This window comes from Pongo abelii, chromosome 7, assembly GCF_028885655.2.
Source record: "Pongo abelii isolate AG06213 chromosome 7, NHGRI_mPonAbe1-v2.0_pri, whole genome shotgun sequence".
Classification (NCBI taxonomy): Eukaryota; Metazoa; Chordata; class Mammalia; order Primates; family Hominidae; genus Pongo; species Pongo abelii.
This window is the reverse complement of record NC_071992.2, coordinates 43,304,886-43,375,421: the sequence shown is the minus strand read 5'-3', so window position 1 is coordinate 43,375,421 and position 70,536 is coordinate 43,304,886. Positions and strand designations below refer to the sequence as shown.

General features: G+C 48.7%; 1 protein-coding gene and 1 non-coding gene across 2 annotated transcripts; one reads left to right on the top strand and one right to left on the bottom strand.

Annotated features, from left to right (window-relative positions):
* The first annotated feature begins 15,113 nt into the window (after positions 1-15,113).
* SFRP1 (secreted frizzled related protein 1) lies at positions 15,114-62,677 on the top strand. Its single transcript, XM_024251077.3, has 3 exons — positions 15,114-16,021; positions 21,079-21,156; positions 59,160-62,677. The coding sequence occupies exons 1-3, from the start codon at positions 15,478-15,480 to the stop codon at positions 59,480-59,482; spliced, it is 945 nt and encodes a 314-aa protein (XP_024106845.1). The 5' UTR covers positions 15,114-15,477; the 3' UTR covers positions 59,483-62,677.
* Positions 26,506-26,608, bottom strand: LOC112134763 (U6 spliceosomal RNA). The gene has a single exon (XR_002916120.1). It is a non-coding gene; the product is annotated as a U6 spliceosomal RNA (small nuclear RNA).
* Positions 62,678-70,536: the final 7,859 nt, after the last annotated feature.

Here is a 70,536-nt window from a genome sequence, read left to right as displayed (position 1 = left end):
CACAAAGCAGACATTCAGCAAATCTTAATCATCAGAATCGGATCTTGCTTCCACTGGAGGACAGCCCAGTGAGGTCTCCTCCAGGAGCTGGGGCTATCTTGAGAATGGATCTGTCTCTGTCTGCTTTGATTCCCTGGGGCCCAGCACTTAGGAGCTGAATGAGTGACTAAAAGGCTGGAAATGTAATAATTTTGTTAAGACAGCATGTTCTGCAAGGGTTGGCCATATCTGGGAGGTGGGGCATTGTGCTTCCTTTTGGGGAATGTTGCACCCTCCCCACAACTGTAGGTTCCCCTGCTGCTGGGCTCAGCTGGGGAGCTCGGGGGCCATGCTACTGTACTTCTGGTTAATATTCTCCTGCTGCCTGGGAAGTGTGGAGAGAGAGAGATGGGAAGCACCAGGCATGGTTGGAGGGCTCCTCATCAGAACCCCAGGAGATGGGCTGCACAGAGATTCACTGGTGCAAAGACCTGAAGCACACAGGTGGGGCTGCAAAGAAGGAAAGACACTGGTCTCTTCTGGCCATCTCTGCTTAGGCTGATGTTTCCTGGGGATGGTGCTGATGGGGACATCAAAAGGATTTTGACACAGGGGAAGAGGAAGGAAGAGGAGCTAGAAGCAGAACCACAGGGCCTGGGATGGGACAGAGAAGTCTCTGTGGAACTAGGCTCAACACTCTCATGCTGGTACCCTCCTGGTGAGCTGAGGCTGCATTCGACTTGGAGCCAGGAATCCTGCTCCCAGTTGCTGCACTTCTGCCCTGAGCCCTGTTAGCTTTGCAGGAAATCCAGCCCTGCTGGATCCTGCCTCATGTCCCCACACACTCCCTGATGTCTGAACCACCCAGCTCTCTGTCTCTCCTCTCTTATCGGGTGACACACAGCTTGACCAGCATTTCCTGAGAACAAACACCTCTAGGCATCTGCAGGGAGGAGCTCGGGTGCTCTCTGCAGCACCCAAGGCAGCCTTCCACCTCCCTCCTGTCCCGGGACAGCGTCCAGTCCAAACGGGAAAGGTGTGTTTTGTGTGGCAAGTTATTGCAGGATGAATTCCTGCAGGCTGGAAGGAGCAGCTGCCAAGCGCTCTCCCAGAATGACAGGTATATGACCTTCCAAGCTCTCCTCCCAGCCTGGCTGCCTCAGGCATTGCTTGTTCTATGCTCAGGAGGGCCAGGAGGGTGGAGGAGCCCAGAGAGCCAGCTGGGAGGCGGTCCGGAGGCCTGGTGTCCACCTGTGACTTGCTGTGAGACCTGGGGCGGGCTGTTCAACCTCTCTATGCCAGTTTCAACCCTCCTATGCATCCCTGTCCAGAGGCAGGGCAGGTGGAAAAGGCTCTGATTCTCTTCTCTTTCGTGGGGCATGTGGCTCAATGAATAGATGCTCAGGGGGTGTGTGCAGGAGGCCCAGGGAAAGCTGACTGCGATGGTGAGAGGAAGACGGAGCATAGAGGAGGGCGTGTGTATGAGCCAGCTGGTGAGAGTGAGGGAGAGCACGAGAGGACATGCTCTGAGCACAGAACCTTGCACATAGTAGGAGCTCATTAAACATTTGCTGATTGATTGTTGGCCTGAAAGTTCTCACTCCCTCTTTGGTGTCTGTGTGTTCTGGAAGAAAGATAGAAAATATGACTCCGCATGCATCACAAGCTGGACAATGGGGGCAATTATCCAGAAAATGTGAGCCATCCTGCACCCCCCACCCCAAGTCTTTTGCAATCATTACCTGACACGTCAGATGAAGTAGGATTTTTAAGAACCTGTGTCACAGAGGTTAATATCAGAGACGCACATTTTTTCTTCCACCCAAGAGAATACTGATTTTTTCTTCCACCCAAGAGAATACTGATGCTGTTCTATGTATCTATCTCCTTTTCTTTAAAATTAATAATCTTTATTTCTTTGCAAAGGTGATATATGGTCATTGTGGAAATTTTTGAAAATGAAGAAAAGCAGAAAGAAGACAGTGTAAATCACCTATAATCTCAACACCCAGAGGTGGCTAACATTTCAGTGTACCTATTTCCAGGATTTTTAGCTTTTTTTCTTCTTTCCTTCCTTCCCTTCCTCCCTCCTTTCTCTTTCTTATCCTTCTGTTCTGTCTACAAAATTGGATTCATACTATATATTTCTATCCCATATTCTCCATAAAAATTCCCTCCTCTCTCTCTCCCCTCCCCTCCCCCCTCCCTCCCTCCTTCCCTTCCTCCCTCCCTTTCTTCCTTCCTTCCTTCCTTCCAAAAGCCTTTATTTTTTGAGTGCTTAGCAATGTACTATGAGACACATAGGAAGCACGGTCTGACTTTTCTTTTTACATAAAATATCAAAGTTACAAAGGACCTGAGCCTATCTAGCCCAATCCCTTCACATGTTTAGGACCTGTGACTCAGAGAGGGGAAGAGATTGCAGAAGGCCACTGAGGCTAGAAAACCAGACTCCTAGCCCAGTGCTCTTTCCCTGATTGCAGGTGCCTCACATAGGTTGACATGAACATCTTTCCCTTCCAGCAGCCAAGCTGGTTTTTCCTAAGTGAACCTCCAAATAATAAAGACTGTTCTGTAGTCAACCACTGCACCAAGGCTCTCTTGTATTGAAAACGAAGGGTGTGCTTCCCGTTTTCAGTGGCAGCTTTACCCCCACGCCCTGGGACAGATGGCCTGAGTGGCTGGTGTCAGCTTCAGGCCCTTTCCTGGGCACTGGGATGCTCTGGTTGCTAGTCCTGGGAAGTAGCTCAGTGCCCCAGTGCCGACCAGCCAGCCCCTCTTGAAGCCCTGAATATGGACTTTGTCTGGTGGGCTCCACTCTGCTCCCAATGGACAGAAGCCAGTCATTTGGCAAAAATTAGCTCAGTTGCCACCATTGTTCTTAAAGAGGCAGGGCTGAATGGCCCTGGGGACTAATGTATTCTATTATGCCCTTTGGGCTGGCCCCTGAGTGTGGGCAGAGGTCTGCATTCCATAGACCACTGCACCCCCGGCCCTGCCCCCGCCACCCCACCAAGCCCTCTGCTCTCCAGCCCCGCTGGTCCCCACCCCAGAGGGGAGAAGAGTTCCTGAAGCCAGCCATGGGAAGGCACCCCATCTGGCACCTGATGTGGGTGGGAGAGGAGTTGAGGGTGACCAAGAGTCCGGGGAGAGGGCCAGCAGTGGAAATGGGGCATGAGGACCACAGCGATGAGGGCAGCCTGGAGGCTAGGGGAAGGCCAGAGGTGGTCGGTGACTTCTCTGTGACAGGGACTGCTGCCCCTGCCTCCTGCATTGATTGTGCCACATATGTCTGCAGCTCCTTCTACTCTGCAGCCCCTTTCTGGCAGGAACAGTCTCCTCCAGAGGACGGAGAGTCATGGGGCTTGTTTTGAGCAGCCTGCAGATCTCTCATTCTAGGGTCAGTGATGCCTGAACCTTGAGAAATATGATGTGTGAGAGACAAGTGGGAGAGGGGCTTGCAGACAGAGAGGCTGCATGCAGGCATTCATTATCAGTGCCCTTTTAAGTAGGGAGCAGGGGTTTGTGTGAGTTTCTGGGTCCCTACTTCTGGCTCCTGTGTTTTGCAAAGTGAGGGCTCCATCCAGGACTGCCCTTCACCTTAGAGAGGCTGAAGGCGAGGAAGGAGGGAAGGCAGAATGCAGCTGTCCTGGCTCAGGTGTCTTTTCTAAAAAGACAGAGATTTGCAAGTATGACTGCCCTGGTCCCAGGCTGCGTGAGCTCATTCTTCAGAGTACTCTCTCCTTTCTTGGGTGTTAGGGCTGCCTGGCTCCACCGCTTATCGACTACAAATGTGCTTCCTCTCATTAACAACCCCCACCCAGACTTGGGGAGAAATATCAGAAGTCTCAAAGCCTACTGATATAGTTCAGAATAGTTTGTGGGGCACGAACAAAAATGATAGAGGTGGGGGAGGGGAGAGAAAAGGAGAGAGGAAGAGAGAGAGGGAGAGAGAGAGGAAGAGAGAAGGAGGTAAGAGGGAGGGGGGCAGATAAGGAGATGGGGGGAGAGAGGGAGAGAGGGAGAGAGAGAAAGAGAGGGAGGTGGGGGAGAGAGGAAGAGAGGGAGGTAGGGAAAAGAAGGAGGGAAAGAGTGAGGGAGAGAAGGAGAGGGGGGTAGAAAGGGAGAGAGAGAACAAGGAGGGAGAGGAAGAGAAAGAAGGAGAGAGAGGCGGGAGGAGAGAGGGAGGGAGGAAAGAGAGGGAGGAAGAGAAAGGGAGAGGGAGAGAGAGTGAGCGCTGTCACCCACTCTGTCCTGCGGGGTATGGGCATCATACTCCACAGAGGGACTGAGGTGGGGTCCTGGTGGGCTGGTTCTGGGGCCATGTCCCTAACATGTCTGTTGGTTTCTCTGGGTTGCCAGACAAAGGGTGGGCAGATAGATCTACTAAAAAGAAGCATGCTGTCCTGACTGGCTGTGACATCCCCTCAGTCCAAACTCTTCCCATCTCCACTCTCCCCAGCCATGGGCTCTATTATCTTCCCTGCTATCCTTTATGTTCTCTTTCCTTCCCACCTTTGTGCTTCTTGGGGTTGGGAATCTATCTTTGATGTCCTCTTTTCCTCACGTGACCCAGCACAGAACCTGCACACAGCAATTGACTGATAGACACCTGTTGATTCATTGACTTCTGGAATTGGGAGAACAGAGCTCAGACAGTGCCTGCCACTGGCCAAGGCTGTGTCAGCAGCAGGGAGAGGATGCAATTAAACTCCAATCTGAAATCCCCATTAATTGTGAAGAGTTGATTTCCTTGGGGTGGGGACAGAAATAAAACCAAAAAGAATCTTGATGAGTTAAAATGTGCAGGATGTAGAGCATTTCATCTTCCAGAAAGAATATTTTATTCTTCTGTCAAGAGGCCAATGATAATGGCAATAAAAGAAAACATAAGTGATGGTGGTAAGGATTATGCAGCAATTTAGGAAGCAGCCAGTTATATATATTTATGGACGTAAATGGCTGGAAAACCCTTCACACCAGAGGACTTAATGCAGAACTTGGAAAGCACTCCGAGGCTAAGTGGATCTCCATAGGAAGTTGTTATTTATGGACCTTCCTACCGTGTATTAAGCAATTCGGTGGCCTAGACTGCTATTAAAAAGTAAAGAGCAAATGGGTTCGATGGACAAATTGTGCTTTTCTGGGTGGGGGAGCCATGGCTGTCTTATAACGCTGTGTTAGAAGAATTTGATAAAAGGCAATGTTTTTATAGGGACAGATACTAAATATGATCGAATGAGAAACTGCTGGAAGATTACAGAAGCCTCCAGATATACAGCTGCTGGTGCCACCATGTGTGGGGAAGAAAGCAAAGTCTGTTCTGCTGCTGCCGTCAGCCTCTGAGGGGCCAAGAGGCAGCGCTTCCTCACCGCCTGCACTTTTACTTTGTGACCTGCCCCCACCCTCCTGGCGCCTGTGTCCTTAAGAGAGTTGCTTTGTGCACTCTTTCGGCCAGAGAACTTGATTTCATTTGATTGTCTCAATGCTCTGTCCTTGGGGCATCTGAGGAACCTCTTTGTAACTTGGTCTCCTCTTCTGAAAAGTGGGGGCTCATAGGACCCTTCCAGTGGGAGGCTAAACAGAGGGCTACAGAGCAATGCACGTTCATGGCTGAGACAGAACACAAATAGGGACAACAGACAAAAGGGTGCTCCGCAGCCATAGGAATTGGAACAGGAGGAAGATGTGCAAACTTCCAGGCTCATGGAGGAGTTTCTGAAGATGGGGTTTCTCAGTCTTAAACAGGCATCAGATTCACCTAGGAGTCTTGTTAAAATGCAAACACTAATTGTTATGCCTGGGGTGGGCGGGGGGCGGGCTGAGTGTCTGCATTTCTGTCAAGGTCCTAGAAGATGCTGATGCTGCTGGTCTGGGGACCACATTTTGAGTAGCAAAGTCTTAGGAGACAGTAAAAGTTAGAACCTGCAGTCTTTGAGCTTCCTGCTTATTGTGAGAATTACATACCTGTGCCAGTGAGGTTTGGTTTTAGCTGCATGAAAGAGAAAATCAAAATGACTTTGGATTTAAGCGAGTGAGGGAGACAGATTGTAGGTCTCCCCAGTGAGAATCCCCAGGTGGGCAGTGCAGGGCTGGTGCAGGGACTCCCTGAGACCCAGGCTCTTTCCTTCTGCTCCACCATCCTGGTCTGCTGGCATTCATCCTCATGGTTGCCAGAGAGCTGCTGTACCTCAGGCAACACAGCTAAATTCCAGGCGGGAAGCAGAGGGAAGAGGCAAAATCTCTAAGGCTATCTGTTTTATGATGCGCTCCAGGGTGCCCCACTTACCAACTTCCACCTCCTTCTCACTGGTCAGAGCTGGCTTGAGATTTGCATTTCTAACAAGTTCCCAGAAGATGCTGGTGCCGCTGGTCTGTGGACCACACTTGGAGGAGCAAAGTTGTAGGAGACAGTAAAAATTAGAATCATCTGTCATGGAGGTTCTAATTTTTAGTAGCCCCCCTCGGACCTACTCAATCATAATTTGCATTTTAACAAGATTCCTAGGTGAATCCGATGCCTATTTAAGACTGAGGAAACCCATCTTGAGCAACTCTTCCACATACCGGGAAGTTTGACACCTTCCTCCTATTCCAGTTCCTAGGCTGCAGGACACCCTTTCTCCAGGAGGCCCCAATTTGTCTCATTCATGCACCCACATTGCTCTGCATCCCTCTGTTTAGCCTCCTACTGGAAGGGTCCTATGAACCCCCACTTTTTCTATTTATTTTTATTTATTTAATTTTTGTTTTAGAAGGAGTCTTGCTCTGTTGCCCACGCTGGAGTGCAGTGGTGTGATCTCGGCTCATTGCAAGCTCTGTCTCCCAGGTTCAAGTGATTCTCCTGCCTCAGCCTCCCGAGTAGCTGGGATTACAGACGCCTGCCACCACACCTGGCTAATTTTTGTATTTTTAGTAGAGACGGGGTTTTGCCATGTTCCCCAGGCTGGTCTTGAACTCTTGACCGTGGGTGATCCACCTGCCTCAGCCTCCCAAAGTGCTGGGATTACAGGTGTGAGCCACCGCGCCTGGCAGAACCCCTACTTTTCAGAAGAGGAGACAGTCACAGAGTGGTTCCTCAGGTGCCCTAAGTACAGAGTATTGAGACAATCAAATGAAAAAGATGAGTCTTGAGACGGTGATTTGCTCAGCAATCACATGACTACTGCACACCTACCATGTGGCAGGCACTGGAGATGCAAATACCAAAAAGATACAGATTCTGTCTTCAAGAAGCTTCTAGAACTCCGGACATGCAAACATGCAAAACAAGAAGAGTGGTGCTCTGACAGCCGTGATGTACAGGAAGACTGGGGAGAGACCAGGTAGATGAAGCCCATTAGCCAAACCTGGGATGTGTGCTGTGAAGATGGCCCAGCTTGTGGGGGCAGCGTGAGCTCTGCACAGAGGCTGGAGGCTATGAATTCCCCCACACTGGGGCCCCACTGGCATGCACCTGTCAGGCGGCGAAGGAGGTTTTTTTTGTCTGCATGCAATCTGATTGGTTGGTGCCATGCCATATTGGGTTTTCTATATACACATATATATATTATATATTATAAAATATATATAATATAAAATACATATATATTTTATATTAAATAATCTTTATTTGGAAAATAGTACCTTACAGTCCTAATGCTATCTATCAAACATCAATGACAGGAATTTCAGCAGGAACTAATGAACAGTAGCAAAACTAACAGGGGATCCATCAAAAGTGCTTTAAAGGGAGGAGCACCGGCTGACGTTGTGCCGAGTCTCTGGGCATTCAGGACTTGGCTAAGGGAAAACAGAATCAAACTGGCAGGTGCTCTGGACCCAAACCCTGGCATTGTGACCCGCCTCCCTCCTGGGAACCCTGAAGGCTCACAGTCCCCCTGGCACTTCCAGGCCCCTTGTGGGCTGTGGGTGGAGCCCTAGGGGCCAAAGGGCCACTCAGGAAAGGCTGAAACGGCCTTGGAGTCAGACGGCTTCTGCCTGTTATGGTCATTTTCTTTCTGGAGCACCTGCAGCGCTCTCTCAGTAGGCTCAGTGGCCATCCAGCCTTTCTGGGACATTTTCTCATAGAAAAGGATCTCTCTCTCTCTGAAAACTGAAAGTGTCTTTATTCAATTCCTGGGCCACCTCTCAGGCCATCTTCTTGTAGCAGTCACGGATCTGACATGCGCGGCTCACGTTTTTGTGCACCTTGCACAGTCTCTGGTGGAGGTCTAGGAAGAGAGCCTGGTAAATGAATGGACAATCAGATGTTGCTGGCTGCAAGGGCTCTCCAGGTTTCTCTCCCCAGGGACTGGCCTTCAGCAAAGCCAGGTCTAGTGCAAAGCCAGCAGGATTTGGAGTCCAAAGATCTGTGCTTCCTGACCTGCGACTGGCCCCCACCACAGTGCTTTGGTGGCTGGACTGCTAGTCAGGGTCCCACTATCCTGGGCTTCTGTACCTTCTTCTGTCAAATGAAAGTAATGAACTTCTCAGCCAGCTCAGAGGCTTTTGGTGAGGCCCAAATGGAATAATGCATATAGAGAGCAAATCGGAAAAGACTGCAGCAAGGCATCTTAACTAGGCGACAGGAGATTCTGCCTTCGCCCAGGTGAGTAATGCCCCTTAAATGGCAGATGGCAGATGTGTTATTCAGGCTGAGAGAGACTGTGGGGAGGAGGCTTCCCTGGATGGAGACTTGGAGGCAAGGCTTGCCCAGCTGAGGTTACCAGTTCTTGGGAGCAGGGAAGGCTTTCCTGCCAGGCAGGAGTGTGATGATGGGCACTCCCCCATTCCTCTCACCAGCACCTCATTTATATCCGGCTTGTTTCAGGCTCAACCCCCCGACGAAGGCAATGCACCGTCTGGCTCCACTGCCATGAAGGGTTAGGTAAATAAGCACATGGCTCCTTGGGGAATGTGTCCCGGCGCTGGGCCGCTGCCTTCCCCGCAGCCATCCGGGCAGATTTATGGGCTTCAGGTCACCGAAGCATGTGCCTCTTCACTTTCACTTCCCTGGGATTCCCAGAGGGGCAGGGGTTTCCTAAAGACCTGTGTCTGGTGCTCTGTGATGTCCCAGCCAAGCCTTGAGCCCCATCGCCAGGATCCGACCCCAGGTGTCACACTGTGGAGCCCCCTTCTACCTTCTCTTGCTCCCCAGTCCCCACCCCCACTTGGCATACAAGGCTTCCAGAAACTCTAGCCTCCCAGATGCCAGCTCCTGTTTTTATACAGCATTGTGTGAGGATTTGTGGGAATGGGCCACTGCATTGACCAACCCACCCTCCATGGAGCGACCTGCTCGGTGCACGCCCTGGGGAGAGAGGAGTGAATCGGATGTGGCATCTGTCCACAGGGTCAGCTCTGGGATGGGAAGAGATCCAATAGAGAAGTCCCACACTCTGTTTGCTGTCCTTGTATAAGGCACTGATGATCAGTTCCCTTAGGATTCAGATCTAGAAAAGATTTTCCTTTTCCAAAGACAAAGAGAACTATGGGAGCTATTCATGCTGGCGTATTGCCTTTGTTCTCAGAAAACATGGCACAAAATCAATGTGCAAGGGTAGCACCCCTAAGAACCCGGGTATTTCACATGTCTGTCTCCCCTTTATTTGTTTGTTGGGGTGGGGGTAATTATTGAGCACTCAGTATATGCATGGCATTGTACTAGATGCTGGAGATGTGGAATGGGTGAGACAAAATAAGACAAGGTCCTGGCCTCTAAGAGCTCACTGCACTGTATGATGTACCCGGAAGGGACCAGTTATAAATGTAGACGGGGTGTCTGCAGGCACAGAGTGGGTGAATCAGACTAGGGATGGAGGAGGTCAGGCCTGGCTTCCTGGAGGAGGCAACACTGTTAGGATAAGTGGGTGGATTTGCCAGATAAAATATAGGATGCCCAGTAAAATGAATTCAGTTCAACAATGAATAATTTATAGTATATGTATGTCTCATGTAATATTCGAGACACACTTAATACGTTTTTTCTTGTTGATCTGGAATTCAAATTTTACTGGATGTTCTATTTTTTAATATTTAAATTTAATTTTTATTTTTAAAGACAGGGTGCCATTCTGTCACCCAAGCTGGAGTGCAGTGGTGTGATCATAGCTCACTGCAGCCTCCAACTCCTGGGCTCAAGTGATCCTCCTGCCTCAGCCTCCTAAGTAGCTGGGACTACCGGCATGTACCACTGTGCCTGTAGCTAATTCTTAATCAGCTAATTCTTAAAATTCTTAAAATTGTGCCTAATCAGATAATTCTTAAAAATTATTATTATGTGTAGAAACAGGGTCTTGCTATGTTGCCCAGGCTGGTCTCAAACTCCTGGTCTCAAGCAATCCTCCTGCCTCACTTTCCCAAAGTGCTGGGATTACAGGTATGAGCCACTGTGCCTGGCCATGGGTGTCCTGTATTTTTATTTGTAAATCTGGAAACCCTATGAGTAGTAGCTTGTACAAAAGTAGTGAAAGGCATTACAGATAGAGAAAACAGCATGTGCACACAGCATGAGCCCAGGATGAGAGGCAAGCGAGAAGCTGTTGGGTGGGAAAGTGCAAGTACTTCTGGAGACTGGAAACTAGGCTGGTGGGGGGTGCTGGGGAGGTGAAGCTGGAGAGGTCATGGGGGTCAGGGCTGGGTCTTGATAGTATCCTGGAGCTTGGGCTTTTTCCTGTGGACAAAGAGTGTGTCAGAATTTTAATCAGAGAAATAGTCCATTTGGTATTTTTATTTCTATTTGAAAAGTCATCTTAAAATATGCCTTTTATTTTTAGTTCTCTTTTTTCTAAGAGGTGGTATAGAAATCTTCATTTATTTATATAAAAATTATATTTATAGCCAGGAATATATTTATAATATAAATTATAAATTAATTAATGTAGTAATAAATGAACAAAAATTGTCAAGCCCAGTTTGACAGAGCCTTGCCTGGAGAGTGGGCAGATGTGACCGTCTAAGCGGAGGGGGAGGGACGGTGACCTTGGCCTCTCAGTTTGGGGCTTGGCTGAGGGTGTCTTCCTGGCTGCTTACGATAGGAACTGATCCTAGGATGGCCTAGTAAGAAATTACAGGGAGCAGAGTTTCCCTTCAAGGAAGGAAGAACATTCTAGTGGATTGTCTGAACTTGGTGACTATATCCCAAACAAGTAAAAGGGATGCTCCGTTAGCTTCTGTCAAGAATGGTGCAGAGGACCGGGTGCGGTGGCTCAAGCCTGTAATCCCAGCACTCTGGGAGGCTGAGGCAGGAGGATTGCTTGGGGCTAGGAGTTCAAAACCAGCCTGGATAACAGCAAAATCCCATTGCTCCAAAAAAAAAAAAAAAAAAAAAAAAAGCTAGGTGTGGTGGCCTGCATCTGTAGTCCCAACTACTTGGGAGGCTGAGGTGGGAGGGTTGCCTGAGTCCAGGAGGTCAAGGCTGCAGTGAGCCAAGGTCCTGCCACTGCGCTCCAGCCTGGGGAACAGAGTGAGACTCCGTATCAAAAAAAAAAAAAAAAAAAAAAAAAAAGATGAAGAGGGAGGGGTGCTTACTCTAAGAAGAGATGAAGAGATGGGGCTGGAACTTGCCTTCAATTCCAAATTTTTAAGATGCTTCCCAGACATTCCCAGAGTTCAGTTAGCAGGTCAGGCCAGTTCTTTAAAGAGTTAGAAAGGCTCAGGATTACACATCTACAGAGGCAGAATGCAGAAGAAGCTTGTCCAAGTAAGAGCATGACCAGGTTTCATGGCATCTGACAATGAATACCACTTTGGCCCTTTCAGACTTGCCTGAAAGTCTAAGGATGTGCCTCGAGTGACCCTACATGCTGAGAATTCACACTTATGAGCTAGCCAGGGCAGCTGGGCAGGCATTAATAGCTCCGTTTCACAGATGAGAACACTAAGGCCAGAGAGAGGAAGTGCGATTCCCATGAGTCACCCAGCCAGTGAGGAGCAGAGCTGAGGCTGTAGCCTGTGTCCGCTGACTGTGGGCCAGCATGATTTCCTTGGCATTGCCCCTGACCCACAGACACCCAGCTTCAGGCGGGAGCTCCCTCCCCAGTGCTGCTGGCTGAGGGAGAGCGAGCTGAATGTATCTTTGGAGAGGATGGCAGAAATCACTGATGATATGATAGTGGAACACAATGGGAACTGTGGCTGGGAAGGCTCCCCTCCCAGTTTTTCCAGGAGAAGCCAGGAAAAAGCTCTGCGTGTGGGAAGAGGCCACCTGGGAGGCACCTGGGGGGGCCCTCTGTGACCCTCTGTGGAGGCTGAAGAACTGAGAATGCCTCCTCAAGCTGGTGTTTTGAAGCAACAGAGGACGAACTTTCAGGCTTCATGCATGGGCATCTAGCAGTGTGGGAAAAGCAGAACTTTTGGGAAATGAGAAACATAAGTTAAAGCTGCATTTTGCCTCTGTTTATTTAAGCCATTCAAGAAGGAGGGAGGATATGTCTCCTGGCCCACAGTTCTCATACTCAGGAACCCTCATATCTGGGAGCTCTGTCATGTCAGTTGCATGTTTAAAGGGCCTTTGTTCTAGAACCTTCTGCTGTACACACAGGAGTGCATGCACACACACACTTGCCATTAGGAAAAGGGGGACTGGATTTTGAAGTGCAAAGAGTTGACAATAAGTAAAAGGACAAAAGTACTGTATGTACCTCTGCAATACAAAGTCTTCAGGCTGTTCTGCCTGGTGCTGTTATGCAGCATGTGAATTGCCCGAGAGGACGGGGGGCGGGCGGTCCCTCTCCCATATCCCAGGAATGGATTAAAGTCTCTCAGTGGGACTGAGGTCTTAGGGTCCTTCCTTTCCAGCTGGGTCTGGGAGGAGTCAGGAGTGCACTGGATTTAGGATTCTGGGGTCTTCTCCGAGACCCCAATCACACCGAGAGACAATCGTGTTCCCAGCAGGGGTCAGTAAAGCAGTAGGACCACTAGGGGTGAGTGGGGGAGGTGGCGACTGGAGGTGATCAAAGTCTACACGGAGTGACCAGACATAGGCAAGGTCTTCCCCTGAATGGATTTGTGAGATTTACTCCTGACTTGGGACTTCCAGGGCAGTCACCTGGACGAATTTCCAGCATTTAACCGTGGACAGACACAAGTCCTCCTGCCATTCAGGAAAACTGAAAACGTGAGTGAGCGGTCAGCTAAGCATGGCTTCAGAGGTGAGAGGATGTTATCTGCAAACACCCATCTTTGCAGTGAGCAAACAGACACATTTGGCTTGAAGCGGAGGGCCTGGCCCTAGGAGACAAAAAGACCCCCTACCAAACAGCATTTTTCTCTAAATGCCCCTTGAATTGAGACACAGTTGCCGGGTCTCCTGCGGTCTATTCTCTGTGAGGAATGTCTTCCTCAGCTCCACAGGCCGGCCTCACCAATTGTCTTGGGATTAACCCTTGGCCATCCCGATCTTGCTCTCTCTCTTTTCTGTGTCTTCCTTCCAGCCTCCATGTCACCTTTTGAGTGTCAAGGCATCTTCCATTGGCCATGAAATGACAGAGAAGTCATCCGTCTGCAGAAGCCTCCTGTGTGCACCGTGGAATCACCGTGTCTGTACGGGTACGATTGCTTTAAGAAAACAGCCCTGCTTCTTCACAAACTGTAGTCATTTCACTTGGAATCTGTCCATCAAGAAATTAGGTTCGCAGAGTCCAAAGCAAGCTCCCTAGAGCTTTACAAACAAGCTGGCCGGCAAGGCAGCGCGCCCTACAGTGTCTCTGTGGAGCGCTAAGATCTGTGACCCGTTTGCCACATGGGGTGTGCGCTCAGATTGGGCTATGAACATATCAGCCTCTCTCCACCCGCACTTAGGGACAGAAGATGTGGAGACTCCAGGAACTTCATGAACTATTTGCTGTGGTCTTCTGTCCCGGGATAGCCCAGATCTCACTCCCAGCTCTCCAGAGCTTAACCCTCCCTCTCAGGGGAATGTTTGAAACCTACGAAGAATTCTCAGGAATTCGAGGTAGAAGGTGGCAGAGAGACTTCTGTTCTGGGAGCTGTTGTGCTGATACCGTTCTCTTGGCGTCTGCCCTAGTGGGGACCCTTGGTTTTAACTTGAAGTTCCTGGACTGGTCTGACCTTAGCATGTGTGCCTGAGTGATGGACTTAGTATTTACACCAGCCACGCTGATAAGTGCACGTGTTTTTAATGTTTTGGCTTTCCACACCACAAACACACAGATGTGCTGTCGCCCGGGCTAGGACTTGAGTAGGTTTTTTCTATTTAAATATATATTATATATTTAAAAAAGTGTCCTCCCAGAGCTAATACCGTTGCTAGCAGCTCTTCCCGCCGCCACACCGGGCAAAGTCCATCCACTGCCCCAGTGTTGAGGGCCACCATGGGCGGCCCCACCAGGAGAGGTGCTGCTCACAGCAAACAGCTCCAACTGCGCTTTCGCCTCTCCTTCCAGGGAGCCCAGCCAGGCCCACTGGGGATTTACAAGCAGACCTCCCTCGCTTCAGCCTTCCTGACCCCCAGTTAGTTGGGAAACGACCTGTCCGCACCGCAGCCAGAGAACCGAGGAGAGGAGCCGCTAGTCTAAAGGTCTGTTGGTTGAAATTAGGAAGCAGTGTAAAGAAAAAGAAAAAAAAAGTTTGGGAGGCCAAGGCAGGAGCATCACCTGAGGTCAGGAGTTCGAGACCAGCCTGGCTGACATGGTGAAACCCCGTGTCTACTAAAAATACAAAAAATTAGCGGGGCCGTGGTGGCACGCGGCTGTAATCCCAGCCACTCGGGAGGCTGAGGCAGGAGAATCGCTTGAATCCGGGAGGCGGAGGTTGCAGTGAGCGGAGATAGCGCCATTGCACTCCAGCTTAGGCAATAAGAGCGAAACTCTGTCTCAAAAAAAAAAAAAAAAAGTCTTCATAATTTCATGGGTTTGCAAGTATGATCCAGGCTCCCCGCTTCTCTGCAAGCCAATGCGAGTTAATTACAGCGTCCGCCCTGGTCTCTCTCCACCCCACGCCGCGATCCATTCCCCTTCTTTTTTACCCTTGTCTCTTTCCTCCTCCCCCTTTTATTTACGTATTTTTGGTTTTGCTTTTTAAGGGGTGTTGAGCCGCGTCTGGTTCTAGTAAACCGAACCCGCTCGCGAGGGAGGCGATTGGCTCCCGCGCCGGTGACGGACGTGGTAACGAGTGCGGCTCGCCCCGCCGGGAGCTGATTGGCTGCGCGGGGCGGCTCCGAGGGCTCGGCCGTAGGAGCCCCGCGCACTCCAGCCCTGCAGCCTCCAGAGTCGGTGCCGCGCTCCCGCCGCCCCGCGCCTTCCTGCTCGCCGCGCCTCCCGGAGCCGGGGCGCACCCTGCCCGCAGCGCCGCCTCCCCGCCCGCGCCGCCTCCGACCGCAGGCCGAGGGCCGCCACCGGCTGGGGGGACCCGGCAGCAGCTTGCGGCCGCGGAGCCGGGCACCGCTGGGGACGGCGCCTTTTGTCCCCGGAGGTCCCTGGAAGTTTGCGGCGGGACGCGCGCGGGGAGGCGGCAGAGGCAGCCCCGACGTCGCGGAGAACAGGGCGCAGAGCCGGCATGGGCAGCGGGCGCAGCGTGGGGGGCCGCCGCGGGGCAGCCCTGGGCGTGCTGCTGGCGCTGGGCGCGGCGCTCCTGGCCGTGGGTTCGGCCAGCGAGTACGACTACGTGAGCTTCCAGTCGGACATCGGCCCGTACCAGAGCGGGCGCTTCTACACCAAGCCGCCGCAGTGCGTGGACATCCCCGCGGACCTGCGGCTGTGCCACAACGTGGGCTACAAGAAGATGGTGCTGCCCAACCTGCTGGAGCACGAGACCATGGCGGAGGTGAAGCAGCAGGCCAGCAGCTGGGTGCCCCTGCTCAACAAGAACTGCCACGCCGGCACCCAGGTCTTCCTCTGCTCGCTCTTCGCGCCCGTCTGCCTGGACCGGCCCATCTACCCGTGCCGCTGGCTCTGCGAGGCCGTGCGCGACTCGTGCGAGCCGGTCATGCAGTTCTTCGGCTTCTACTGGCCCGAGATGCTTAAGTGTGACAAGTTCCCCGAGGGGGACGTCTGCATCGCCATGACGCCGCCCAATGCCACCGAAGCCTCCAAGCCCCAAGGTAAGGCTGCCTCCTCCCACGTGCGCGAGCCACCCCCTGCATCCCCCGGCCGGGGCTGCAGGAGAACCCGCGCCACCCTACGCCCGCCCGCCGCTGTGTCCCGGTGTTGGGGACTGACGGTCCGAGGTTGCTCGCATGCTGTGCACGTGATTCCTAAGCACGTCTGGTCTGTCCCAGGTATCGCTCAGCGCTCCTCGCGACCCAGGTGCACGGCGAGGCTGGCCCGGGAGCGGCGGCTCTGCGCCTCGGCCTCGCAGGGGCTCGCTGTAGTCCCCGGAGCCGCTCTTCCTGGGATCCAGCTTCGCCTTTCCCATACCTGAAACAAAGCCTTGCGCTTTAAATAACAGGGGAGCTTCCCTCTCCTCTAGGAGGACTCCGAGTCCCTATCGAAGTTTTTAACCTCTGAGACGGGAGGAAAAAACAAAAACCCAAAGCGTAGAAAGTTCAGAAAGGCCGAGAGAATGCTTGGAGCGGCTTTTGTTTATTTTCATAGGTTCGACAAAGATTTAAAAAATAAAACCAAGCCCTTTCCTTCACTGGTCATTCAGTCAAGTAGCCTTGGGATTGCTGCAGAACTGGCTGAGAAAGTTTAGGAACCGTGGGGACTTCTGTTTCTCCACCCCTTCCAGGTACCAGCTCTGCTCTCGGAAGGCTGGGGGTGGAAAGTCTTTTCTCCCTCCCTCTAGCGTACCCCCTGCTTTTCTCATTTACACAAATCCTCAGCTCATTAGAAAGATAAAAATGTAATTAGCTCATTGTTCATCTCCTCCCGGGGAGAGCGGCTCTGCAAATTGGAGACTTTCCTAACAGCCTGAGGGACCGGCCCGAGGTTCCTCTCAAAACCCCCTTATGTTTAAAGAGCAATTCTTGAGGGGGAAGAAAAAAAAATCCTGGGAAGTCAAATAAAATGAAATAAATATAAATATAAAATATACACATCACAGACCTGACTTCTATAGAAGTAAATTCAACCCAGAATTCTCTAGAAGCGAAGTTGAGGCTCTGAGGTGTGGAGAGGGTCAGGGATGGGGGAACTGTACCCCAGCTGCGCTTAGCACAGACGCAGGCTTCCTGAGGGCTTTTTGAGGAGGGCCTTTAGGGTGGGGGAGAAAGACTGCCTACACTTAGCTCACCTTAAAGTGCCTTTAACCTCTGTTATTGATGCTAAAAGAGGGGCGTGCAGTCAACTGGCTCCTCTGAGTGAGGATTCGGGCAGGTTGGGGAAAGGAATACCCAAATTTTAGATGCTTTTGCTTATTCTAGGGAGGGTGGAGATGGGTCCACAGTGACTGACGTTGGATGGCTGGATGGGAACGGCACCGATTGCCCGCAGTGGCTAGGTCTGGGCACCGCTGCTCTTAGGGTCAACTCTGGTGGTGGGAGTGGAGTGAGTGTAGCGGATGCATCTGCACTTTGCGAGCGAGAACTGAGCAGTTTACCTGGAGCAAACAAAGCGCCTTGTGTTCTGTTGGCCTGCACCCATCCCCTGCAGCCTGCGGGAATTTCCTTCTCCCCTTCCTCAGCCAGCGGGGATTAGCCCGGCCGTGCCCTGAGAGGCTGTGCCCAGCCCTGACCTGGAGTCCATTCCCAATGGCCACCGATGGTCTCTTTCTGGGACCGTCTGCAGACATGAGTGGACACCTTAGGGGGATCGGCTGCGGAAAAGGTGCTGCAGTCCACAGGGAACATGGGGGGATTGGACGGGTTGCCTGCAGAAGAGAGGAAAGAATCCCTCACCCCAGCCCCCAAAAGGCTGTGATGGGATGGGGAAACCCCATAATCGCTGTCTTCCGGACACCTTTTGCCCCTTGGCTGCAGTTCCACTGGTCGGCGCCCTTCTCAGCCTGGCTTGGAACCGTCCTCACTCTCCTCCACTCCTCCCAGCAGCGCTCAGGTAGTCACCCTCCCAAGACAGGTCTTTGAGGAACAAAGAGAAAAGTGGGGAGAGGGCCGGTCAGGAGTGGGACTTGGGACTGGTTTTCCCCTCAGTGGTTTTGGTGGGGGGCTCTGCCCTGAGATGGCACACCACCCTCGCCAGGATTGCAATCCCTGGTGTAAGGAAGCCCCACGTGATTTCCTGCGAGGTCCCTGTGGGAGGGAGGGTGGGGCGTGTGTGTGTAGGTGTGTAGAGGGCAGGTCAAGACAAACCAGACTACTGATCCTCATAACCTTGTGGCTTGTGGCTGTGGGGTAGTAACTGGCACTTTCCAATGAGAATAAGTATGCATGCACTACTCTTTTATTCGTTTATTCTTTATGCTTTTATTCTTTAAAATTAAAATGCATTTTCAAAGCAGTGTCATATCTTTGCATACTGGTTTCTGTTCACACACTTGGGCATATTCAGTTTTGGGGTATTGGCCAGATGTCCGTGGTCATATGTTATTAAGGAGAAACCTGATAATGAGAAATGACTTGACATTTTTCCCCTGCAAAGGCTGATACCCAAGCCATAGAAGCTCCTGTTAAGGAAGAGGCAATTGCTCTTTTTCTAGGGAAGTCATTTCTAAATTTGGCACTTCCATTAGAACTGTGAACTCCCAGGCTGATGCATTGTTGTTTCCCTCTCTGCCTGGTTTTACTGGTTGAAGTTGTATGAGCCCAGCACATTGGGTTTGATTTTGTTGTTGCTTGGGCATGTTGTGCATTTAATCAGCGTGGTAGAGGCCACAGAGCCCTCCGTTCCCCAGAAAACCTTCCTTAGGGCTCCCTTTTGGTCCCCCCAGGTACTGGCCAGGGAAGATTGTGGGGTTGTGTGTGAGAGAGGGAACGAGAGAAGAGAGAGAGAGAGACTGATAAAGCACTTGTGTGTGTGTGGATTGATATATTACAAAAATCACTTAATCCTGATTCAGCTGTTGGGCTGTCTCCTCCACACACCCTTAAATATTAATAAACACAAAACCTTTGCTTTTTTTGTTCATTTGCTTTAAACATTATTTTAAATACACCTGAAAACAGCGATTTAGTTCAACCTCTCAGAAGGATGACTGGATGGATTTCTCCTGCAGAGGCAGCCTGTAGAGCCCCAAGATGCACCAATGAGGCGCAGGTTAATACCGCATCACACATTTCTCTTTCTCTCTCTGGATCAGGCTGCTCCAGAGTCAGCCGTTAGAAAAGCTGAGATAGGGGAAAGCCGTGGTAAAAACACACAGCCCACTCCAACGAGCTCCTGCCATTCTGAGAGGCACTGAAGTCCAAACGTAATTGACGGGACTGAGGAAAATGTCCCTGAGAAGTGCAGAGCCCTCCTTAGCCGATTGGTTCAGGCGAACTTCAAGTGTCCAGAGGAGATGCAGTGAGTGTGTGGAGCGGGCAGAGATGTGCCCTTTATGTTTGCATCACCCTGACTTCACTATTTGGTCAAGATTGTATTCACAGAACGTTGCAATGTGTGTTTGTGTAACTCCCACTTTTCCTTTTTCAAAATAACCTAGACAAGGAAAACCCAAAAGCACAGTTCACTCTCCTTGTGCAAGTAACCTGGTCCTTTCCATATTGTCACACTTCCTTTTCCCCACGTGGAAGCAAAAACCATTATGCAAAATTTGTGGTAAGTTGTCTCCTTTGTGAGAATTACCACCTCTAGAACCCAGTCTCAAGTTCTGGGTGCAAAGCAAATTTCCAGCATCTGGGCTAAGGACAGTCATGCCATTGTCTGCTGGGAGCGTGGTTCCTAACTGCACTGAGAATCTGGAAGGTGTTTGCTCCTGGGTGCAGAGTAAAGGTGGGAGAGGAATGTGTCAATAAAAACTAAGGATGGGGTCTCTGTTGGGCCCTGCAGGGACCCTGCTTGGAAGTGGGGAGTGGTCTGTGGGCCACTTGTGTCCTGAGGGCAGCCTTGATCTGGGGGTGCTCTGCAGGTCCCCTCTTCTCTTCCACTTAGGGAGCCTTTTCCTGTTTCAATGTCTGAGCCATAGGGAGTGCTGATGGGGAGGGAGAGGCTGCCACGGAAGCCGTGGTGGAGGAGGACGAAGAGCAGTGGGCTCCAAGCACGCCAAGCCCCACCTGCTCTCCCCGAGTGCAGGGTCAGGGGTGACTTTCCTGTGCTCTTCAGCTCCAGCCTGGCTTGGCCTCCTGTGCTGTGCCCGGGGGTGGGGTGCCCCTAGAATGTGCTCATGATGTTTTCCTAGACAGTCGATAAGCTCCAGGCTGCTTGATAGGTGAAGGTGATGACAATGATGATAAGCCACTTCAGCCCTTGGAGGAAAGCGCCGTCCCGCTCTCCCTCTGTCCTGGGAAGTGGGGGTCCTTTACCTCCACTGGATCTTCTGACTTCAGCAGTATATTGGCTTGGAGGAGACTTCTGCCCTGGCCTCAGACATCTCCTCCCAGGCAGTGGAGCTGCCTCCCAGCGTTATGCACGTCTGCCCCGACACACCTCCTCTTCAAAGCACTTCACAGTTGCCCAGGAAAGAGCCTCTGAAGGGCCCCTTCCTATCCAGCCCTGTCCTCCCATTTGGCAGCGCCTGTTAGTGCCCCACCCCGCCCGCCTGCCCTGGCCTCCTGCTGCGGTGGCCCTTTTGGAGAGGAGGTGTTCAGGGGCCGAGGGCTGGAGTTTGTGAGTCTGGCTGAGTTTGTTTCTCTCTTGGCTCCTGGAGACCTGGTCAGAGGGATCAGCAGGCTGGCTGGGAGTGTGGAAATGGGAAGGGGGTAGGAATCGGAGGATGGTACTGAAAGGAGAAGGGAGAATGGGAAACAAACACAAGGAAGAGATCTCTGTGGGTTTGTAAGCCAGCTTTTCCCGGCACTCACAGTGCCCCGCAAGTCATCATTCACGTGACCTGCCCCCACCCAGCCTCAGGTCATGCTGACTTAAATAACTGTGTCACATTTAGCAGCTCTGGGCCAAAATGTTTCAAGAAACCTGCGCCTGCTCTGGTTGTAGACCCTGGGCTCAAGGCTTCTTGTTTTCAATTCTCAGGTCCCCTTCAGAAGTTCCAGAAGACCTTTAGCCACTTTCAGCCTGGACCCAGGGCCAATCTTTTCCCCAGGGGCTGCTCCCTTCCTGCTCTGTAACTTACAGTTCCGTTTCTCCCTACTTCCTTTCCCAGGCACAACGGTGTGTCCTCCCTGTGACAACGAGTTGAAATCTGAGGCCATCATTGAACATCTCTGTGCCAGCGAGTTTGGTAAGAAAGCGTTTCTAGCTGCCTCTGGAAGGTTTGGAACCTCCTGGTCTGTGTCCCTGCTGGACGGAGGCCCTGCTGGTGTATCTCGTTGCAGCTTTCCACATTCTCTACCTCATTCCTCTCCGAATGGCTGCTTTTCTCAGGCAGATGGGAGACTAGACAGGGTCCAGAACCGGCCAGTTTTTATGAAGGCCATACTTTGCCCTCCTTTGTGTGGGATTGCTGGACAGATTTTTGGGGATCTTCTCTAGGCATACAGGGAGGCTGATTTGGGGACAGGTCGAGAGGAGCAGGGAAGGACAGCAGCTCCTTCTCAGAAGCTGCAGGAGGTACAAGTTGCCACCTGCTCCCCTGTCTGGTTGGGCCCGGTTTTTTCCGGACTGGCTCTTTTTTTTTTTTTTTTTTTAACATCTACCCCTAGGTGTCAGCATGACTCTGTCCAGAATTTAAATGGCTGCCCTCCGGGTGCCTTCCCAGGGAGGGGAGATTTCAATGCTTAGGGGATTCAGAGTGGGGGTCCTCATCAGGTTCTGTGAGGCAAAGAAAATGGACATCCCCACAGTAGTGTGGTTTTTCTCTCTTCTTCCCAAGTCACTCTCCATCGAAAGAGAATTCTGAACCAGCACTCGCAGCTCCAGGAGAAGGAGGAGCTGGTTGGGGGCCAGGGGGAGGTGGGGGAGATGCCAGGGGCCTTGGGGCCTTTCAGGGATGGTCTGTTATAGTCTGACCTGCAGAAGACCCGAATTCACCACACCCTGAGAGTCTCTCCTCTGAAAAAAGTAAATGTAAACGGCACCCCTTTGGAGGGCCAGCTCCCTCTCTCGCCTCTATCTGACATGGATGCAGAGAAGTGGCTCCGGCCAAGCCACACTTTCAGAAGGATCAGCGTGATGCAGAACAATGTGTTTCTCATAATTCCTGCCTTGTGTCCCTGAGATCGGATTTCTTACAGAATTCTTATCTGGAAAAGCGTAAAGATAGGTGATGTGAGTCCATTTGGAGGCATCCCAGTCCATGTTTTCATTAATCGAACATAGTAAAGTACACAGAAGGGTCTTGTTCCTGCAAAGAGCCCTGTCTAAGTAAGCTGCACACACGTGGGAGGACACATGCAAGTCAGAGGGAATCATGCCTCAGGACAGGGTCATTCTCAGGGTATTGCAATTGTGGATGAAGATGGAAGCTGGATGTAGATGGCCACCAGAGCTAAACTGGAGAGCGCGTATCCTATTTCCATGCATGGGGAAGATTGATGTGTTCTCTGTGATGCAGCAGTGTGAGTTACTTGTCTGTTTCTGCATTAACTCAAATTCATCAGTGAGGATTCCCTGTATACCTAGTGCTTTCTGAGTTCTATAGATACAGATTGAGGGTGGAACTCTTCCTCTAAATAAGTGTAATACATGAGTATTATTTTTTAAAAAAGACAGAAGTTGGAGGATTCAGACCCTTTGCCACATAGGCTGAAGAGGCAAGCCTTGGGAAAGAATTTGAATCTGGCAAGGTTGACCTTAAGGTGTAGGGCAGGGGTCTAGAGGGCACTCAGGTAACTCATCTGGGACGGACATCTTCTTCCCACGGCAGCAGGGACCTGCCAAATCAGCCAACGTTCTGTACACAGAAGAGGACGGAGGATCTCATGTTGATAACCAATCAGGGTTTGTGGAATCTGAGTGATTAGCTGTTTGGGATTGGATTCCTTTAGCCCTGACAATATTTTCTTCTTGGGTTCACAGAACTTTTGGGTTCCTCCTGGACCTCAGAGGTCATCTTATCCAGTCCTCTTATTTGATAAAGAAGGAATTTGACTTTCCCAACTGGAGTCCTTTTACACTCTGCCACCTGCCCTCCTCACTTAAGAGTGGATGCACAGCCGCTGGGCTCCACCACGGAGGCGCTGACCTCCTTAGTGTGTGTATGGTGTATGGCAGGCTTCTTTGAGCTGGTTGTAGGAGAAATCTTTTTTTTTTTTTGTCTGTAATGTTCTCATAAAACAATATATAGGGATTTTTTTTTTCTCTCTCTCTGCAGGGGCTGAGCTTAGCTCTGCCCTTCTTAGCACCTCAGAGAATGCAGCCTTGTCGAGAAACGTGTTTCCTAGCTCAGCTCACTTCAAGTAAGTGAGGCAGTCAGCCACACTGATGGGATTCAGTTAGGAAACAAAGAAATTGAACAATGCAAGCTGACACACAGCAGAGAAGAAAGGGAATGCTTGACTCCCTCCTCCAGGGATCAAACTTTGCATTAAGTGGCCCTGACATCCCCAGTGGGAAGACATCAGGTTGCTGGAAGACATCAGGTTGCTGGAAGGCTCTCTGTGAGCTCCGGGAACAAGGGGTGCATTTCCCTGGGTAAGCAGCACCCTCGTCCCCCTGCCACTGCATCTGTGGTCTCTGGCAGCCTCTGTGGAGCTGGGCATGTCTGACCCCTGACCTTCTCGGCATGCAGTGCGCTTTAACCCCTTGGCAGATCTGCTTAGTCACTCGTGTCTCCAGCCCTGCACTGTACCCCCTCAGTTTCAGGGCACATTTTTTCCCCAACGGGAAAAAAACATGAGCAGAAAAGCTTGTGTGCTGATGCTCAGGAATGCAGCTGATCAGCCTGGATCAAGCACCAGATGTGGGAGCCAAGACTTAGACGGGGCAAAGTCACCGCATTGAACATGGCGACCAGCCTGCCTGCTGGCTTCCATCAGCTTGCAGGGCTCTGCTTTTTGTTCTCTCTCCGCTTTTCCTGCTCTGTGACAACAGGGTGCCACTCTCGCCTCTTAAATAGCCCAATATAGTATTTGCGAGCCGCCACACTAATCATCTTGCTGTTAACAGCTCAGCACCCACGGCCGTCTTCCCTTTGGGTTGGTTTATCCCAGGGATATGAGGATCTGATTTATTTATAATTGTGGTGAGGTTAATTCCTGCCTCTGGCCACTTTCTCTAGCTTCTTCTGCAGTATCTGTAAACACCCGTAAGCTTTCTTGGGGGAAATTTGCATGGTGATATACTTCTGCTAGGAGAGTTCAGAGCTTCCACTTGTACTGCCTTCAGTGTTTTGAGCTTGAGAGTTCAGGTGGCAATTTCTTCAGCCCAGTATTTTCTCCCTATGGAAAAGGATTTCTTTGCCCCTGGAAACTTTCCTTGCCTTCTGGAAGGATTCTTTTTTCCATTTATATATTTCCTCATAAAGAGAAAAGCTGTACTATGCAACACTAAGGTTAGTCAAATAGGAAGGAAAAGAACATCAGCTTTCACAGTTAGCATTAGGGAGTATTTCCTAGTAGAAATATTTTCAGTTTCCCACACTTCCGTACCTCCACTAATCTGTTCTCACTCTGCCTCCAACTTCTTTCAAGGTGTCTTGGCTGTGCTGCTGTTTGGGGAACAGTGTTTTACTCTGACGGGCAGTTTGAGTTCTTGCAGAAAGTAGGCTCAGCTTTTCCAAACTAAACCTTGGGTTTCCTCCTAAAGATGAAGCAAGCTGGCTGCTAGCACAGTCACTGCAGCACCTGCAGGCTGCCTGAGAGCAGGCTCTGTATCTGATGCCATGTTTTACCTGGTGGGAGATGCCTGTTAATTGTGAGACACACTGTTCAGTTTGCACTACTGACAAAACAAAAACCAAAAAACAAAAAAACCATACTTCTTGCAGAAATGTGCAGAAAATCTGTGTCTTAGAATGAACAAAGTAAGGCCTATTTGCACTCAAATAGTTCCTGGCACAGTGTCTTATACATGGTAGGCATAAAATGAAAGTTTGTCAGCTGAGTGTATGAATGACAGGGGCTGCGGGATGTGGATGTTGGAATTTATTTATTTATTTATTTATTTTTGAGACTGAGTTTTGCTCTACCCGGGCTGGAGCACAGTGGCATGATCTCAGCTCACTGCAATCTCCGCCCCCCCGGGCTCAAGCGATTCTTCTGCCTCAGCCTCCCAAGTGGCTGGGACTACAGGTGCCCACCACCACACTTGGCTAATTTTTGTATTTTTAGTAGAGATGGGGTTTCACCATGTCTTGGTGAACTGGTCTTGAACTCCTGACCTCAAGTGGTCCCCCTACCTTGGCCTCCCAAGATGGGGATTGCAGGCATGATGGACTTCTTTGTTTTATAAAAGAGAAGGCTCTTTTCAAGGTGGATGTCGGCAACTTGTGTATTAAGTTCAAGGAAAACTACATGCCCTGTTTTGGGTGACTGAGCATATACACGTATACATGTTTAAAAGAAGCCCCAACATCCAGAATCTCATTCAGTCAAAGTAAAGTTAGACATGGAAGGAATTGTTACCCTGGGGGTGGAATTGATAGGTGGAAAACAACTGGGTTTTATTGTTACTGAAGATACATATCCTATCCACAGATCTGTACAAAATGGAGCTAATTGTTAGGATGTTTTATGTGCGTAAAAACCTGAGATTGGCCCATTGCTTAGTGCACTAGAGGTGTGAGTCCCAGTTGAGAGCCTGTGTCTCTTTCTGAGCAGCCTTCTTGTGCATGGGAGGTGGGGGGTGGGGGGGTAGGCAGTGAAGAGATGGAGGCCGAGCCAGTGTTTGTCCTTTTGCATCTGGCTTATGTGTTATGCATCATGTCCTCATCTTTGGATATGACTATAAACTCTCATAAGAAGGGGAGTGGAGAGAAGGATTTGTCCTCAAGTTCACCTTTATTTTCTGAAGCTTTTCTGGATGTGGGTAGAGAAAGAGGGACAAGGGACGAGTGGGTTGAGGGGGCTGTTCACAGCTCATGTGAACTGCCCATTTCTTTGGGTGCTGCGTTGCTCACCTGTACCACTTAAAATTTTTTTAATGGATACAAAATAGTTGCACATATTTATGGGGTATGTTTGATATTTTGATAAAAGCATCCAATGTGTAATGATCAAACCTGGGTAATTGGGGCTGGGCATGCTGTCTCACATCTGTAATCTCAATGCTTTGGGAGGGTGAGGCAGGAGGATTGCTTGAGGTCAGGAGTTTGAGACCAGCCTCAAGACCCCAGGCAACATAGTGAAACCCCATCCCCATTAAAAATTAAATATTAACTGGGCATGGTGGCATGCACCTGTAGTCCCAGCTACTTGGGAGGCAGCGGTGGGAGGATTGCTTGAACCCAGGAATTTGAGGCTACAGTGAGCCATGATCACACACACCACTGTACTCTAGCCTGGGCAACAGAGCAAGACTCTGTCTCAAAAAAAAAAAAAAATTGAGTAATTGGGATATCTACCACCTGAAACACTGATCTTTGTGTTGGAAATGTTCCAAATCTACTCTTCTAGTTAATTTGAAATATACAATAAATTATTGTTAACTATAATTGCCTAGCTGTGCTACTGAAGACTATATCTTATTCTTTAAAAATACGGAAGACTTCACGAACTCACGTGTTATTCTTGCACGGTGGCCATGTGAATCTTCTCTATATTGTTCCAGTTTTGCCATGTGTGCTACTGAAGCAAGCCCCTGTACCACTTTGCCATTGTAAAGCCGTGTTGAGTTGGATAGGACCTCAAAGATCAGCCAGTCTGTGCCCTCACGTTACTGACTGAAGGAAATAAGACAAAAAAATAAAGGAGTTAGGCATTCAGTGACCCAAGAGCACTCTACCTGGATCCCTGTTACTGCCCACCAGCACTTCCCTGGCATCCAGGCCAGATTGCACACCCTTGTTCCTTCCCATCCTCTCACACCCATCATGCAGGAAGGTAGTTGAGGAGCTTCCTGGGCAGGGGCATCAGGTGCTCCTTTACCCTTAGGGTTTGTAGAATTTAAATGCACTGATGTCTGTGCCCAGCACACAGAAGGAGCTCAGCAATCATTGGCTCCCTTCTTGGTGGGAAAGCTGGCAGTGTAGCAGAATGGAAAGAACACAGGCTCTGGGCCAGACAGACTTGGATTAAATCCCTACCCTATAAGCTAAGCGACCACCAGAAAGTCTCTTAACCTCCCTGAGCCTGGCTCCTCATCAGCAAACTATGGATGAGAATTCTTACATGACTGTGTTGGGAGAATTGGATATAATCAAGTGTGGACAGTTCCTGGAATATGGTGGCTGTTCAATCTGTAATAATTATTGTGTCTTCTTATTGGAAAAAATTGTTTTAGGATGAAATTTAGCTTAGGAAGGAAAATTCTAGCACTAATGAAATCAGCTTGTTGGGGGGAAAGTTTTTTAGGAAGAAGAATGGAATATGCTAGTTAATTATCTGGTTAACGGAGGATTAAACTGAAGAAGTCTTTTAAAAAACCCATTTGGAAGACCTTTAAAAGCTTTAGGCTGCTGGGCATGGTGGCTCACACCTGTAATCCCAGCACTTTGGGAGGCCGAGGTGGGTGGATCACCTGAGGTAAAAAGTTCAAGACCAGCCTGGGCCAAAATGGTGAAACCCCATCTCTACTAAAAATACAAAAATTAGCCGGGCATGGTGGCAGGCGCCTGTAATCCCAGCTACTTCAGAGGCTGAGGCAGGAGAATCGCTTGAACCTAGAGGCCAAGGTTGCAGTGAGCTGAGATTGCGCTGCTGCACTCCAGCCTGGGCGATAGAGCGAAACTCCATCTCAAAAACAAAACAAAACCCACAAAGAGAACTGCTTTATGCAGCTTCAAGGTGCTGTAATTCACAATAACAATAACAAACAACTCCCCCTCGGAAAGCCAAACCCTAACTAGAAGTTAGGAGATCTGGGTTTTAGTGAGATGACATCCTTATGGCAATGTAAACCTGGAAGCCTCCAGACAGTGATGAAGGCTGAATGCGGGAGCTGTGACTGCCTGGTGTTCCAGGGTAGGACCACTGAAGTTTTCATTTGTGTGTTTTTTAGAAACACTCTACCTAACGTATTCTCCTTCTAATTTAGCAGGGCCTATGTTTGAGGGACTTCAGAGCCCCTTTGTGCTGTTTTACTTCACTTTGTCCTCCGTTTTTCTCCAGCGATATCTCTGGGACACTTTTCCCTTCCCCTACCCCAACCCCAACACCTGCCTTGTGACATTCACTTTCTTTAACCAAAAAATAGGCTATGCATTATAATGCGAATGAGCGTTTAAATATTGGTAAGTTTCATCCAGTTTTGCAGAAATGTGCTGGAAGCCCCAATCTGTTTTTTTTTTTTTTTCTGGAAGAACAAATGGCCAAAGAAATGTCAGACCATTGCCCTGCCCCGACCTTAGGGCAGCCAATTAAACATGCCTTCGCTTTGGAAGGCTTCTCAAAGGCCTATAGATTGTGCTTGAAATCTTTGTTTAGTCTTTCAGGAACACTGTCACACGGATGATTTATCAAAGAAAGTTGTTTATCTGGCAGTAAAATAAACTCTGGGCCTGTTCAGACTAAGATTTCCCGTGAATTTTTACCAAGGTAAACACTACTAACTGGCAGGTTGCAAACTCCATGTGAAAGCCAGACACATACAATACATATTTGAACTACAGCTTTGTTGTGTATGGGGTCTGGCCTGCCGCTAGTGTTTGTCACTCCCACTGTACCCAGAGGACCTGGCACTGCAGTCTGTCTGGCTGGGTGACCAAGAAGAGGGACTTGCCCCGTCGTCAGTGTGTGCAGGAGCCACCCCTGTAGCGTGAGCCTCCCTGGGTTTGAGTGCCTCTTACTGCTGGCACCTGGGGACTTCCTAATTCAGAGGGGGCAGACTCAGGATGGTTGCCCTCTGCATCCCACAAACAGTTGGTGATGAGTTATGAGGAAAGTGAACCAGAAGCAGCCAGCTTAGGTTTCTTTGAAAATAGACATTTGTTGAACCACATTGGCAGGGGGCTGGACATATTGACTGATTTGGGAGCTGGGGCCAGGGCATGGTGGTAGGGGGTAAAGTCATCTTCTAGATTCTGCTGAGTGTTAATGACACTGGCAAAAAAAAAATGCTGTAGATACTCCCCCAGCGTCTCTGGCTTTGCTAGTGGGTGGCTGTGAGAGACCCATTTGGGAATTAGGTAAGTTGAGTTCTGTGAGTGCCGCAGCGCATATTTAAGTGAGAGGGTGGATGGACACATGAATGGTAATGATGGGGACGAGATGAAATAAAGCCTTCCAGGTCTTTCCAGGGAAGGTACTGTAGTGAATTTTTTTTTTTTTTTTTTTTTTTGAGACAGCTTCTTGCTCTTGTCGCTGAGGCTGGTGTGCAGTGGTGTGATCTCAGCTCATTGCAACCTCTGCCTACTGGGTTCAAGCAATTTTTCTGCCTCAGCCTCCCGAATACCTGGGATTACAGGCGCCCACCACCACGCTCGGCTAATTTTTTTTCTTTTTTTTTTGAGACGGAGTCTCTCTCTGTTGTCCAGGCTGGAATGCAGTTGCGTGATCTCGGCTCACTGCAACCTCCGCCTCCTGGGTTCAAGCAATTCTCCTGCCTCAGCCTCTTGAGTAGCTGGGGTTACAGGCGCGCACCACTGTGCCTGGCTAATTTTTGTATTTTTAGTAGAGATGGGGTTTCACCATGTTGGCCAGGCTGGTCTCGAACTCCTGACCTCGTGATCTGCCCTCCTTGGCCTCCCAAAGTGCTGGGATTCCAAGCGTGAGCCACTGCACCGGCCTGTAGTGATTGTCGATAGTGGTTTTTTCAGGGAGACTGCTGGATTATAAACTGCTTGTTCTTGCAGTCCCAGCCAGCTCTGGATGCTGGAGTTTCCATGTCACACTAGCCTTGGGGTTCTTCCTGCAGGGCTGAGTTTAAAGATGATTGTGGGTAGCTCCCATAACTTATGCTGCACACTGGGTCCTTCTCATCCCAGCTTCTCAAAGGTGCAGGAGCAGGAACTGGGGACTCCTGAGAGAAGGTGACATTTGTGTCTGTGTGGGCTTTTGGGGTTGGGATCTCGGTGCATGTGCAGAGCTTCCATATACATGTTTGAGTCTTGAATGTAAAAGGTGTTGGTCTGTTAGGTTTGGGGGTCTGTGAGCATGAGAGCTGAGGCTATTTGACAGCTCTTAGGGATTGATGTGCAGGTAATAGATGCTTACTGGCTTGCAGATATTTGGAGGCATAAAAGAGGTATTTTCTGTAGGGCAGGAATTAAGGGAAATCATTTACAAATTCTGAAAGGATGTCTGTGAGTTGTAAAGAGATGCCAAAATAGTACTTTGGCAGTGGGGAGAAAACGAGAAACCAGCTTCCCTAAATGATGTTCTTTCTCATTCAGGCAGGATTACGAGGGGGATTTTCTCTCTCTTGTTTTCTCTAGCCCTTCCATCAGCTTTCTCCGCAGGACATTTCCTTTTGGGACTACCTCAGATGTGTTCTCTTCTCTTTGTGAGCTCTTTGAAAATTATTCCACACCAGTGTCTTCCGCAACGGATGCATTCAGCTTTTGGGAATGGCTTATGGCTGAAGGAAATCCCCAACTGTATGTTGGTGGCACCAGAGCTAGAAACAAGCCTGGATAAGCACTTTAAACCCTGAGAGCAGCTGGTGCCTAGACAGCGCATTCCCTCCTGCGGTACTCCATAGGGCGGCTGTGCCAGCCCGCTGTGCTCACCTCTCAGGCTCATAGACAGCCTGGGCGCCTTCCACTTTTCCTTTGGTCTCAGCCCCATATGGAGGACCCTGTTCCTGCCCTCGACACATTTAAGAATCTGGTGGCCAAGTATGGTGGCTCATGCCTGTAATCCCAGTACTTTGGGAGGCTGAGGCAGGAAGATTGCTTGAGCCCAGGAGTTCAAGACCCTGTCTCTAAAAAAAAAAAAAAAAAGCCAGATGTGGTGGCACATTGTGGTCCCAGCTACTTGGTGGGATGTACGTTTGAGCCCGTGAGGTCGAGGCTGCAGTGAGCTGTGTTCAGGCCACTGCACTCCAGCCTGGGTCTGAGACAAGGCGAGACCTTGTCTCAAAACAGAAACAAAAACAAAAACAAAACCCCCCACAAAACCCCCAAGAATCTGGTGGGCGAGACAGGCTTTTGCCATGCTTTTTTGTCTCTGCTCTTTGGTAACTTCAGATGCCTTTGTGCGTAGTTCTAGCGTTCAGGACTGAAGGAGGGAGGGGTCTTCAGTGGGGCCTGGAGAAATTCAGGGAAGTTTCCCGGAGAAGACGAGGATCTAACTGTCAGGCTGAAGATTAATGGAGAAAGTAGAGGAGGGCATTCCTGGTGTCAGGAGATGAGGACAGGGAAAGGGAGTAAAGACTCAAAACAAGTAGTAATTCTTCAATTGACGAAACCTAAACTGGTTAATAAATACAGAGGAGAATGTTGGTTTGTCATTTGTCAGTTATAACAACTCGCTTCGCATTCTATGTTCTGCTTAGCCCTGGCCCACAGCGTGGGGACTCAAAGTCTGGATCAAGGTATGGGAGGGGGAGCTGCTCCTTCCAATTTGCAGCTGTCTGTGTACCCAGCTCAAAGGGTGACGAGGTCCCAGCAAGGCTGTACCTGTTCTTGTGGTGCAGCAGTTGGAATGAACGGCTCATGTGTTTCAGCGGTCCCTCATGTGGTTGTGGCCATGGGCCTGAGTCAGATATGACACCCAGGGAGTGCACAGCTGCGAGGGGAAGGAGTTCAGTCAGGTAAGTACTTATTGTCAGCCCTGGGCAAGGAAGGTGCTGAGAAGTGCACAGGCAAGACTTGAGTCTTGAGAGCAGCCTCTCACCTCCACGTAACCCGCAGCCGCTGCTTCCACTCACAGGATGCAGGGCTGGCTAGAAGGAGTCTCGACCTTTGTTCTGAGATGTAGAGGCACTAAGAGCTGAGATGTCTGCACAGTGCCAAATGCCAGCCGGCACCCAGCCTCTCTGGTTACAGGGTCTTTACTCTTAACACACATTCATTTAAAAACAGGCTCATGATGTGTGTTTGTGCATGTGTTTTCTTTTGAAAATCTAACCACCTGCAGAAGGCGTGCACTCTTGCAGAGATAATTCAACAATCGTTGGGCTTTTACTGAGCCCTGCTTAGTCTATACCACATCTGTTGACTAGAATCAACATCCAAAGAGATTTTAGCTGTGTAAACAGAAGTGTTGATATCATTTCTTCCCAGGGCCTGGGAAGAGGGAAGTCTCCATAATTGTATTAGTTTGTTCTCATACGGCTATAAAAATACTACACAAGACTGGATACTTTATAAAGAAAAGGTCCACATGGCTGGGGAGACCTCAGGAAACTTACAGTCATGGCATAAGGGGAAGCAGGCACGTCTTATATGGCAGCAGGTGAGATTTTGTGAAGGAAGTGAAGGGGGAAGATCCCCTTATAAAACCATCAGCTCTTGTGAGAACTCACTCACTATCGTGAGAACAGCATGGGGGAAACTGCCCCTATGATCCAGTCACCTCCTACCAGGTCTCTCCCTCAACACCTGGGGATTACAGTTCAAGGAGAGATTTGGGTGGGGACACAAAGCCTAACCATATCAATAATCAAAGCCAAAAAGGGCTGCTATGAGGTCTTCCCTGCAAAGAATTCTGCAGCCATCTCCTCCCTCCAAGTGCTCTGAACCCGAGTTAAGCCCTGGGTAAGGAAGGTGAAAACTCTGTTGGCCATAGATAGCTCTTACCTGCACACGTGAGTCCAGGAGCGGAAGTTTTTAGTGGTGTAATTCTGCCTGGGGTGTGTTGTTTTTGAAGTTGTGTTATCAGTGAGAAGCCCTGCAGTGAGCCTCGGGCTGGCCAGATAGGAGCTGGTGAGTTTTGGAAGAGAGGGTGAGGGCGTCTGTACTGGGGGGCCCCTGGCCACACTAGGGTACCTCGCTGTCCCCACTCCTGGGGCCTGTTTGAGGCAGAAGCTTTGGGTTTGTCACAGGCTTCTCCAAGGTGCCTCTGTCCATGCTCCAGCCCTGGATCACGGTGCCTTTGTGCTGCTCCTCATGGTGTTTCCTGCCTCGGGGAGGATACGCCTGGATTAACCTAATTTCATGTTAGTGTCAGAGACCCAGTCAAGGCTGACTACGTGGTGTGTGTGCTGGGCTCCGTGCTGGTGAGTGTCCAGAAAATGGTCATGGGGTGTGATTGGGAAGTGGTTCTGCTCTACCAGGCCTTACCATCTAGAGGAGGTCAGGGGATGCAGAGATGCCCGTGATAGAGAAGAGCTGGGAGCCACGGGAGCATACAGAAGGGAGCTGGTCTCCAAGGAAATGGTCAAGGGGAGCTGCAGAGATGAGAGAACCTGTGCTGTCCTCCATGGAGCTGGTAGGCATTTGTCAGGCAGTAAAGGTGGGCCTAGGAAGATAATCCCAGTGGAGATCAGACCAGGAGCTGTGACGCTGCATTGGGGAGTGGCAAATCTCCTTGTGGTTAGCTAGCTTATCAGGGTGTGGTGGTGAGTATCTAGAAATGATGACAAAACAGGCAAAAGCCAGCTTGTGCGGCAACCTGACTGCTTTCTTACAGAATGGAGATTTGGCCTTGTTGGTAACACAGAGACACTGAGAACCTATTTTAAAACATGACTGTCTTATATCTTTAAAAAAGACCTCAAAAAAGGCCGGGCACGGTGACTCACGCCTGTAATCCCAGCAGTTTGGGAGGCTGAGGTGGGCGGATCATGAGGTCCAGAGATCAAGACCATCCTGGCTAACATGGTGAAACCCCGTCTCCACTAAAAATACAAAAAAAATAGTGGGGCCTGGTGGCGGGCACCTGTAGTCCCAGCTACTCAGGAGGCTGAGGCAGGAGAATGGTGTGAACCTGGGAGGTGGAGCTTGCAGTGAGCCGAGTTCGCGCCACTGCACTCCAGCCTGGGTGACAGAACAAAACTCCATCTCAAAAAAAAAAAAAAAAAAAAGGACGAGGAGGAGGAGAACAGGAAGACCTCATTAATCAAATAATGAAGTCCTAATGGCAGAACTGCAGACATCAGTGGTGAGACGTTTTGGACAGGGAGTCTCTGAGTGAGTGTGGGAGGGAGCGAGGAGCCCTGGAGCTGCGTCCCTTATGAGAGGGCTCAGGGTAGTGCCTGTTGGGTCTGGGCCTGCTCAGGGCCACCCACTTGAAGGAGCCCTCGGGAGGTGGCTGATGAGGTCAGCACAGCTGTCCTGGCTGTCAGGGAAGGGGCCATCTGCTGCGGTCAGTGCCCCAGGGACACCTGTGTTCTGCGTGTGCAGAGTGGGAGCCAGAGCCTGTAATCACCTCATACCTGGATCACTGCAGAGCTGGCCATTACCAAGAGCAGTTGTCATTAGGACCCATCATAAATGGTCCTGACTTTTCTCTCCAGACCTTGTTATTGATCAGGGGCAGCAGGAGCAGTGCCTCCGGAGCCAGCCCCAAAGCATTGCACTGGGAATGGCGTTTGTGAGGGCCTGCAGGGCTGGGTTAGCCCAGGTGTCTGGAGCTTCCCTGAAAGAGGGAGGCAGGAGAGGCTGCAGTGACAATAAGGGACAAGGGGAGGTGCATGTGTGGTTTGTGTGTTTATGCCTCTGTGCACGTGGGGTTATATCTGCGAGATATGGGTGTCTGTCGATGCCTATGTGTAGTTGGGGGACACAAGGGACCACCTGCTGTGCACACATGTGTGTTTGTGTCTGTGTTTGCCTGTGTATGGGTCAGTCTGTGAGGTGTGGGTGTAGACAGATATGGGTAGTGTGTGGTGTGATGAGCTGTGTACATGTGTCCTCCTGTGCATCTGTCTGTGTGTGCATAGCACATCTGCCTGGTGAGCCTGGCTGTGCTGGGCAGCTGCCTTTTCCAGCTGGCCTGGCCTTCCCAGGGACTTGGTCTCCACTGGTGAGGCCCGAGGGTCACTTCCTCCCCCAGCACTTGAGAGAAACACTGTCTAGAGCATGCTGCTAATCCACTATCCTCCAGAAGAGCTTCTGAGAAGCCCAGGAGGGATTTCTCTGCATTGATGCCATTATACAAACTGAGTGCCATCTTTGTAAGTTTGGGGAACACTCCTATGGTCTTGGTATTTTGTTTATTACTGTGACTGCCAAATAGACCTCTTTTGTTTAGGTTTCAGTGTTTGCAGCAAGTCCATTTAGAACTGCTGGTTCTCTGGGCAGGAGTCACTTCCTTAGAGGATTCCAGTGGTTAGCAGGGATTGGCATAAAGGCGGTGCTGTAATCCCTAGGATTTAAAGAGTGCATTGGAAAGCACACGTGTAGCCTTAGGAGTTGTACAGGCGTGAGCCCAGCGTCTGGTTCTACCACCTACTGTGTCAGCGCCCGCAAGTCACTGAAGCCCTCGGCGGCTCAGTTTACCCACCTGTTAAAAAAAAACAAAGACTTTTGCGTTAGAAGATAAAATATGGAGTAAGAAAAAAATAACACAGATTCTGGAGTCCTGGCATCTAATTTCTGCACTGCTACTGAACTGTTTGTGACTTTGGCCAGTCAGTTCAACTCTCTGAGCTTGTTTCCTTAAGCGAGTTGAAGGGGTCACCATAGGTGATCTGTGAGTCTCCTCCAGCTCTGCAGTTAGGTGGTTTTGGTCTGTGGCAAAAACTCTGTGACTTGCTCTCTAGGGGTGATATCTTGGTTGGCACCTCCTGCTCCCCAGGCAAGGCCCCTGGGAACCCTGGCCTTCACCTTGGGTGCATGGGGAAGAGAAGCCTCTATGTGCCTGAGAGGGTGGAGCAGATGAAAACTGAGTTGGACGCATTCATTGAAGGGTTGAGTTGGGGGTGCATTGGAGGGCGTAGGACCACTGCAAAGGGCAGTGCATTGCATAAACTGTGGATCAGTGGTCTCTGACCAGGGTTGGGCACTGCTGGACATCGTGGCCCCAGTGCCATCTTCCTGGGCTGGTCCCCGCATTTGCAGCCCCTCTCCTGAACGTGTCTCTGAGCTGCTGCTTCTTCCCTTCTGTTCTCAGAAACCCAGAGATGGATGGCATAGGAGCCCCTTCCACTGCATAGGGTAGGAGAGAGCCTGCTATGGGGAAGCAGTTTGGAAGCAGTTACTTTCTAAAACTCAGAACTGAGTTTTCATTCCTGCCCCACAATTTACTAGTCCCATGGCTTTGGCCAAGGGCAGTGCTTGGAACCACAGTTTTCTCGTTTGCTGAATGATGGCCATCATGCATCCCCCACAGAGCTGGTGTGTAGACATGAGAGTGTATGGAAGAGTCCTGGAGACTACAAAGTGCAGTGTAGTTTTTTTTTTTTTTTTGGACAGGGTGTCTGTTGCCCAGGCTGGACTGCGGTGGCACCATCACGGCTTAGTGCAGCCTCGAAGTCCTGGGCTCAGGCGATCCTTCTGCCTCAGTCTCCCAAGTACAGAGACTACAGGTGCATATCATCACACCTAGCTAATTTTTATTTTTATTTTTATTTTATTTTATTTTTTGGAGATGGAGTCTCACTCTGTCATTCAGGCTGGAGTGCAATGGCACGATTTTGGCTCACTGCAACCTCTGCCTCCCGGGTTCAAGTGATTCTCTGCCTCAGCTCCTGAGTAGCTGGGATTACAGGCACGTCCCACCACACCTGGCTAATTTTTTTATTTTTAGTAGAGACAGGGTTTCGCCATGTTGGCCAGGCTGGTCTTGAATTCCTGACCTCAGGTGATCCACCTGCCTCGGCCTCCCAAAGTGCTGAGATTACAGGCGTGAGCCACTGTGCCTGGCCAAATTTTTAATTTTTTTTTTTTATAGAAACGGGGTCTTCCTATGTGGCCCAGGCTGGTCTTGAACTCCTGGCCTCAAGTTATCCTCCTGCCTATAGGCATGAGCTGCCATGTCCAGCACACAAAGTGCAATTCTCCTCTAACTTGTCATTCACCCCGTGGCAGCCAGTCCCAGCTGCTGTCTCACAGCTCCATGTGGCATCCCTGGAAGGGCTTCCTGTTTAAATGAAGGCAGTCAGCATCCCTTGTGGTCCGTCCCTTCCCTCAAAGCATTTGTGGCACATGCTGCACTGTCCTTAAACCGTAACAGGTGAATGCATTTTATGGATATACCAGATTGAAGTCAGGATAGTAATGGTGATGTATTTCTCAGAGGAGCTTAAAAAGAACTTCAGAGGTTATTATAATACACACCGATCTATCCCCTCACCTTCTCTGTGGACTCACAGGGAGAGCAAATATTAGCTGAAGACCCTGAGACGGAAAGCATCAAATCAGAAAGGATGCTTGAAAAATCCAGGCTTGAGATGTAGAGCCAGGCTCACCCCCAAAGAGGGAACAGAGCCCACAGCAGGCCCTGGTGCAGGTGGGATGGATGCATCGGGGCCAGCAGCCTGCAGTGGCACATGACCTGGTGCTCTTACCCACTCTCCATGATGTTCCTCTGAGTCGATGCCAGCATTTAGAATGAGCGCTCAGCATCGCTTTGGCCATGGCGGCCGATGGCAGGGATTTTGTGTAAGAGGAGCTGTGAGATGAGAGAAAACAAGCTGGCATGCCTGTCATTCCTAGGCATTTCCCACTTTCCCCAGGCCTGGCCATTCTCTTCCCTATATTACCCCTTGAAATGGACAAGCCTGTGTGTTTCAGGATGTCCACCTTTTAGGACTGCAGGTGTCAGGAAGAAAACAGATGTGAGGGCCAAGGCTGTGCAGTCCAGCAAAGGGAAGACTCCTGTGTGGCACCGGAGAAACTGGGCTTGAGGAAATGAAATCTTGTTCAGCAGAGGGGCAGGCTGCCTTGTTCCGTGGTAGGGTCCCACTGTAGACGTTATTCAGAGACCTGGCGGCCTCTTAGCTGTGATACCTGGAGGCCTGCACTGGGCAGGAAGCCAGAGGCATGACCCACAGGACTCTTTTTCAGCCCTTCAGATGCCACGCTTGCGGCACTCACTATGTGCTTTCTGGCTAGTGGCTTCTCCCCAGAAGTTGGCTGTGTTGGTGGGTGAACCTTCCTTCTGGTGGAGATGTAAGATGATCTTTCTGAGGAAGGTGGAGGAGCCAGCTAGGGCGCCCATCTCTTTAGGTCGCCAACAGTGTATGAATCCCACCCTTGAAATGAGTTCCTAGCTGCCCCCAAACTCATGTGTGGACCCCCTCTTCAATGAAGAAAGGGATGACGCCAGGGTGTGTAAAGACAGAATCCTGGAGTCGTTCCATGTTGCGTGTCTTGGAGAGGAAGGCCAGATGGCCTGGAGCATTCTAGTGGCCGTGACTCTTTGGGAACGGACCTGCAGTTGCCAGCAAGGAGGCCCCACGGACATGGAATGAAGTCCAGGCCCAGGGCTGAACCCCCTCCCCCCGCCCCGCTTCCTTCATCCAAGGAGGAGCCACTGGCCCCAACACTCCCTCTGCCTCCCTTGGTGTCGATTTTCCTGGTGACTTTGAAAAACAAATCCTTTTTTGCCTTCACAGTTGTGTTCCTGTGTGTGTGTGGCGGGGGAGGCGGTGGGAAGGTTGAGCAGTAACCACCCCTGCCTCGGAACAGGAGTAGAATCCATGTATTGTGTTGGGTTTTCCCTGTGACTGACAGCTCTTTGCCCGGAGCCTTCTTCGCTTACAGACTTAATGTATCTCCTGGCAGGTTTCCTTGTTTTGGATGATTACTCGAAGTCGGGAACAGGCAAGCCCAGGGAGGAACACAGAGTGTTTCTCTCTCTTGGGTTCATCGTCCCCATCCCTGTCCCCCCATTCCCGATGCTCTTTGGAAGTGGGGTGATGCCAGGAATCGGGTCTGGGCCGGCTGGAAACTATGCGCTTCTGCTTTACCCACCCACCCCCTCCCCCCGCCCAGTTCCATAGAATGAGGACCCTGGGTTGGAGTGGAAACGTTGCCTGTTCCTCCCATGGAGCCCTCAGCCTGAGAGTTCCTGGGGACCCATACCCCAAAACTCCGCAGAGGACACCAAAAGGTGGCCACTTCCGAGGTGGCTGGGAGGGATCATTGGCACCCCCGACCCTAGCCTGAGCCTGGCCATCCCATCCGGTGGAGCCTCCATCCTGCTGGAGCTAACTGAGCACGCCTGTCTGTCCTACGTCCCTGCCTCACCCCAGAATGCTCTTCAGAGGAGGCATGGCAGGGGCACTCCCTGGCACTCGCTGGGGCTCAGCGTTTCCTGAGTTGGAAGGGTTGGGGGGCTGGGCCACAGCCCTGCTGTTGTATCTGACTGTGGTCCTGGGAAGAGTGAGGCCAGGCGGGCTGGCCTCAAGGTCCCTGGCTCCCGGCTTTCCTGCCTCACTGCAGCCGCATTTCTTTTAGGAAATGACTTATCTGATAGTAAGCTGGGGCTACACTTCTTCAGCCTGGAGTGGGGCTTAGTTGTCTGGTTTTTGGCATTTTATTCTGGCAGGGAAGTGGGGAGCGGCTTGCTTGCATTTGTGGAAAAAATGAGGGAAGCTGATTGAGCCCATGGGGCTGGAACCCGAGGGGCTGGGGCGTCACCCTTCCGGAAATGTGTGTGTGAAGGGAATAGTGCGTGGGCAACGAGGGGTGGGGGACAGCAGTGGCTCCAGGAAGTCCGGAGTCCTGGTTCTGGTGCCAGCTCAGATGCTGACGGCTGAGGGGCTGGGGGCTTCATTTTCTCTCTGGGCCTCAGTTTTCTGATCGGTAAAATGAGACTTTGGTTAGATGGCCTCTTAAATCCCATTGTGCTTTAATATTCTGTGCATCTATATGTGAAGTTCGTATTCGTTAAACACTCATGTGCCACGAAGCACAATTTTTCTTCAGAGGAAATCTCACCTGGAACTCCATTGTGGAAAACCAGGCAGCATAGGCCACCAGGTCGGAAGCGGAGGGGACTAAGTGTCGGGCTGGCTTGGACTCCACTTACTCTTGGGGTGCATCTGTGGGGCATAGGGAAGAGTGAGTGTCTGACCTGAGGGAAGAAGGGCAGAGTGAACTCAATGAGACACTGACTCTGTACTTTCTCCCTGGACTGGAGCATGGGCCCTGGCCTCGCAGCCTGGAGGTATGCGTGATGGCAGGCCATGTCAGCCTGCCAGCCTGCACTTGCCTGTGCTTACCAGCTGCTCCCAGAGGCTTTGCCTCTGCCTCACCTAAGAATGCTCTTCAGAGGAGGCAGGGGAGACCCCTCCCCCTATGCCACCTTCCCTGGGCTCTGTAGAGTGAGCAGGTGTGGGCCCTGCAGGCTGGGCTCTGTGGAGTGAGCAGATGTGGTCCCTGCGGGTCACTTTATTTGCTGCTGCCCTGAGCTGCTGTACTGGCTGTTGTCGGCCATGCTGGAGGTCCGTGAGTATTTGCAGCCCAGCCTCTCCTGAGCGGCAGCTCCATTGCCAGCCTGAGGGTCCCTGCCGATGCTCTCAGCCATCACAGAGCCACCAGAGCACTGTGCCAGTGCATGAGTGGGGTTCGCTGTGGGAGGGGCCTTCCAGCAATGTTGGCCGGGCCCTGGTGTGTCCCAGCCTCTAGTGAAAGAGCTCTTCAGGGTATTTACCTGGCACTTTCTTCCCTCAGTGTGGCCGGTTTCCATAATAGCCACTGTGCTGCACCTGGAGCTGCCGTTCTCCTCCTCCTCTTCCATCGGAGTCTGAGCTAATGAACCAGACTCTTTCTTATTATTCTTGGATTCTCCAGCTTCCCATCCGCACTCAGTGATGAGGCTCCTGTCAGCCACTCTAGATGTGCGGGCCTAGGTTAGGATCCTACTTGCTGACAATCTTAAAGTTTGCCATGGCAAACAGGTAATGCTGGTGGGAGCTGTAGGCAATCCCCCAGAGGGTCCCCTGACCCAGCTAGGACACCTTGTGTGCAGCAGTAGGTTGGATGGAACAGTCAGGCTGAGCAAAGTAACAAGCTGTAATCAACTCTTTGTGTTAGCCCAACTCATCAATAGATACAAGAAAATTGGAGGAGTTTGGCCGGGCGTTGTGGCTCAGCCTGTAATCCCAGCACTTTGGGAGGCCAAGGTGGGTGCATCACCTGAGGTCAGGAGTTCGAGACCAGCCTGACCAACATGGCGAAACCCCGTCTCTACTAAAAATACAAAAATTAGACGGGCATGGTGGCAGATGCCTGTAAGCCCAGCTACTCTCGGGAGGCTGAGGCAGGAGAATCACTTGAACCCGGGAGGGAGATTGTGCCACTGCACTCCAGCCTGGGTGACAGAGCGAAACTCTCTCTCTCAAAAAAAAAAAAAAGAAAGTTGGAGGAGTTTAATTTTTTTTTTTAGTTTCTATAAAAATAGCATTGATCTGAATGATTTTTACAAGTTCAGCTGCTGACTTTGGCCTGATCTTCTGATCACTTCATTGGATTGTCTTTAAGTAAATCTTGAGCATGGCTGAAACAGCAATCGGGGGCCTGCACGTTTTCTGTCTAGATGGTCTCACAGGGGTTTCCTATCTAGCCACCAGCTCTGTCTAATGCAGAGAACGTGACCTATTCGCAGGACAAGGCCTAAAGATCATCCTGCTCCCGTTCTGTGGGAGACACACACACTCTGAAAGGGACTCGGAGGAGGAGATAGATGTGACGCCTACCTGGTGGTCTAAGTCTGACACTTGTCAGGGAAAAGTACTTTTTATTGTAGCAAAGGGAAGGAGAAACAAAGACATGACTGACCTGAAACTTAATAAAGAAAGATATTGAAATCTACATCTAGAAAGAGAGGAAGAAACAGGTTGGAGACTTATGTTGTCCAAGGTCATGTAATAAAAGCAAGAATCTAAGTTCAGCAGTGTTCTTATCTGTGAGATACGTTGGAATCTTCATTCTTTTGGAGTGGAATGAAGAAGAATGAGATCGTAGATAGCCACAGAGAGCTTCTTGAAAGAACATAGGGAAATGAATCAAAATTTCTAAAGCTGGAGTTATTTTGGCCCGATCAGTGTAAAAAAACTTTATTTGCTTGTCTCTGGCTTTTCCTGAAGGCAGGGCAGTACTTTAAAATTGGACAGAAAGCCAGGAAAATAAAATAAATGAACAGATGAATAAAGCATAAACATATATATAACTCTGTACATGTATTTGTGTATATAATTTATTTTTGAATATGTAGTTTCAAAAAGGCAATGTGTTCACATTGTATAAAATAAAAAATGTCCAAATAATACAGAATTAAAAGTAAGAGGAACAGGTTGCCATGTTCAAAATGCTTTCCCATGCTTGAGCTTATTTTTATTTTATTTAAAAATTTATTTTACTTATTTATTTTTTTCTATTTCAGATTTCCAAACAAGCATTTTTTGTGTGTTTTTGGAGGCAGGGTCTTGCTCTGTCACCCAGGCTGGAGTGCAGTGACACAATCTTGGCTCACTGTAGCTTTGACCTCCTGGGCTCAAGTAATTCTCCCACCTCAGCCTTGAGTAGCTGGGACTACAGGCCCACACGACCAAGCCCGACTAGTTAAAAAAAAAAAAAAATGTAGAGTTGGAGTCTTGCTATATTGCCCAGGCTGGTCTCAAACTCCTGGGCTCAAGCCATCCCCCAACCTTGGCCTCCCAGAGTGTTGGGATTATAGGCCTGAGTCACCCTGCATGGCCAAAAACCTAATTTCTAACATTACAAAACACAGAGCTACAAGGTGCACACATCTGAACACCTTGGGTGAGAGGCCCTTTGCCATGCAGGCAAACCAGGGACAGTGAGAGGCAGATGTGGGAGGCAACCAAACAGCTACCCAAAAGGCCCTTAGCAACCCAGTCCTATAGGGTGACGAGAGGAATGGAGGGGCCGCCTTTTGTGCCCTTGGCCCTGAGTGCTCTGAAGATCTCCAGCTGTCTCGTGAATTGTCCTAGAAGCTCATTTCAAGCTCTTCAGACAAATGAGGACCCTTTGAAACTTGTTTATTTGTTGACCATGAGGCACGACATATGCATTCGCCAGAGGTGCTCTGGACAAATCACGATCAGGGTAGGCGAGAACACCAGAGAGTGGTCAGCAAGGTTGGGAGGGGATCCTAGATCTTGAGACTGTGCCCTTCCCAGTTGGCCATGTATATGAAATTCATCACCCTGTAGGGTGTGGGGGTTTCCCCTGCACACAGCATTGCAGCTCCTCAGGTTACTGATCGTGCTTAGCTAGGGTGTGTGCAGTATATGAGGGATGGCTTCACAGTGAACCCTCAGTCAATGACAGATTGACCCTGTGACTGTTGTTTATATTATGCCCTTGTACACACATCCATCCACAAGAGATAGGAGCCACAAGGGTGCTTGGATAGCACCTGAGGACAGACTAGCTGCCTCCGCATCCTCAGTGTGTCTGAACTCTTTGGATGGCAGCATGGGCTTAACCCTTCTGTGCTCTGAAGGGACTTTGCCTCTAGCTATGGGTGAGTGCAAGCTGACATTTGTCTTTCATTTTCCCCTGTCTGTGGCTGCAACATCAATCCTCCCACGCTGAGGAAGTGAGGGGCACTGCACTCCCACTCCACTGGCAAATCCTTGAAGGGCCTGCCCGGCCCCCCGAATGTGTCCAGCTGTGTAACAGGGCAAAGCTTGCTGGTGAAGGCTGGTGAGGTGGGGCTGTGATCAGCACCCCTGATGCAAACTGGAGGCCTTGGGGAGGAGGTGCAGGAGAGAGGACTCCCACTCCCTCCCTGCATGGGGTGGAAGGCCATGAACGAGGTAGGAGCACTTGGCAGGTGGCAGGAGAGGCAGGAAAAGGAAATAGAGGAGAGGGAGCTGCATACATTAGAGGTGGTCATGCCTGCTGGGAGCTCACGGGCCTGTCCCACAGGACTCAGCCTTGGCCCCCAAACCTGGATGTTGACTATCTTCAGTAGGAAGAGAAGCACGGTCCCTGGAGAGTACTTGGAACATTAAAAGAATCTGTCTGTTGTGGAGCCACTTGGTAGAGATACTTAGAAAGCACTTGCCTTCTGCATGCTAGGAGCGCTTCTGGGAGTTGGGGAAGGCACTCCAGAATGTGGGCCGAGCACCCGTTCCTGCAAAGCTCTGTCTCTGTGTGCCCCGAGTCTTCGCCCATCCAGCAGCCTTCTGTGGTCTCCTCTAGGGCTGGGGCTGTTTGTCCCTCTGCAGGTGCTAATTTGGCCTCATGGGCCAGCAGCTCCTGCAGCCACAGGGAAGCTTTTTGTTTGTTTCTTCTCAAGAAATGGCTTCCTGAAGAAGCAGAAAGGGCATGCAGAGTCGGGGTTGTATGGATTTTTATTGCTGCTCGCTCCCTTCAGCTCTCAGAACCTCTGCCCCGTGACTTGTGTGTAGGCTCCAGATGGGTTGAGAGAAAGGAAAGACCCAGGGAGGGTCCGAGGACCCGGAAGCCGGAGTCAGGGCATTCAGCTTGAGGCCGATGCCACCTGGCTGCCCTGAATGCGTGCCAGCGGAGTAGGGCAGGGAGTGCGAATTCTAGAAAACAGAGGTAAGGCCGGCTTTGACATAGGACTGGGTGCTGATTCCCCTTAGCTTTTTAGATTCTTGGCTTCGGCCAGACCTATCTCAGGTCAAGACACTTTTCAGCTTTGAGAGGCCAGCGTTCCTCTGCATCCTGTTTGGTGTACATTGTCATCTCACTGGATGATTGTGTGCCTCGGACAGGGCTTTGCCGCACCACCCCCCGACCCTGCACCCCACAAAGGAAAACTGTATGAGCTCCGTCAGCCATTCCCCTGCACCCCCCTGGACTTGGGAGGGAAGCCCAGCGCTGCCCATCTTATGCCTGGGAAGGTGTGCGGCTTGGGCCCAGGCTCAGACTGGACCTCGTGCCCGCCAAGGGCCGGAGTCGGAGCAGGCCACCAGGGCGCCTCTGTCTTCAAGCCTTCCTGCTGTTGACATAAAGCCTAGAAAGCTGAAAAAAAGAAAGAGACTATTCAGGTGTAGAAGGTTGGATAAATAGGTAGGGTCAGAAATGGGAATAAGCAAGAACCTTGAACTGTGCTTGTGACACTATCAGGTCCAGAGAGACGAGGCCTGTATTTTTGCTTTGGAGAGAATCGTGTGATGGCAAGGATGAAGGATTTTGGACATAGGTTTTTTTTTTTTTTGCTTTCTTAGCTTTGTACTTTGGAGCTGTCTATGATGGATCAGAGGGATGCTTCCCTGTCTAAATCCCTTTATACCTAGAAAGCTCTTGCAGGGAAAAGGGGCCAGTGAGACCCTTCTCTGCCCCCAGGCCTGAAAAGCAGCTATCCCCAGTAGAAAGGGGACTCCCAAGACAGAGGCCTCCTGTTCTGCTTATGTGGTTCGTTTTGCTTCTGGTAGTGTTTATATGTTGTGAGCCAGGCTTCTTGGATCAAAGTCCAGCTCTGCCATGGACTAGTTGTGGGACTTGAACCTTTCTGTCCCAGAAAGGTTCTGCTCCCAGACATCTAGAAACTGGATGTCATTATTGGAGTATCTGCCTTCTAGGCTGTTAGAGGTGTCCCGGAGTGCATCTGCTGATGGGTGGGTACACCAGACCCCGGCCTGGGCAAGCACTCGGTGACCGCTGGCTCTTGCTGTTGTTGTTAGTGCTGAAGCGGAAGTCTGTGCAGAGAGTTCCAGTCTCATGAGTGAGTCTTTGAACTTCCAGGCAGTGGCTGAGCTCTTTCCATCTCTCTGTTCATTTGTGTGCCCCAAGTGTGTTTAGCTGAGCCCCCTGATGTCAGGCATTGCACTAGTCATTGAACAGAGATTGGATGAGTTGTGGGCCATGTCCTACGTGAGCTCACAGAGGGGAGGAGAAGAGGTAGGAACACTCGTGGGTCATTCTCATGCAGAACTCTGCTGCATCAATGTTGAGGCAAGGAGAGCCAGGAAGGCCAAGGCTAGACTGGGCTGGGAAGGCATCAAGGAGAAGATGGTTTGTAGCTCGGCCTGAAGCACAGGTGACTTTTGCACCCTTCCTCCAGAGAGGACAAACCGAGAACATGATAAAGGGAGAAGAGTGAGGTGCACCTGCTGAGATTTTGCAGAGGCATTGGACTTTGTCAGGGGTCTCTCAGTGAAGGGGCCGGCAGCCCCCTAGGCCTCTGCTCCCCATCTGTCACATGGGATGGCATGAAGACCTGCTGATTATTATGTGTGGAGTGTGTCAGGTGTTTTTCCGGGGCTATCTTTGAGCTTAGACAACTTTGTGACCAAGATGGTGCTATTGTGCCACTGTCTGCCCTGCAGAGCTGGCCTCAGGCACATGCAAGCAAGGCCCCTGGGGATGGAGCGGCTTGGGCAGCATTGCCATCTGAGAGGTGGGATGTTCCTGTTGTGCGGTCTGGGCTTCTCTACTGGATTTCAAAGACAGGGAAAGGAAATAGGAAGATGCAGATGTGGATTACCATTGCAGGCAGGGAGACTGAGATGAACGGGTCCATCTCAGTGAATGAACACATTCATTTTGCAAATGGCTATGCTGGGAGCCAGAGAAGTAAAATGATTTTACGCAGGTTCATGCTAAAGGTTAATGGTGGAGTCTAATCCACTAAAACGTGAGTGGTGGGGTTGGTCAGCTGGGGTCTGCTGACTCTCCACTTGGGGTCCTTTCCTCTGAAATGTGTTGCCTCTTGCTATCCAAGCTTTTGTTTTCTTGACTTTGCAAGCACCCACAGCTCTGGAATAGACCTCAGCAATTTTGTAAGTAGTGCTGACCACCTTGCCTTACTCCGCTGTGTCTTGGACAGGCCTGTGCCAATTTTGCTGGCTTCCACCTGAGCTCCAGTGGGTTTGGGGGGCTGCCCTGGGCCTCTAGGATGTTTAGACGTCATCCAAGAAAGAGTCCTTAAAATGTACCATTGTGAATAACCAAGGTGACAAATCAAACAACCCACCCTGTGCCAACCCTCAGGCTCTTTAAACCAGTGGTTCTCAAGTGTGATCCCCAGGCCAGCAGCATTAACATCACTTGGGGACTTGCTAGAAATGCACATTTCTGGCCAGGCACAGTGGCTCATGCCTGTAATTCCGGCACTTTGAGAGGCCAAGGTGGGAGGATCTCTTGAGGCCAGAAGTTTGAGACCAGCCTTGGAAACATAGTGAGATACCATCTGTACAAAACTAAAAAAAAATTTTTTTAATTAGGTGGTGTGGTGGCTCATGCCTATAGTCCCAGTTACTCAGGAAGATCCTTTGAGCCCTGGAGTTCAAGGCTGCAGTGAGCTGTGAGTGCACCACTGTACTCTGACCTGGGCGACAGAGTGAGACCCGGTCTCTAAAAATAAAAACCAATGCAGATTCCTGGGCCCCATCTCATGGCTGCTGACTCAGAAGCTCCAGGGGTGGAGCCCAGCAGTCTGCATTTTTAACAATCCTCTAGGTGATTCTGATGATGCTCACTGTAGCATCTCTCAGAGCGAGGGATAGTTTGTGCCTTTTCTGTAGCCCACTCCCCATCTTTTCCCTCCCAGGAGACCATCCCACATTTCAACTTGCCATTTGGGCAAACACCAGGGGGTAGATTGGAGAGGAATGAAAAACCGGTGACCCCATGGTAGGAAAAGCTGTTTGCCTTGGCAGGTTTGCCTGGACTCAGAGCCAAGATTCAATCAATCCTAGTGATGGACTTTATTTAAGTGATTCTCCTATTCTTCTTTCTCTCCCTCCAGCGCAGGGTGGTGGCGGGGGTGGGGGGCTGGGGGTGGAAGACGCTAAGGTGCACAATGGGAAGGGGAGGAGCCACAGTTCTTCTCTGATCCACTCTGAGGCCCAAGCCCTTGCTCCCCAAGACGCGTGGCTTCCCAGATGAAATCACACAAGGCAACACTTTGCTCTCAGAGCGGGGTTTTCATTTTGCACCATTAGCTTAACTCAGTGGGGATTTAACACGATCCAGGAAATCAAGCAGTTAGCAGCAGGATTCTGGATGGCTGGCACTGATGCTGCTGGTGTGTATGCATTGATGATGCTGGCGAGTGTGTGTGCATGTGTACACGAGCTTGCATGTGTGCGTTCATATGTGAGTATTGGGGAGAGGGCTCTGAAAAGTTGCAATCTCTACTCTCCTGCCTGGCCACCTTCCCGAGGTGTCTGGGGTCCAGAAAACAGGACAACTTCAATTAAATAATTTGTCCCAAATGAGCCACTCAGGAGCATTTTCCACATCTGCTGTTTTTTGTTTTGTTTAGTTTTGCTTTGTTTTGTTTTTGGAGATGAGAGAAAAAGAAATCTGCTTTGGATCTTGTTCTTTTAGTTTAGTTTTTTTTTTTTTCTTGTGTGTAACGTATGTCTTGTAGTTAGCAAATGCATCTAAGTATGCAGCATGTGGCTTGTGGTCAAGGGGAGAGACACTGAGTTATTGTGACAAAGCACAAATCCCTTTCTCTGCTAAACGAATTAATGATGCCAGACATCGGCTCCTGCTGGGAACAGTGGGGTCTGTTAAGCTGCCATTGCAAGGCCATTGTCAGTAGGACTTATCTGGGCCCTAGTGCTGCAAAGCCAGTTCGCCGTGGTGCCCAGACCTCTGCTGAGTGTTGGAAGGAGATTGTGGTTGCTTGCAGCCAAACGCCGTACCCAGTGCTGTTACTGAATCTCATTTGCACAGTTGGATTTGGGGAGGGTGCTTTCTGCCTCAGACCTCAGGGTTACCCAAGACATGTGTGATCTGGGGCTAGGAGGCAGGAAACCAGTGCTCTGTCTTCATGGCTTAGTGAGGCTTTGGTATCTGAGCAGACTTCCACCTGGAGGCTCTGTGGGGTAGGAGGGGTGGAACAGGCCCATGGGACTGGTGCATTGGGGTGCCCGTCTGTGGGCCTTTCCCGATCAACCAAGCTGGGCTAAGCCACCTTGTAGAGTTTACAGACTGGTGTGGTGGCTCACATCTTTGAGAGCACTTTGAGAGGCTGAGGTGGGAGGATCACCTGGGCTCAGGAGTTCGAGACCAACCTGGGAAAGATGGTGAGACCCTGTTTCTACACAAAAATTAAAAAATTAGCCAGGTGTGATGCTGAATGCTTATAGTCACAGCTCCTCAGGAGGCTAACACTGAAGGATCACTTGAGCCCAGAAGATCAAGGCTGCAGTGAGCTGTGATGGCGCCACTGCACTCCAGCCTGGGCGACAAAGTGAGACCCTGTCTCTTAGAGTTTGCCAGTTTCGGATCACGAGGTCAGGAGATCGAGACCATCCTAGCTAACATGGTGAAACCCTGTCTCTACTAAAAATACAAAAAATTAGCCGGGCGTAGCGGTGTGTGCCTGTAGTCCTAGCTACTTGGGAGGCTGAGGCAGGAGAATTGCTTGAACCCAGGAGGCAGAGGTTGCAGTGAGCTGAGATTCCGCCACTGCACGCCAGCCTGGGCAAAAGAGCAAAACTCTGTCTAAAAAAAAAAAGAGTTTGCCAGTCTCACTGTGACTAGCTTGCCTTCTACTTCTCATGTTATCTCTTTGGGAACTTTAGGCCCCTCTGAAAGAGAAAGCAATTTAGGGAAAAAGCAAGTCTCTTAGGAATCGGAGTGTGTGGTCTGGTATCTGCCTCTGGGTGATTTTTTTTTTTTTTTTAACAGCACCTTTTGGAAAACATGGATCCAACTGCTTGCCCCGTCGTCCCAGATGGCTAGGCCCCCATTCATCCCCTCTCGCTCTCCTACTGGAGGAACTGCTGTATAAAACATAAAGCTCTGAGCAGAGAAGCAGGGAGCAGGTTCCAGACAGAGCTGACAAGTGACTTCACTTTTGAGCATTGGTTGAACCAGATTTAACATCTCTTCCAGTTCTAAGTAAATAATTTGCATTCTAACCCAATTGATTTTGTTATCTGAAAAATGATGGGGATTGACTAAATCGGTGGACTGCCTCCCTTCTCCTCCTCAAAAAAGAAAAAAAAAGGAAACAACAAAAAGCTGGCTGAGAAAGCAGAATTCTTACTCAAAACCCTTAAGAAGTCCTAACTATATGGCCAAGTTGCTCCAGCTGAATGGAGGGTGAAGGGTCTGGAGATGTAAAATCTCTGTATTTCCTTCATGATCTGACATTTTGTGGCTCATTTATATTTTATATATACTGACATTCTTTATTAGACTGTAAGTTGTTTAAATTTTAAATTTTTGATTCAACATAAATATAGTTTAAAAAGTTAAATTGGAATGAAAGGTTTTTAGTAAAAACTGCAGTTCCCTTCCCACCTCTAGTTCCTACGACCTAGAAGTAATAATTTTCAAGTATTTTAGTGATTTCTTCATATTCAGCAAACTGGAGCAAATAAATAACATGGTTATAATTGGATTTCTTATTTTTAATATTTAGATGTTCTTTATTGATTTTCTGTTATTGAAGTTAAAGATTTATCTCTCTTACACTGTCTTTCCAGTACAGTTATATCACATTTTTGGTTAATATTCAGTGTTTAATTTATTATAATTATGTAAATATTATTTGCAGCTGAGCCATGTAGTGTACTACATATTTATTTCCTTTCTTTTACATCATTTTGTTTTTCCTGGAGATAGTAACTGCCCCATTTTATTAACCCAGTTACTTATGTTCATATTATGAATTCAGCCCCAAGCTTTCTGGCAGGTATGCGTCAGGAAATCTGCCTGAGTTCTCTTTCCTGCCATTGGTCTGGGCTGATGGAGCTTTAGGCTTGTTTGTTAGACAGGGCTCTTCAGAGAAACAGAACCAACAGGAGATGGGAGAGGGAGTTAATTAGGGGCATTGGTTCACAGGATTGGAGAAGTCTCATGATAGGCTGTCTGCAAGCTGGAGAACCAGAGAAGCCTCAGAACAATGCAGCCCCCAGTCTGAGGCTGAAAGCCTGAGAACCCCCAGGAGGCCACTGGTGCAAGCCCCAAAGTCCCAGAGCCGAAAAACATGGAGTCTGATGTGCAAGGGCAGGAGAAGAGAAACAGCCATTATTGGGAAGGGAGGGAGAGCAGAAACTCCACAAGCTGAATGCCCGCCTTCTTCTCCTTGCTTTATTCTGACTGCCCTCGCAGCTGATTGGCTGGTGCCGACCCACATTGAGGTCTGAATCTTCCTCTCCCAACCCCCTGACTCACATGTCAGTCTCCTCTGAAACACCCTCTTGGACACACACACGTTTCCAGCCTTCTCGGCATCCCTCAATCCAAGCTGACACCTAAAATTAACTATCACAGCCTGCCACACAGTTGTTCTGGAAAAACCATCCTAAGCCTTCCTTTTCCTTTCTTAGGTTAGACCTTTGGTTTCCTGAATCCTGTGTCTTCTTTAATTCTGCATTTTTTTAAATAGGTAAGTGAGATGATGGACATGCTAATTAGCTTGATTTAATCATTCCTTCTCATATACAAGACATCACATTGTAACCCATAAGTGTATACAATTACTACTTTTCAATCAAAAATAACATTAATAATGCCTTTTTTTTTTTTTTTTTTGGAGACAGAGGCCCAGGCTGGAGTGCAGTGGCATGATCTCGGCTCACTGCAGCCTCTGCCTCCCGAGTTCAAACAATTGTCCTGCCTCAGCCTCCCAAGTAGATTGGCCCACAGGTGCGCACCACCATGCCTGGCTAAGTGTTTGTATTTTTAGTAGAGACAGAGTTTTGCCATGTTGCCTAGGCTGGTCTCGAACTCCTGAGCCCAGGCAATCTGCCTACCTCGTCCTCCCAAAGTGCTGGGATTACAGGTGTGAGCCACTATGCCTGGCTAATAATATATTTTATAAATTAAAAAAATTCTGCATTTTTGTAGAGCACATCATTGAGTAGTTTTCTAAGAAAAGATACATGGGAGATGATGTTTTAAAACCTTTTAATGCCTGAAGATGTTTTTATTCTACTCTTGCATGCTGATTGATAGCTTGCCTCAGTATAAAATTTGTCAATTTTAAAGGCATTGATTCATTATCCTCCAGTTTCTAGTGTCTGTATTGATAAATCCAGTGCAACTGGGATACTGATCTTTTGTATTAGATGTCTCCTCTTTTCTCTTGAAGATTTTAAAAGTTCTTTTTCTCTTTCATATTTCTAAATGTCATGATTCTTTGAGCTGGGTGTTGTTTAACCTGAGGACTCATGTTCTTCATTTCTGGAAAGTTTTCTTGTATTATTTCTTTGGTATTTTCTCCCATTTGTTTTCTTGGTTCTCTCTTGCTATAATACCCTTTTCTCAGATGTTGAAACTCTTGGATTGATTCTCTTTTTCTTTCCTCTATTTCCCATCTGTTTGTCATTTTGTTTATCTTTTCAGGAATTTCTTCAACCTTATCTTTTAAAAAATTTTTTAAAAATATTCTTGAAAAATTTTTTTGAGACAGTCTGGCTCTGTCACCTAGGCTGGAGTGCAGTGGTGTAATCTCAGCTCACTGCAACCTCTGCCTCCTGAGTTCAAGCAATTCTCCTACCTCAGCCTCCCAGTTAGCAGGAATTATAGGCACATGCCACCACATGGCTAATTTTTGTATTTTCAGTAGAGACAGGGTTTTGCCATGTTGGCCAGACTGGTCTTATCTTGAACTCTTGGCCCCAAGTGTTCCACCTGCTTTGGAGTCCCAAAGTGCTGGGATTACAAGCATGAGCCACGGTGCCTGGCCTCTTCAACCTTATCTTAAAACCATTATTTATTGATTTTCTGTTATTGAAGTTAAGGATTTATCTCTTTTACGCTATCTTTCCAATATAATTTTATCACACTTTTGGTTAATATTGAATGTTTGATTTATTAGAATTATGTAAATATTATTTGCAGCTGAGCCGTGTAGTGTACTGCATATTTATTTCCTTTCTTTTACATCTTTTTACTTGTCTTGCATTTTATATTTCTTCTCTTATATTTTAAATTTCCAAGTAATCTTTCCTAGTCTCTGAACATTCCTTTTAATAGCTTTCTGTTCTTGTTTTAGGAATACAAAAGTCTTATCTAATTTATTATCATTTAAAACAATTTTTTTTGAGGCAAGGTCTCACTCTCTCACCCAGGCTGGAGTATAGGGGTGCAGTCATAGCTCACTGCAGCCTCAATCTCCCCAGACTCAGCTGATCTTCTCACCTTGGCTTCCTGAGTAGCTGGGACTACAGGCATGCACCACCATACCTGGCCATTTTTTTTTTTTTTGGTAGAGATGGGGTCTCACTACACTGCCCAGGCTGGTCTCTAACTCTTGGGTTCAAGTGATCTGCTTGCCTCAGCCTCCCAAAGTGCTGAGATTACAGGTGCAGGCCACCACTCCTGGCCATATTATCATTTTTTAAAGTTTTTTTTTTTTTTTAATTTTATTTTATGTACAGAGAGCTAGCATGGTTTCTTTCACTTGGTGGATGCCTTGGATAATCCATTCAAGGAAGCTCACTTAGTCTAACCTAATGAAGCCTACCTCCTCTGCATACTGATGGAAACACTGGCAGCACATATTGAGGCCATAATGACAAGAGCCAGAACCCTGGCCGAATTTTTTTGGGTGGCTCCAGGAGAGCTGCTGGTGACCCATCTTGCTTTTAGGAGTGCAACAAGGCAAAAAGCGAAAAGTTTTTTTTTTTTTAATACTCCCTGCATTGTCTCTGTTATCTCTGAATTCCTTTTCTTCCTTTTCTGTTTTGTATGTTACGGTCTCTGCCATTCACATTTGGAGGCTTTCCTTAAATACTTGCCAGCCCTTGACTGTCCATTTGAATTTAACAGCGAGACATGAAGTTGGAAGCTCTTTGTGTACATGCAGGGCCTGTGATTTGTTGGGCCTCACTTGAGAATTTTGCAGAGGGCCCATAGGTCTTTTCTTTTGAACTGCTCTTAGGTTGATGCAGAAGTAACTACGGTTTTTGCAATTGAAAGTAATGGCAAAGACCGCGACTACTTTTGCAACAGCCTAATAGTTTCTTTAGAGAAAAACCACTCAATCCTCTGACACAGGCATATAAATGTAGTGTTCTAAGACCCGAGTGTCTCATTCTTCACTTTGCAGACTTTCATGTAACCTTTGGTGTTCACGCAGCAGCACCCTGTCTGGTCCTCCTCTGTGTCTAGTATACCCCAGCAGCAGGCTGTGTGCAGGTTCAGGCCTTCTTTTTTCCCTCTTGTTTTCTTTTTCTTTTTTTTTGAGATGGAGTCTTGCTCTGTCTCCCAGGCTGGAGTGCAGTGTGTGATCTCGGCTCACTGCAACCTCTACCTCCCGGGTTCAAGCGATTCTTCTACCTCCATCCTCCCGAGTAGCTGGGACTATAGGCCTTCTGTATGGATTGAAGCCCATGGCTACTGCTGGAGTTGGTGAGGGCAGCCACCTGGACTCATGGCCCAGGGGAGTAGGTTTGAGTGTCCATATGTAAACTTGCTGCCAATCCCAACATTGACAGCCTCTGTGATGGAGTTCAGGAGTGTCCGGGGGCCCCAATCAGGAGCATTTGTGGGACCTGGTGTGCAAATGGGCTTGTTTCTTACTGGCATCCCTGTCTGTCCCTCTTTTTCTTCTTTTCTCTGCACTTTACTGGCATCCCTATCTGCATTTTAGCTTTTCTTCTCCCTTTTAAGCCAGATTCTACCATCCATTTGCTTTCTATCATACAAAATGTTGATACGTTCTTTTTTCCTTTACCACTTTCTTGCATGTGTTTATAACTTGTTTTTTTGACTATAATTTTAAACTGACTTCAAGAAGAATGGGAATGATTGCACGGGCTCAGTCTAATCCATGTGGCTAGCGTGCCTGGGAGTGCTCCTTCGCAGTCAGTCCAGAAGTTTGGTGGTATGGCTTCTCTCTTCTTTTGCCTTCCCATTGGATTTTTGCTCTCTGGAATTTGCCCTCACCACTCCGGATCCTGGCCTCCTATGGGTTGGCGTGGCCCCCTAATCACCCAGTGAAGTGCTCTAGTTTCAGACTCATTCTTAAGCTCTTCGGCACTTAGGGTTGAGGGGTGTTTCCTCCATTTAAATGGACCCTGTGGTCTTCATTGACACTGGGCTGCCTGGTTTCCCAGAGGGGTCTCCCATGGCTTTTACAGTAACTCTTCTTCCTTTCACCCAACGAAGGTGCTCCCTGGTGTGACCCTCTTTCTCTCTGTACTTTACCCTTCATTGCTACTATCATCTGCAATCAGAGAAGTTGTAAGATTGATTCCTAATGCGACCCCATGCCACCTTTCCCCACAGACCCTTCCTGGATTCCTACAGCCATTCCACAGGACTGGTTATGAAATGATAAGTTCAAAGTCATGGGTAGGATGTCTCGGGCTTGGGAGGGTTGGAGGCACCATTCATAGAAGCAGGGAGTCAGGAGGAAGAGACGGCTTTGAAGAATGTGAGGATTTGGGATGGTGTGTGATGACTTCCTTATTCTCATTTCAGCTTCCCAAATAAGGCCAGGCTTCTTGGGGGAGCCTACCAAGGAAGTATAATTTGTGAGCAAAAATGGTTTGGGTGACTGCAAGTAGAATGAAAGCTTAATGGCCTACTCAAATGTAATGGATTATTTTAAGATTTCCCAAGAAAGACCCAGGCAGGCCCTTGTTGCAGCCTCAAATTTTGAGTTTTCAAAGTTTCTGGGTTTTGAATTCTTGTTGGCAGCTATGCCTAGGTGGGAGTCATGTCCTACCCTTGGAGGATGTTAAAATTGTTGCTTAAGAAAAAAAACACACAATTTAAAAATTTTTTTTGTTTGGTTTTAGATCAGGGTCTAGCTGTTACAGGGAGCTAAGATCCAGGGCCCAAGGTGGTAGTTTAGTTTTAGCCCTATCCTCCAGGCACAGCAGGGCACCCAATGAGGGAAGCATGGAGGGAGCACAGGGTGGGGATAGTGCTGGAGATAAACTTTGCTGTCTCCCAGAAGTACCCAGCAGGGGCTACTCAGATGGTCAGTCCACCAGGCCTGCAGTCGGATGGTGCCCTGCACTTTACAGACAGAGTACTGAGACTCAGAGAAGAACCCAGGACCTGGGACTGTATCCAGCGGTTGCCCCAGCTGCTACCTTCTGGGCTTCTGTTTGTTCACCACCACCATTTGCATTGCAAATTCAGCCCATGGGCAACATCGCTGGGGCCCAGGCCCTGTGAGCATGATGGGATGGGGTGGTGGTGATCAGTTCCGGGCTGCTCTTGGGCCAGCACCCTGCCCTCGCCCCAGCAGCCCCGGGATGCAGCATGGTGGGGTCTGCACACACACCCACAAGGAAAAATCCACCCGGGACGGCTCATGATCTTTTCAACATTGTTGGTAGTCTGCACCCCTAAAACAAACCCTTGAAAGATGGAAAGATGTTAGTAATTTCTGGCCATATGTGCCTTCTTCCCTGCTCTCCCCACCTCAAAAAAAGAAAGGGGCCAAGTGGCAAGACAAGAAGTAAAGTCTAATGTGTAACACATTCCCATACTCTGATTTCTCCTCCCTGGCTGCTCCCCCACCTACGTAAACTACATACCTTTACCCGGTCATGGCAAAGGAACATTAATTTTTGATTTGAATTGTGATTGAAAGCAACACAATCAGAAGAGTGAAATAGTTTCCACTGAAGCAATATCATTTCTAACCGGGTCGTGGTATGTATGGCAGGAAAGAGTGGTTTTGGGGTTAGGTGTGGGTTCTGATCCTGATTCTGTCTCTTACAAACTGTGGCCTCATGCTGTTGTTACTTAACCTGAGTCCTTCTCCTTGATTGTAATAAAGTACTATTGATGCCTTCTTAACATGGTTGCTGCAAGTATTAAACAAGGAGTTGTAGATAGACATTCCATTCTCATCTGCAGAGCCCAGCATGTGGTGGGTACTGTCTTACAATGGCTCACTTCTCTGCAGAAAAGAGGGTGCCCGCCTTGTCAGCTGGAGCGTGCATTAGTTTCTCCCATCTCTAATAAATAAAATAAATTAAAATATTAAATAATAAAGCTTTCACAAATGCAGTTTCTGCTTTGCCAGAGAAGTCTCTTTTAACCAGGAGGCACTCTTTTGCCATTTCATAAGTGAAGTCATTTTGAAATGTAGTTGAAACTGGGAAGAGGGTCTGAGCTCCTCCCCATGATCTTCTTGGTCCATTTAATCAGTACTCCAAGTTTGGGGTTCATTCTAAAGAATTTTGGAACCATAGAGTCAGCATGGACAACATGCAGATTAAAAGTGCACATTTAGACATGGGTTTCAACTTAGGATTAGTGACTTTAGGCAAGCCAACTTAACCCCCTATGCCTCAGTTTTCTCATCTATTAGATGGGAAAATAATTATGCCTTCCTCCTGGAGTTGTTAGAATTAACTGAGGAAATGCACGGAAAATACTTAGCACATGTTCTGGCAGGTCACATGCTTTCATAATTGTTAGCCACTGTGGTTTAGTTCAGGTTCAAGACTTTCCTCAGGGTGTGTGGGTGGAAGCCTTGCATCATTAAAAAGTGGGGGCTTGGTAATTTTCTATTAAAAAGAATTCAGAGGATATGCAAGTTATCTGGTGACTGGCACCTAGAAAGTGATTTCCAACTCCTTTGGGAATATCTCGGGCTGACCAGTCTTAAAAGGGAGTTGATTGTACCAGCGACACTGTGTGTTCAGTCTGCTTCGTTTATAGAGCATGTCCACGCTCATTTATCTTCATCAGCAGCCCCTGTGGAGCCATTGCTACAGGATGTGGCTCACAGGTTAACACTGTTAATTCAGTATCCATTGGGACAGAGAAAAGAGAAAGCAGAGTTGGTGAATGGGCTGGTTTTCCCACTCTCCTGGGAGTTGAGAACAGAAGCAGCCGTGGTACCATATTGGATTTGAAGAGAGCTCATCACCTGGATTTATCAATTAGGACTTCACCAGGACTTGCTCTAATCTGCCAGGAAGTCAAAGTAGATTTGGATTTTGTGTAGATCTTCTCAGTTGGCAGAACATTAGTGCTGCCTGTCAGTGGGGTTTAGTGGTTGATTAGCGATTGACTGATACTAGCAGTACCTGCTATCTTACCGCCATAGAGACCCAGTAGCAGAAACTGATTTCTCCTATACTGTGGTTGGACGTTGATGTTTAATGCAGGAAGCATGACCATTTGAAACAATCTTTAACTTTCCCTTGCTGAGTGCACACACATAATTCTGCCTGTCATTTTATAGGACACAATTTTCAAGGAATTGTAGGTCTTTCAATGTTAAAATACTAAACCAATAACTTGCTCTTCAAAACAAAACCAAACAAAAAGAAGCCCTCATGGTCAGGCATGGTGACTCATGCCTGTAATCCCAACACTTTGGGAGGCTGAGGAGGGAGGATTTCTTGAGTCCAGGAGTTCTGGGCAACATAGTAACACCCGTCTCTTAAAAAAAAAAATCAGCTAGGCATGATGGTGCATGCCTGTAATCCCGGCTACTTGGGAGGCTGAGGTGGGAGAATTGCTTGAGCCCGGGAGTTTGAGGCTGCAGTGAGCCGAGATCGAGACACTGCACTCTAGCCTGGACAATAGAGTGAGACCCTGCCTCCACAAAGATGACAATAAAAAACAAAAACACGCAGGATTTTTTGTCTTTGAATGCTGAGATCAATAGCATCAGATCACGTGGAGTAAATTGGGTTACAGGACCCTTTTTTCTCTTAAAGCAGTGCATGATATTCTGAGTCACTGGATTTTTGAAAAGAGCAATGTGATTTAGTTTTGAAATTTGTTTGAGGATCTCCTGGCACCGATGGCCGTTACAGAGAGATACCACTGGACACCACAGAATAGGGGGCGGAGGCGGTGGCAGAATGGGTAACTGAGACCTTGATTATTTATTTTTTATTTTGAGATGGAGTCTTGCTCTGTCGCTCAGGCTGGAGTGCAGTGGCATGATCTAGGGTCACTGCAACCTCCGCCTCCCGGGTTCAAGCAATTCTCCTGCCTCAGCCTCCTTAGTAGCTGGGATTATGGGCGCCTGCCACCATGCCTGGCTAATTTTTGTATTTTTAGTAGAGATGGGGTTTCACCATGCTGGCCAGGCTGGTCTCGAACTCCTGACCTCAGAGGATCTACTCATTTTGGCCTCCCAAAGTGCTGGGATTAACAGACCTTGGTTTTTATGGATAAAACTGCCTGTTTCTTGACTTGTTACTTGCCTTTCATTTTCTTCTCCACCTCAGCTGTACACTTGGGTTATTGTTCTAGATGAAAAGCTTTGTTCTACAGTAAACACTGGAGATTCCAAAAGACATGAGGGAGGATGGCCGACACTGTAATTGCTGCTTGGGCGATGGCATTATTAGAAGCCCAAACCTCAGCATCATGCAATATACCCATGAAACCAACTCTGCACCTGTGCCCCTGAATCTATAATTAAAAACATATATATTTACAAGAAGAAAGTATAAGCAAAAAAATAAAATAATAAAATGCAATCACTTGGAGGATCAAAAAAAGAAAAGCTGTGTTCTAAATGCTTTCTCTTCCCCTCTTTTCTCTTCCTCTGTCCTCTCCATCTCTAGCGCTGAGGATGAAAATAAAAGAAGTGAAAAAAGAAAATGGCGACAAGAAGATTGTCCCCAAGAAGAAGAAGCCCCTGAAGTTGGGGCCCATCAAGAAGAAGGACCTGAAGAAGCTCGTGCTGTACCTGAAGAATGGGGCTGACTGTCCCTGCCACCAGCTGGACAACCTCAGCCACCACTTCCTCATCATGGGCCGCAAGGTGAAGAGCCAGTACTTGCTGACGGCCATCCACAAGTGGGACAAGAAAAACAAGGAGTTCAAAAACTTCATGAAGAAAATGAAAAACCACGAGTGCCCCACCTTTCAGTCTGTGTTTAAGTGATTCTCCTGGGGGCAGGGTGGGGAGGGAGCCTCGGGTGGGGTGGGGGCGGGGGGACAGTGCCCCGGGAACCCAGTGGGTCACACACACACACTGCGCCTGTCGGTAGTGGACATTGTAATCCAGTCGGCTTGTTCTTGCAGCATTCCCGCTCCCTTCCCTCCATAGCCACGCTCGAAACCCCGGGGTAGCCATGGCCGGGTAAGGCAAGGGCCATTTAGATTAGGAAGGTTTTTAAGATCCACAGTGTGGAGCAGCAGCCACTGCACAGGAGGAGGTGACAAACCATTTCCAACAGCAACACAGCCACTGAAACACAAAAAGGGGGATTGGGCAGAAAGTGAGAGCCAGCAGCAAAAACTACATTTTGCAACTTGTTGGTGTGGATCTACTGGCTGATCTATGCCTTTCAACTAGAAAATTCTAATAATTGGCAAGTCACGTTGCTTTCAGGTCCAGAGTAGTTTCTGTTTGCTTTAAATGGAAACAGACCCACACCACACTTACAATTAAGGTCAAGCCCAGAAAGTGATAAGTGCAGGGAGGAAAAGTGCAAGTCCATTATGTAATAGTGACAGCAAAGGGACCAGGGGAGAGGCATTGCCTTCTCTGCCCACAGTCTTTCCGTGTGATTGTCTTTGGATCTGAATCAGCCAGTCTCAGATGCCCCAAAGTTTCGGTTCCTGTGAGCCCGGGGCATGATCTGATCCCCAAGACATGTGGAGGGGCAGCCTGTGCCTGCCTTTGTGTCAGAAAAAGGAAACCACAGTGAGCCTGAGAGAGACGGCGATTTTTGGGCTGAGAAGGCAGTAGTTTTCAAAACACATAGTTAAAAAAGAAACAAATGAAAAAAATTTTAGAACAGTCCAGCAAATTGCTAGTCAGGGTGAATTGTGAAATTGGGTGAAGAGCTTAGGATTCTAATCTCATGTTTTTTCCTTTTCACATTTTTAAAAGAACAATGACAAACACCCACTTATTTTTCAAGGTTTTAAAACAGTCTACATTGAGCATTTGAAAGGTGTGCTAGAACAAGGTCTCCTGATCCGTCCGAGGCTGCTTCCCAGAGGAGCAGCTCTCCCCAGGCATTTGCCAAGGGAGGCGGATTTCCCTGGTAGTGTAGCTGTGTGGCTTTCCTTCCTGAACAGTCCTTGGTTGCCCTAGAACCTAACACCCCCTAGCAAAACTCACAGAGCTTTCCGTTTTTTTCTTTCCTGTAAAGAAACAATTCCTTTGAACTTGATTGCCTGTAGGTCAAAGAAATTCAGAACAGCCTGCCTGTCCCCCTGCACTTTTTACATATATTTGTTTCATTTCTGCAGATGGAAAGTTGACATGGGTGGGGTGTCCCCATCCAGCGAGAGAGTTTCAAAAGCAAAACATCTCTGCAGTTTTTCCCAAGTGCCCTGAGATACTTCCCAAAGCCCTTATGTTTAATCAGCGATGTATATAAGCCAGTTCACGTAGACAACTTTACCCTTCTTGTTCAATGTACAGGAAGTAATTCTAAAAAAATGCATATTAATTTCTTCCCCCAAAGCCAGATTCTTAATTCTCTGCAACACTTTGAGGACCTTTATGATTGTCCCTCTGGGCCAATGCTTGTACCCAGTGAGGATGCTGCAGTGAGGCTGTAAAGTGGCCCCCTGCGGGCCTAGCCTGACCCGGAGGAAAGGATGGTAGATGCTGTTAACTCTTGAAGACTCCAGTATGAAAATCAGCATGCCCACCTAGTTACCTACCTGAGAATTATCCTGATATAATTAACCTCTCACAGTTAGTGATCCTATCCTTTTAACACCTTTTTTTGTGGGGTTCTCTCTGACCTTTCATCGTAAAGTGCTGGGGACCTTAAGTGATTTGTCTGTAATTTTGGATGATTAAAAAATGTGTATATATATTAGCTAATTAGAAATATTCTACTTTTGTGTTGTCAAACTGAAATTCAGAGCAAGTTCCTGAGTGCATGGATCTGGGTCTTAGTTCTGGTTGATTCACTCAAGAGTTCAGCGCTCATACGTATCTGCTCATTTTGACAAAGTGCCTCATGCAACCGGGCCCTCTCTCTGTGGCAGAGTCCTTAGTGGAGGGGTTTACCTGGAACAGTAATTACCACAGAATACGGAAGAGCAGGTGACTGCTGTGCAGCTCTCTAAATGGGAATTCTCAGGTAGGAAGCAACAGCTTCAGAAAAAGCTCAAAATGAATTGGAAATGTGAATCGCAGCTGTGGGTTTTACCACCGTCTGTCTCAGAGTCCCAGGACCTTGAGTGTCATTAGTTACTTTATTGAAGGTTTTAGACCCATAGCAGCTTTGTCTCTATCACATCAGCAATTTCAGAACCAAAAGGGAGGCTCTCTGTAGGCACAGAGCTGCACTATCACGAACCTTTGTTTTTCTCCACAAAGTATCTATCAAAATCAATGTGCAGACTGATTGGCCTGGTCATTGGTCTCCGAGAGAGGAGGTCTGCATGTGATTTGCTAATTATCACTAGGGCCAAGGTGGGATTTGTAAAGCTTTACAATAATCATTCTGGATAGAGTCCTGGGAGGTCCTTGGCAGAACTCAGTTAAATCTTTGAAGAATATTTGTAGTTATCTTAGAAGATAGCGTGGGAGGTGAGGATTCCAAAAACATTTTATTTTTAAAATATCCTGTATAACACTTGGCTCTTGGTACGTGTGGGTTAGCACCAAGTTCTCCCCAGGGTAGAATTCAATCAGAGCTCTGTTTGCATTTGGATGTGTAAATTACAGTAATCCCATTTCCCAAACCTAAAATCTGTTTTTCTCATCAGACTCTGAGTAACCGGTTGCTGTGTCATAACTTCATAGATGCAGGAGGCTCAGGTGATCTGTTTCAGGAGAGCACCCTAGGCAGCCTGCAGGGAATAACATACTGGCCGTTCTGACCTGTCGCCAGCAGATACACAGGACATGGATGAAATTCCCGTTTCCTCTAGTTTCTTCCTGTAGTACTCCTCTTTTAGATCCTAAGTCTCTTACAAAAGCTTTGAATACTGTGAAAATGTTTTACATTCCATTTCATTTGTGTTGTTTTTTTAACTGCATTTTACCAGATGTTTTGATGTTATCGCTTATGTTAATAGTAATTCCCGTACGTGTTCATTTTATTTTCATGCTTTCTCAGCCATGTATCAATATTCACTTGACTAAAATCACTCAATTAATCAATGATACTGTGAGCTATGACTTTTTTTTCCCACTCAGTCATACACTTCTCACCCTCTCCAGTGAAGCACATGTATCTTTCTCCTCTTGAGTTTCTTCAGTGATGCTTTCTGGTCCCAGTTCAACAGCTTGCAAATGGTAACTGGGTGTGGGTGGGCTGAAGGAGAACTTGGGAGGCACCACAGGCTACCCGCGGCCCCCACCCTCCCATTTACCATCTGCTCCTAGAAATAACTTCCAGAAGTGCTTCTCCTGGCTGTGTGTGTTTCAGATCAGAGAGAAGGTTAAATGCTTGCTCTACAAGAATGTAGCTTTCGGCCCTGCCTGAATTTCTTTTCCATGTTTCTCATGGAAACATTCTCTTTCCCCTCTGGCTCAACTCAATGTTATAATTACCAACTAGAATTGGAAAACTTGTCCGTATCTGGAGTCTTAGACACATAGGAGGCCTTGGAGAGGAACATATCCACCCTTTTAATGTAAGATGGGGATATAGCTGGGATTTCCCAACTAGTCTGGGACTCCCAGGTCACTCGCCTGGTTGGAATTAGAACCCAGGGCTCCTGCATCCCACTTGCGTAGGTGTGATGTCTGCGCTCCCTGCCGAGCTTCCCTTTGGACTCAGAGTGCTGCACCATACCCAGCCCAAGCTGTTTCATATTAGGTTATGTGCTTCTTGCCTAAGGAATTCTTCCATGCGACTTCTAATTCTGCAAGCAATTACAGTGACAACTTCAGTGGACGTAGTTCCCTGATCAATAAATCACCTCCAAACCGCAGACAACTGGCAGTTTTACCCAGAAGTGATAAAATATTCCCAAGTTACCCAAATCCACGCCCAAGCACAGAGACACAACTTTTTTTTAAGGTGTGGTGTGAGGACTTGTAAACATTCTATCAAAGTCATGCTGTAGTCCAGAAAGATTCTCACATGCTAATGTACTTGACTGGTGAAATAGTGAGATACTAGTCCAGCCAAGGAAAATGTCCATATTTCCTTTTAGCTCCCTGTGGTTAATAAGAAAGAAAATTTACTTAGGCTGGGTGGAGATCTCATTGCCACCCCCTACTGAAGCTCACCACCATGACCCACCATTTCCATTTTTTTTTAAGTCTGCAAAAGGATGATGAACTGTGTGCAAAGGTATCTCAGTTCCAGCTGCTGGAGTCACTGTGGTGGAGTTTGGGGTGCCCAAGGGTCTGGACTGCTTGAGGCTTGTGCCTCAGAGATGCTGGCAGCACTTGGAACCACAGGCTTGTCCTTAAGCTGCATGGTACCTGCACCTCTTTAATGAATAATTTCGGCACTTCCCTAGGCAGGAGGTATAAAAGACCAAGGGACACAGAGGTAGGCTGGTCTTAACTTCAAAGGCTGTCTCCCCACCTTGGGTCCAGAAGTGCTAGCAATTCACTTTTGCTCCTGAGGGAGGGACATTGTACTAATCATCCAATAGCAATTGAAGGGCAGAGCGAGAATCATTCTTAAATTTCAGCCTATGTGAGTGTCACCAAGGGGAGCTTGCTAATATGTGGGTCTTGGCTCCCACCCCCAGACATTCTGATTGGGAAAGTTTGGGAAGGTTGGCAAAGGGGCTCTAGAACCAAGGTGCAAGGTTTCTCTGATGCCAGCAGTCCACAGGATCTTACTTTGCAAAACATTCTCATAGGACCTGCGTGGCCTGGGGATGAGAGGCAAGAAGTTATTTTGTAATCTCCCTCTCCCCACATCCACACTTCATATTGCCGCAGTCCCTTCTGAAGCTCTGTGAGTTCATCTTACCTGGCATCAGCTAATAGAGGCAAGTTAAATGCAAGGGGGAATGAGCCCTCTTTCCTTAAGGCTGGGTACATTTGGCTGTCCAAGGAGTGTTTCTCACATTTTAATATGTGTATGACTCACTTGAGGACCAGTGTTAAAATGCCGATTCTGAAGGGTAGGTCTGAGGTGGGCTTGAATTCTGCATTTCTTTTCTTTTTTTTCCTAATTTTTTTCCAGTTTTATTTGTATAAAGACATACATGGCCTATCCAATGGAGCTTTGTCAAATAATCCATAAGTACCTAAAGCACACATGACTCGTAATGCTTTTAATATCAAAAGAGGTTATTTTTCTTAACCCAAAGATTACTTTATATAATTATTCTTTTTGCAAACTACTAGTTGGCCATATTAACATTTGAATAATCTTTTAAAAATTTAAATATAAATTTTGGATTTGGGGGCACATGTGCAGCTTTGTTACAAGGGTATATTGCATGATGCTGAGGTTTGGGCTTCTATTGACTCTATTACTCAGATAGTGAACATGGTACCCAATAGGAAATTTCCCAATTCTTGCCCCCACCCTTTCCTCCTTTTGGAGTCCCCAGAATTGATTCTCTCTATCTTGATGTCCATGTGGACCCATTGTTTAGCTCCCACTTATAAGTAAGAACATGTGGCATTTGGATGTGACTGCAAAGCACAGGATTTTGTTCTTTTTTATGGCTGTGTAGTATTCCATAGTGTATATGTACCACGTTTCCTTGGTTACCCGGGTGAGGCTGAAGCTGTGAAGCTGTCAGTGTGCAGAATGTACTTTGGGTAGGGAAGCTCTAACAGGCTGATGGTTTCAGGCACATCCTCACCCCCTGTTACAGTATCACCATCTCTATGATCAGCACAACCCATCTCCTAGGGAGTCAAAATACTGACCATGTTTTGGAATGGGAAGCAAATCAAACCAGAGAGTCACGCTTATAAACCCAAAGCTGGGGCTGATCTTCTCAACCCACTCATTAGATTTCATTCTTGTCCTGGACCTTAAGGGTTAATTCTTTTCCCTCAGACCCTGCTCATTATGGAAACTCACAGGTTCCTTCCTATTTTTCCCATCTATTAACATTCTGGACTGTGCCCTTTACCAAACTTCCCAGTCCCCAGCCCCCATCCCCAGACCCACCAGGGGTTGGTGGTGGTAACCAACTGGTGGTATTTACCTGGACAGCTAAAGTTACATAGGAATTTGACAAGAAAATTGGGACTTTCCCTGTTCCATTTGCTCATGTCTGGGCAGTTTCAACCTCAGGTTATGGGAGGAGCCAAGAAAGAGAGGGGAAATTGAAGTCTTTGGAGGGAAAATCCCACCCCTGATACATTGAGGACAGCCTGCCCCTGGGCTGACTTACTAGGGGAGCAGGCGTAGGAATTGCTGTCAGCAAGGTCTAAGGGAGGCCACTTGTTGTAGGTTTGGAGAAGATGGGCACCAGAACAAGCTCAGAATAGGAGCAGAAAGCTCCTGTGTCTTCATGCATCTGCAGACTATTTAGATAAGAAGGGGCTGTACCTAATAATGGAGAGTTGTTTGCTTAAATAAAGGAAGGGAAAGCTCCATGTGTGTGTGCTTAAGGGGAGAAGGAGGAAGTGGGAAGAAGGAGAAAGGGGCCAGGAATTTTCCACAGCTGAAACCCACCACGTGGTTATCATTAGGATGACCTTCCTATCACCTGAGCAACAGGACTGGTGGATGGGGCTGGTGAGGAAGGATTTGGGATCTGATCCCTGGGATTTCAGCTAAGTTCTGATGTGGCAGTTGCAAGCACTAAGGAGAAGTTCTTTTCTCCCACTTCCCTGGAGTGCCTGAGTCTACAGGCCTACAGCTGTGTACCCTCAGGAAGCCTGCCCATTGGCTGGCCAGGTGGGATCCAGGGATCCAGCTTCTCTGAGACTCAGAAGAGCAGAGGGTGGGAGTAGGGTGAGGAATGAGAAATTACCTATTGGGTACAGTGTATACTCTTTGGGTGATGGTTACACTAAAAGCCCAGACTTCACTATATAATTCATCCATGTGACCAAAAACAATCTGTACCCCTAAATCTATTGAAATAGAAAAAAAGAAACACCCAGAACTGCACAATAAATTTCCTTCCAAGGAAGGGAATTAGAAAGAAAACAGGAGATTCTGTTAAAATGCTTTGCACATGATCCCCATCTCTATTGCACTTTTTGTTTTATTTTAGTTTTATTTATTTATTTTGAGACAGGGTTTTGCTCTGTCGCCCAGGCTGGAGTTCAGTGGTGTGAACTTGGCTTACTGCAGCCTTAACCTTCCAGGCTCAGACAATCCTTCCACCTCAGCCTTCTGATTAACTGGTACTACAGGCATAAGCCACCAAGCTGTGCTAATTTTTAAATTTTTTTGTAGAGACAAGTTTCACTATCTTGCTCAGGCTGGTCTTGAACTCTTGGGTTCAAGCAATCCTCCTGCTTCCACCTCCCAAAGTGTTGGGATTACAGGCATGAGCCACCATGCTCAGCCATCTATTGCACTTTTTAATGATTTACACTAGCATCTGCTGTTATTGTTTGTACTTGGGAATGGATTGAGGGTGGAAGGGTGGTTTAGGGGCCTCAGTTTCCATTTTTGCTGCCTAGTTCTCTGGGGGGCTTATGCAGATCTGGGTAATCTTGCCCCGTCAACTAGATGAGTAGGCCCGTCATCTGAAGGAATAAAGAGATCACATGCCACAACCCAACCCACAACCCAAGTGCATATTTCACAATGTGGCCCAAGGACAACCAGGGTGGGTTCCACAGATTTAACTGGATTCCTCTGGGGTCAGTGCTCCCTCCCAAGGCCAGCAGCTGAGGCCATAGGAATCCAAACTTGGCTGCTAGTCTTGGCAGGTTGCTCAATGACGCCTAGCCGCACAAATCAGGCCCCGAGCTGGGCCGGGCTTGAGGGAGGCCCCAAGGCCCCTACAGAAGAGGAGGAGCAGGAGGCAGCCAGTAGTTGCCTAGAGAAAAAAATAAGCACCAGCCTGTAAATTGCAATGTATATCAGCGTGAAGCCTTGCTAGCTCTGCTCCCCCCTTGCCAACCACTGCCACGCAGAAACTCCCTGCATCCTCTCCAGACTTCCCCAGGCTGCTGCCTTATTTTCAGATGCCTCTTCCTGCAGTGCCAGAACCGACAGCTATGAATGAGAAACATAGGCTGGAGCTGGATAAGGAAGGCATCCCATAATGGAGACTGAGTAGATGTGCATGAGGACCCAGAGACTTGCACTGATTTTCACTCAACTGATGGAAGGAAATAATTTACCTTTCGAACCCTAGAACCAGCTTGACTGTTCTATGGATCTTGATGAAGAAAACAAGGAAAGCTGGTATGTCCTGGTACGTTTGGCTCCCTGCAAAATATTTCTTTCCTAGGCCCTCTTCATTAGAAACCTGCCTCTGCCCTGAGTTAGAGAAGACAGGCCTTTTCCCCTGCTGTGCACATTTCCCCACAGTCCTGAGACTGAACCTATAGCAGGGCCAGAGAAATCCTCTCCAGTTTTCTCACTGTTTCCTCCCTGACTGGTGGATGGAAACCAGTTTGCTCAGGAGAAGTGGTTTCTACTGCAGGGATAAGAGATCCAGCCTCTAAGACAAGTCAGATGAAACTCATGTGCTAGACACATACACACACACACACACACACACACACACACAGTCACACAGTTGCCCAGGAGAGGGTCGCAGCTCTGCACCAGGAGGACAATTTGTTTTAAGGTGCAAGCTGCCCCGGCTCTCAATTTGTTTCTTTCATTTTTATAATCACTGTTGTGTTCCAATTGTTGTAAGTGGCACTGGGAATGTTTGTTCTCATGTAATTGCTTGTTTCCTACTGAAATTTCCATGTCAGACCCCTTCATTGTTCTCAGTATTGCTCTCCTCCCATTCTGTGGGGTTGGCATGGATTATCCTAGTGGCGGCCGGCAGGGCATGTGCGCACCATTCCGCTCAGTCCTGACGCAGCTGAGGACGGCTGGGGGAACTGGTCCCGGCTGCTGGGCCAAACATTGGGATGAGAGAATCTTGACAAGGGCCTGGCCTGCCTCCTGATTCTGGACTAGGCCAAATTCGGAGTGCATTTTGCACCCCCACTGCCAAGTATTTCCGAGGAAATGTGACCCTGTGTTCTGATTCATGTGCACTTAACTCGTTAAAATGTTGATTTACAAAGGGTGGGTGGTGTCCAAACAAACCTCTGGAGCTTCAATTCCAAGCCAGCCTTTTTTTTTTTTTTCTTGGTAACTTTTTGTGGGGAGGGTAGGTGGGAAGAAGGAATCAAAGATTTTGTCTTTGATCGGGAAGTTATATTCCAACAGGAATGAAACTTGGACCTAACAGGCACAAACAGGGACCCAGACCTTTGCAATTGATTGGGTTCTCTATTGGATGAGTTATGTGCTTCCAGACCTAATCAGAACCACCTGGACTTCCTCAAGGCTCATCACTGTCCACGCCGCATGAAGCATTTGAACTTGACCTGCATTGAAATTGAGCCAGGGTACATAAAATGAAAGCCCAGCATCCACTTACAGGAATAAATGTACATCTGCAGAGAGGACTTGGAGTTCTGCAAAAAACACTCAGAGCTTGGTGCTTCTCTTCTTCACTTGGAATTCTAGCAACTACCACCCATGAACATTAATCTACTCCTTTAAAAACCTCACCCCTTCCAGGAACTTGGGGTGTACTTTTTATAAGGTGCATATGAAACCTGTCTAGAATGGGGCAAAGGATGGTGATATGTTATAAATTCAGCCGGGCTGTCTTCTTGGGCCTCCAAACTGCTTTAGGAAGCCCTGGGCTTTTGTCCATTTATCATTTCTTATTTATTTACTTATTTTAGAGACAGGGTCTTGCTCTGTTGCCCTGGGCTGGAGTGCAGTGGTGTGATCTTAGCTCACTGCAGGCTCAAACTCCTGGGCTCAAGCAGTCCTCCCAGCTCAGCCTCCTGAGCAGCTGGGGCTACAGGAGTGCATCAGCATGCCTGGCTAATTTTTGTATTTTTTGTAGAGATGGCATCTTGCTATGTTGCCCAGGCTGGTCTCCAACTCAAGCAATCTTCCTGCCTTGGCCTCCCAAAGCACTGGAATTTCAGTTATGAGCCACCATGCCCAACCTATTTATCATTTCTTTTAGGAGAGGAATGTTAAAAAAAAAATGTATCCCGGCACTGTTAGGGTGTGTGTGTATATGTATGGGTGTCTGTGTATGTGTGTGGGTGCATATCAGTGTCAGCGTGTGTGGGTGCTGGCATTGAGATGTGTTCTTGTGTTTGTGTTGGTGTCTGTGTGTACAATGTAGTTCCAATGCCAGGCCACTGGGACTTCTCCTCCTCACTGGCCCTTCTGCTGGAAGCCCCTACATACTTGGGGTCGAGTGGAATGTTAAATTGTGGTACCAAGTCTGCTTTGTATTGATCACCTTTTTTTTTTTTTGAGATGGAGTCTCACTCTGTTGCCCAGGCTGGAGTGCAGTGGCGTGATCTTGGCTCATGCAACCTCTGCCTCCCAGGTTCAAGTGACTCTCCTGCCTCAGCCTCCTGAGAGTAGCTGGTACTGCAGGTGCCCGCCACCACACCTGTCTAATTTTTTTGTATTTTTAGTAGAGATGGGGTTTCAACATGTTGGCCAGGCTGGTCTCGAACTCCTGACCTCAGGTGATCTGCCTACCTCAGCCTCCCAAAGTGCTGGGATTACAGGTGTGAACCACCCCGCCTGGCCTGTATTGATCACTCTTTTTCTTGATTGTCCCTTCATCACTTCCACTTGTCTGTCAGCACCATGAGGACGGCTGCCTTGTATAATATGAGCTCTGTGTCTCCCTCCCCACTGCCATTGCCCTCAGTACAGTGCCTTGCACATGCCTTAAATTCAAGAAACTTGTACAGGGTGGTTAAGAAAAAAGAGGAATGAATTAAACCAATTGGACTTCAGAGTGTGGCAGAGCATGGCCTGGTGGGGCTCCCTGGGGAAAGGCACGTAACTCTAAAGTGGAGAGAGTTGGGCAGCACTCCAGGACCTTTCCTGTCCCTGCCTGGGAGCCTCT

Excerpts from the sequence above, each read along its gene's own strand:
- SFRP1 (XM_024251077.3), top strand. The coding sequence starts at position 15,478 with ATGGGCAGCGGGCGCAGCGTGGGGGGCCGCCGCGGGGCAGCCCTGGGC. Across the intron at positions 16,022-21,078 it reads CGAAGCCTCCAAGCCCCAAG|GCACAACGGTGTGTCCTCCC; the intron begins GTAAGGCTGCCT and ends TTCCTTTCCCAG. Across the intron at positions 21,157-59,159 it reads TCTCTGTGCCAGCGAGTTTG|CGCTGAGGATGAAAATAAAA; the intron begins GTAAGAAAGCGT and ends CTCCATCTCTAG.